The 72,089-nt window shown below is 40.6% G+C and overlaps 2 protein-coding genes and 1 long non-coding RNA gene across 5 annotated transcripts in view; all 3 read left to right on the forward strand.

Annotated features, from left to right (window-relative positions):
- Positions 1-360: 360 nt before the first annotated feature.
- Positions 361-985, forward strand: LOC143134965 (uncharacterized). The gene is made up of 3 exons (XR_012988742.1): positions 361-460; positions 600-654; positions 956-985. It is a non-coding gene; the product is annotated as an uncharacterized LOC143134965 (long non-coding RNA).
- A 10,953-nt stretch (positions 986-11,938) lies between these two features.
- On the forward strand, positions 11,939-42,179 carry rab2a (RAB2A, member RAS oncogene family). The gene is made up of 8 exons (XM_076293372.1): positions 11,939-12,137; positions 20,595-20,666; positions 20,900-20,967; positions 26,469-26,551; positions 28,359-28,451; positions 29,265-29,376; positions 37,578-37,646; positions 40,654-42,179. Exons 1-8 carry the CDS (start codon positions 12,092-12,094, stop codon positions 40,747-40,749), a joined length of 639 nt encoding a protein of 212 aa, XP_076149487.1. The 5' UTR covers positions 11,939-12,091; the 3' UTR covers positions 40,750-42,179.
- A 7,523-nt stretch (positions 42,180-49,702) lies between these two features.
- chd7 (chromodomain helicase DNA binding protein 7) overlaps positions 49,703-72,089 on the forward strand; it is a 77,340-nt gene continuing 54,953 nt past the window's right edge. For 2 of the 3 annotated variants that reach the window (XM_076293369.1, XM_076293371.1), the window contains exons 1-2: positions 49,703-49,898; positions 64,458-66,462. In XM_076293369.1, the coding sequence (XP_076149484.1) occupies positions 64,648-66,462 (1,815 nt within the window). In that variant the 5' untranslated portion in view covers positions 49,703-49,898; positions 64,458-64,647. Of the gene's footprint in view, positions 49,899-50,705; positions 51,440-64,457; positions 66,463-72,089 lie in introns of those variants that run through there. The other variant, XM_076293370.1, reaches the window with a different exon arrangement.

Here is a 72,089-nt window from a genome sequence, read left to right on the forward strand (position 1 = left end):
TCACATCCTGAGGCCTGTCCTGTAGTCTTATTAATTGTAGACGTAGCCTACTAATTACTAAATTGTCTGAAAGTTTTTCACCATATGAGTGTAGCCTACACCTCAGAATGGGGGAAGGGTAGACTAGTCCATTACACTTGTGAATGGAGCAAGGTAGACCAGCCAGCCCATTGAGACTGATCAATGAGGGTCTAAGTCATTATCATGCAGAACAATAAAATACGGACAGAACTGCTTTGATTGAACTTTAGTCAATGCATCTACCAAAATACATGTTTCTTCACGGTCATAAAATGAATGTACTTTGTTTGTGGTTTAAGTGAGACATTCTAATATGTACTGCTCTTTTTTGTCCAGCTATGAGAGAAAACTGGGAGCAGTCACATCAACACCAATGAAGGGAAAGCCCTCTAGTATTTACTACTCCAGAAGTGTCCAGCATTTCTAATGGGACAGACAGGTCAGTCACGGCATGAAAACAATTGTTGATTCTATGTGATTGTTGTTTGATAATAACTGAAAGTATATTTTTAATAACTTGGTGTTTACCATTTTATGTACTGTCATATGTTGTGAAACGCTCTGCTTATTCATTTCAGATGAGCATCTTGGCGCAATTGCAGAAGCCCCTGAAATTGAGAACCTTGAACAGAGGTAACCCATCAATGCTCATAATGTCTATACCCTAACCCTACATGACATTCTCTATTGTATATTTTCATGATATAAGCATTTATATATATTTTTTACAAAGCCTACATGACATGAGCATCGTGGAGGATGTGGACGAAATTCAATGGTCTTGTTATGTGATGCACATGCATGCCTTCATTGTTCCTTATGTAACCTTGCCTGTAACTCAGTCTAGGCAAAATAGCACTATACAGATTAGTAACAATATGTTGAACTATATAAAATGGTGTGTATGTCTAACAACACTGCATGTCTTCCACAGGATCAGCTTTCCAGGAGACTGCAAATTTAGAATGATGGCCCATGTTGCTTCAAAGGCACCATACAAAAAGGAAGGGTTAATTTCTGTAAATAAATATATTGCAAATAACATTGTTGACCATGTTACTGTCATTTGGTGTTTCAAAATGGTAATTTACCACAGCTCCTTTTTTAATTCTAAGTTTGTGGATGTAATGTATAAGAGGTACAGCATGAACAGTCTCTTATCAATTCTAAAAGTTTTTATTTTCATGAAAGCAAAATATAACGATGTACCGGTGTAAAATAAATTAAATACAGTTTTAAAAGGAACAGGCAGTACAAGAACACTAATACAAAACTATTTACAATAACACAACATTACAACATTATAGGAAAATTCCAGAGATGTCCCTGAGGGTCAGGGAATTTATCCCTTATCCTACACACACAGCTTGGGATCACTCTTCTATTACCCTGTCCTAGAGACCCATGCTGCCAGAAAATGAAATGTCTGTAGGTAGCATATCTGAACTCTATTGTCATCACCTGGCTCTCTTATGGCGGCCTTACATTGTACGATTTTGGTCTGTTTTCACAGTCGGCGACAATATTTCCAAAGTCGGACAGAAATCATGGGAGTTGTACTGGAATCGCGGCGCGCTCCCGTCAACTAGATCGTTAAGTGTAAGGTGCCAATCTTAGCGGTTTTAAGTCAGTCGGAGTCAGTCCTTTTCTAGTTTTGCCGTTACGACAATATCAAACATGTTTGATATTATCGCAAGTCTTTCTAGTCGTGGCTCATGCAAATAGTGACGTGAACTATAAAAACCAATAGTGACCTCTCTCCAACACCAAACAGGAAGGGGCAAAGTAGGCGACAGCTGTAGCCTATGATTATTTGTTATTCTTATAATATTTGTCATTTCTTATACATATTGAGTCGGCTCTTCCACGTGACAGAACGACTCTATATTGATGTCACGCATGAAACAATGCTGCAGAAACATGAAAATACGACTTTGAGTTTAGTATGCTATAATTTCGGTTCCTGTTTATCTATTGCACGATGGGTAATAATTTAAAGGAATCTAGTTGCAGTCTTGTAAATAGTGACCCTGCAAGTTCCCTAGTCATTGCAAAATCATAGTCTGTGACTTAAAACTCTACTACTTGTCTTTAGATGTGAGAGGGTCTGAAACTGTAGTCTTTCAAAAATCTTTTCCAAATCCTTGCAAATCTTTCCAAAGTCTGTCAGTGTAAGGAGGGCTTTAGATGGCCTAATGCTGTGATGTCTGTGATGTACTGCCTGTGAATCTGGAGAAAACCTTCATCTAGGCAGTAGGCTACTTTGTGAAGTGAGGCAGAAGGCTCACAGGTGGCAGGGTTTTGTCCACAGCATTTTCTCTCCTGATCGGTTGGCATGTCTCTGCTGTGTGTACAAGTACACCAAGGCATCCCTGGCACAGGTGGGGGGACGACATGTCTGCACTGATGCAACAAACACCAGACCTGGCTGCCTCACTAGCAACTGTGTGGTGAGGTTCCTGTGCTCTTGCAGGCTCATTCCATCCACAAGTCTCTGAAGAAATAAGACACAATAAATAAGATCAGATAGGCTTGTTTAGGTAGCAAAGTTAGATTGTTAGCAGAATAGTAGTAGTACTCTGTCATTTTTCAAGTGTTCACACAAAATGATGAAGAATACTATGTGTATGGACAATGAAAAGGTGGAAATGTTGTTGTGTAACATTTTCCATAGACCATAATGTAATCATGTGTGTCGTGATTTCACTGGCAGACACCTCATCATGCAGTTGACTGGCAACAGCTAGAAATTGCTACATATAAACAATGGAGATACAAACAGGCAGGGAAGCTACACCAAGCGCGTAACTGAAGCGTTCCGTTCACAACGTGTAAAATCAATTTTAGAAGAATGGTCTATTTATTTTCTGGTGTAGCCATAGTGGCAGCATACGCAACGCAAACGAACGTGCCTGGTGCAGCTTCCGAGCTAATTTCGGTGTCATTGACATTGATACTGTTCAGAGAAATATTAAAAAAAACAAACCTCTGTTGCTTCTCTCCTTTGTCTTTGAAGTTCTTCCACTCTCTCCTCGTCATCTTTGGAGTCTTACTTTTTCTTTGCCTAGGAGGTCTCAACGATCCTCTGCCACCGGCTCTTGGCTTTTCTTTACCTTTCCCTCTTCCTTTACCTTTCCCTCGCACCTCCGTTGTATCGACTGACTCTGACTCTGCTCACTGAGAAAAATAGTAGGCTACGCTGTAAACATGGCCTTTACACTATTAATCTCGCACATACAGAATAACGATAGCACTGATACTGTACTAACATTAGCATGCATTCGTTTGGGAACCTGATAGCTGATGCTAGCAATGAAAACATAGACATAGACACATAGAGGTCATAACCAACATGTTTACTGGCTATATAACTAAATGCAATGTGTAATTGTTTTCTAAAGTAACCTCATCACTGGAAGGAACACTGGACGAAGTCGTAGGCCTAGTACTGGAAGCCATGTTAACCTTGGCATGAAACGGCCACCGTAGGAGTTAAAATGCGCTCGGAATGGGAGGGGCTAGAAAGTAATATTCAGTTGGTTGTCATATAGAATTTCACCGCTAGATGGGAGAAGTTCTTACACAAGGTAGCTTTAAATAGCCTACATCTGAACGCTAGGTGGCAACGTTGTATTACATTTCACTAAATGCGGTGGAATTAGTGTGAGCTTCACAAGGAAGGAAGGTGCAAATATTATGTAATTTATCATGGGAAATTATTGGAAATGTTATTTCTTGTTTATTCTAATTGCAAACCACACACATCCATTCGTAATCACACGTACACATTTAATACTGGAAGACTGTCATTTTGTTTATTTGATGTTGCTTAGCAACGGGGACAGACTTCAGAGCAAAGATTCTAGAACAGAGCTTCAGAGAGACACGTTTTGAGTTCGTGGCCAAGTACCTAAAATATTGGTTTCCATGTGTATGTGCTGGATGGTTAACGTTGCAGACATAATGAGTCATGTTGTAGTGGTCCACATAAATGTGCCCCTTCTGTTATTAGAATGCTAAGCGGAGATTTTAACATCATTCATTTCTTGTGTGGCTAGAAGCTAGCTAGCTAGGTCATAGGGAGGAGATGTTGCTGTAACGTTATGAGATTTATGTTGCTTAGCGCATTTGATATGAGATGCTTGTACTCGTAACTTTAGGACTCCTATTTTTTTTACTAAGAGTAATTCAGGAAGCATTTTAGCCCTAAAAGTAGCGCCTGAGTCTGTGACAGCTTAAGCGAGGACTCCTAATAAGACCGATTCACAAACAATGTTTTGTGGTGGCATTTCACGTCGCGATGTTTTGAAATGCGTCTAACAATCACGAGGGAACAATTTTGCATTGTAGGCATAACTAAGGGATGCAGTAACACCACCAACAACAACCAATACTAGCCTACTCATTGTTTACATGTACATTAAATGTAATGTTTCATTGTGAATCAAATTAAAATATTCTCCTCTTTGCAAACGTTGGCATATGGTGACAGATTAATGTAATAATGTTGCTGCATGAATCACGGTAAGCGCAAATGAAGTGGCCACTTCTTAATGGGACTCACTGTATGGAAGTAGGCTAAGTAAAATAGAGATGTTTAAAATAAGATAAAGTTGGGATATGCCCGCTTGACAACGGAAGAGATAACTTGCCTTTGGCCATAGCAACCATCAATTTAGAACGACTGGCCTTCATAGCCATAGATATATACACTAGATGTCGCCTTGACTACTGCTGTTCATTGGAACGAATGCGTCAATCGAGACGCCATCTTGCTTCAGTGATCCACTCCTCTATAATGCATTAGCGTCAATCTGGGCAAAGATCTAGCGAAAATAAAATCACTATAAATCGTCAAAATCTCAAGCAATTATCTAATTTTTTGGGTTGTTCCAACTGACAGGCATGTATTTATGGTTGAGTCTACAGAAAACTAAGCTTAAGACGATAATAAAGATACATTTTACCCGTCTAGCCCCATAGACTCCCATTCATTCTGCACCAGCTAGCGGCGGCCCCTAGAGGAACAATGAGTAAACTGCAACCAGGTTCGATACAATGAAAGTAAACAGGCTCTTCGTAGACAGGCTCTGGTTGAGGCCACATACCCCTCGTCTCGTTTACTCATGTAAATTGTAATCTCACCAGAAGTTGCTGTAGATCTGTAGAACATTTACCTCTGCTACTACATAGGCTACGCCAGTCGTTACTTTTATAATCATGGGTCTGTGCCATGGGCAAACGAGATGTAGCTGAATTCATAAATGACAAAGCCATGAGAAAGGTGATTTTCTTACGTTTCAACAACAAAGAAGCCGATCTGCCATCATTGTGAGAAGTTCCCAAATTTGTCGCTAATCGCTAAAAAGGTTTTCTATCGCTGGGGATGGCCAAACGTCGCTAAATAGGTAACGCTGACAATACAGGAGAACTAGTTTAGCGATTCAGATCCCTGTACAAAGATGGCGGCGGTGTTGACGCATGCTGAGAAGCAGAAGGCGACATCTAGTGTATATATCTATGCTTCATAGCAACCACGGATCTTAGCTGTGATTCATGTAGCTGGGTGATTCTCCAACTATGGTACTTTTTGGACCTGAACATTTTCAGAAAATGAACAGTGTTGGGTGTAACGCGTTACAAAAGTAATGTAATTACTGTAATATATTGCTGTTTGCGGTAACGTGGTAATGTAAGGCATTACAAAAAAAATGTGGGTAATATTTTACTCGGTACAAACTTCAGTAACGCGCGTTACAATGCATTTAACCCGAAATTAAGTGGTGTTTTGTTTTGATACATATTCGCAAACACCACCCGAGAACAACAGAGGAGAAAAAATCAGCGCAAAATAGTAGAACGTTATCTCCTGATACTGGTTGAATATGACTGCTGCAGCAGACTCGCAGGCGGACTCTATTTGCGGGATGGACATAAGCCTACGCTCATTATTTTCAGCTTGTCAGAGACAAGGCTATGAAGAACATAATAGTTAGTGCACTTTGTGTGCGAAACCGAAAGATCTCTCTATGCCTCGCGAAATAGCACAAGTAAATTAATGAAACATCTAAAGTAGTGCCACGCTAATCTTTTTGATTCTTGATAAAACACAAACTATGCTGTTGTGCATGTCAGCTTTGTGCTGTGAACTTGAATTGAAGAGAATAACGGGATAGAAATGCAGAAAAAGATTGTGTAGCCTGGCAGTGCCACCGCTCCCACCACGCGCATCACGCACTTTGCGTTGGGCACCAAAGGACAGAGGGGGCACCCAAATGTAACCAATGATTAGTAGCTTTATTGCAAACTGCGTTTCACTCTTCATCAATAACGTTTACAATGTCAAAATGCACTAACACGATGTTACATGCAAGTTTGATACCTTTTGGGTTCTCTCAATCACCACGTAGTACTAGAATTGGTGGGTCTTCAATCATTCGTTTTCCAAGCATTTAGGCTACATGAAGCACATGATATGCTGAGTCGACTGAAACGCATTCCATTCAGATAGCTAGGTGGATACCAGGCTCATAATTCACTTGTATTCGCAAAACGAAATGTGAAGCAACATGTCATTGCATACTTCCATTTCCAAAGCAATGAAGGTTGCTTCAAACAACTTAACATTGTGCATATTATTGTTAATATTGTGCTATCAATGTAACTCAAACAAATAAGGCTTGTAAACAAGAGCTGGCAAAAGGGCATTATGACAACGTAAAGATCAATGCTCTTAAAGTGACAGTGCACCATTTATAGGTAAAACATAATTTCTTCAGAAATTAATGTTTAAAAACACACAGGTGTTTGAGTGTTTGAGTTATCATTTAAATGTCACTCACTCAAAGCCACTCACTTAGGGCACCGAAATGGCCAGCAGGCCACCATCTTGACATGTCTTTATTAAAGGAACCGTATGTAAAAAATGTATTTCAGTTAATCATAAAATTGCCCTGATATGTCACTAGACATTAAGATATCATGTTCATTTCAAATACTTATATCACTGACAACAGTAGTCTGGCCAGGATATTGTCATTTAAAAAGTGAAGTTGCAGCCCTCAACTGATGTTGATGTTGTCATGTTGTGTTTTGGCCTAATGCGCCACCCTCCACCTATCTACTAATCACAAAGTCAGTAGTGTTTCGTCATCCGGTTGCCAACTCTGCCAGTCAGAGGGGAGGGGAAGGGGATACACCGCTCTACAGTAATTTGAAAGTGATTGTAGTACCAGTTTTGGCCACAATCTTACATACGGTTCCTTTAAGCTTTGATTTACAATATAGTAGGCTCTCTATTGATTTTAATGAGTAGGCCTAGGCCTTAAAGTTACAGTATTTCTATCACAATTTAGCAGACTTTGACCTTTTGTCGGTTTTTAACAAAATTCTGACTATGATTGTTCCTTGTATTGCATCATGAGCACTGCGCCTATTGCATTCTACTGTTGTTAGCCTTAAGCCTAGCTCACTCATTATGCTAAACCACATCTCCCTCCATTGGAAGAGCAAGCTGCATTGAGCGTAATAAACTGCATTTAGAATGGCAAATTCATATTTCTAGATATTTTGGTGAAAGTAACTTAAAAGTAATGCAATAGTAGTGTAATGCCTTACAATTCAGAGACAGTAATATTATAATGTAACAAATTACTTTTAAAAGACAGTAATAAGTAATACATAATACATTATGATTTTGAAGTAACTTGCCCAACACTGAAAATGAAACATTTTTAATTAAAATATTACTGGCATAATTTGTTTCCCCAGTATGCCTAGATACCTGCCCTGAAGTTGGCTGTGCTGATTTTTATGGAATAATATGTATTTTTTGACATTTTTCCAGACAATGGCAAAAGCAATGGTCATTTCCACAACCGAACAAAAACAAGCCAACCTGTCTACCTATCACCACCATGGAGACAGATGTGGAAAAGACGGTCGTGGAAATGACATTTTCCCACTTTCCCTCTAATATCTCATGTTTGACTAGCCTGTTAGTGTTAGTTTTAGAGTTAGCATTAAATAATCTCAAATTACACCTAATGAAATGGTAAAAATCCAGAATTTTTCCCATCGGAATGAATTATGAGCGGTTCAGAAATGACGTACAATAAACATGCTCGCGGTATTTCTCATATTTACCTTGATATATCTCCTATGTATTAACCTCTGCTGGGATCGATCCCTCTGGAGTGTCAGTTGCTATGGTTAATGAGTATACAAATCTAGAATACTGAGCCTGGGATTGCATTTTATGCAGAGGTGTGGAAATGACGGTGAACCCAAGGGACAAGTGTTTAACATGTTTAAAATATGCCAAATCGAAAAGAAATATAAAAACAAATAGTAGATTTGAATGAATTGGGTTATAATGCATACTTTCTGTTTGAATTTAAAATTATATCAGTATTAGATTTTAAGTGAGATAAGGTCGAAGACCCAAAGTCTGGCCTAGGGACAGAGGCAAAATAGTAAAAAACACATATAAAATGTCTTATATTTTATAAAAAACAACATAATTGAACAATGATTTTTTATATATAGGTTCCCCTAAATATGTAGTAAGTGTGAAAAAAATAAAAAAGTAGAAATGTTTTTTATTTTTTTAAATATATGTCAAGGACAGAAAAAGTACCATAGTTGGAGAATCACCCATCTACAGTATGCATGCAATGTGATGCAAAGTATAGAAAGGTGATGAAATATACAGAGACAGGTCAAGAAATATAGTGCAATGTAGACAGTAGTATACAGTTGATTTACAGAAGGTGGTTTAGAGTAATATGAATTAAATATAAATATGTGCAGTGTATTAGCAGTTATCTCATACAATAAGTAGAATAATGTATGTAGATGTAGCAGTAGCATTAGAATAGTATAAATAATAATATAGATATATGCAGTGTATTAACAGAATATAATAAAACAGATATGTACATAACATACAGCTATGTGCAGTGTGGAAACAGTGTCATTGTAGTGCAGAAACAACATTATAAGAGTAGTAAGAATAAGTCTATGTGCAGGATGAATAGTATAAAGATCAGTAGAATAACTATGTATAAATGTAATTACAGTAGGCTTTAATGTCACGCAAAATGTACAACCAAAGCTGAGCTTGATCAACTAGAACGTCTAAAGAACCAGAACTTGAGTGTAGTTTTTTGCTGGTCCCAGGCCATGTTGGTCTGAGGGGAAATGAGAAAGCGGACAGTGCTGCTAAGCAAGCCCTCAATGAAGAAGTCACAGAATGTCAAATCCCTGCCCCAGACCTTAAACCTATACTGAACTCTTACATCTCAGATAAGTGGCAATCTGAATGGGATTAATGTACCAACAACAAGCAAGGAATGTGAATTTTGGCACATTTTCATGATCCACTGGGTCGTTATGGGCCACACAAAATACGGTGTTGCTAAAATTACTCCTATTGTGGCTATTAGAGACATGCGTTCATGAGTATCCAGCTACATTCAATGAGTTAAGTAAAATACATTCACACACACAAAAAAAACATCACTAATGTTGTGGACATTCCTTTATTCTGAGATACATCAATAGACTCTCAAAACAATCCCAAACAGACATAAGGTCTTTATAGAGCAAATCTATATAGATTATTTGTCAAATAAACCAGTAAAACAGAATTAGGGGATGGAATATATAACATTCACACTCATAGCTCATATTTTTTAAAATAAATCAGTGAAAAAGTATCCTGACAAACAAGCAGCATTTTAATGCCTTAGTCATATTTCATAATTTTCAAATTTCAAATTTTTCTCTAGGTTACCTGATAGCCCAGTTTGAGAGGTGCAAGACGCGTGACATTATTTATTTTTGCAGCCAATCACTGCTGTTGTTTTATTTTATTGATTTGATTTTAGTCATAGAAGCTAAATTCGAAGGCAGGCCACAGGTAAAATCCAACGAACTGCATTCACCCCGCAAGGCAATAGTTGAATAGAGCTTTTGAGGTATTGCCACTGCTCCAACACTGAAAGGCACTGTTAGAATGCTTGGATCAGGGCTCCGAACCGGTTCAAGGAACGAAAACGAAAACCGAAAACGAACGGAATTTTACGAGGAGCGGAAACGGAAACAAAAACAAAATGGTCTTCAACTGTTCCGGAACAGAAACGTTATTCTGAAATCCACAAAACCGGTTAATAACATTTTTTTTTTCGTTCTCTATATATTTTATAAAATTTCCCAAAAGCATATCCTATGTCAGGGAGACTATTTCCGGTTGTGCGAAAAACAAGCCCGCATCTACACTGTTAATGTGAGCTAACAAGCTGCTATGTAGCCAACTACTGTAGGTGAACAGCCTAATAATTTGATTTCTGCAGTTAATAATAAATGGACCTTTGGTCCAAATGTGTATATTTTGTCTTGCTGTTGTAATGTAACCTATCCGTCTGCCACTTCGGATCCTAGGCCAGCTCGTAGCGTAGGCTACTGAAACTGATTTGGAAATTGTTTGTAGCCTATGCGTAATAGCCTATTTTGCCTGTCCACGCCTTGTCGTTTTAAAGTCGGGATTTGAAATGTTTGCGCAATTATAGCCTATTCTATGTAGAAGAGTTAAACAGGAAATTTGAGATAGGCCTTGTCAGCAACAGACAGGTTCGTTTATAAACAAGGTTGGAATTATAGCGCAAGCCTTTGAAGATCTCCATATGGATAAAACTTAGGCTACAACCAGGTAAGGAGTTTAGCACGTATCCAGAAATATTTTTGATAAGAAATTATTTATAGGCATAGGTTAGGCCTACAGTAAGTCTGTAGGCTATGGGATGGATAGCCCATCTGAATGTTTTTGGATGCCGCCTGTGATTTATTATTTTTGGGCATAGCTACGGTATAGGCTAAATCAAGGGGAAATAATGAGTACGTCTATTCTAAGGTAAAGTCCACAAAAATAGACTTGATGGGCCTGCCAAACACTGCTGGAACTTTAAGAACGAACGATATTTTGCGTTCCGAACCGGTTCAGGACCGATATGTTGGTGGCGGAACGCATGCAAGAACGAAAACGTTAAACATAGGCCTACCTGAACCGTTCGGAACGGAACGTTTGAAAAATAATTTCGTTTTCAAGCCCTGGCTTGGATCAAGCCAGGTTCAGCATAGCGTATGTCACTGTCTGCTCACGTTGGTGACCGGACCAGGGCAAGCACACTTCCGCAGTTCCCGCCGGAAATGCAGTCTAGTTAACATTGTGATTCTTATGGGTAAATATGGTTATGGTTATGGTTATGGTTATGGATTTAGCAGACGCCTTTGTCCAAAGCGACATATAAATACAAAACAACATAATAATATTTAAAAATGAACAGGGAACAGATTAAAATCTAGGTCAAATATAGTAAGGAGAATAGTTGTAGTACACAATAATATCAATTCAATCAATAGCCTAATAAAAAAAGCAATGTAAAAAAGGGGAAAGGCAATAATAAAACAATAATGTCAATTCAATCAATAATATAAAAACAATAACATGCTAAGACTACATTAAGGAGAAATATCATATTCACTGTGGTAAATGGAGGAAAAGGAAACCCTCCTTGCTATGTTTTCTAAATTAATTTGGAGTGTTTTTATCTGCACTCCAAAAAAGGTAAGAATAAGCTAAGTGTCTAGATTTGTCCAAAGTCCAAACTATTAATGTGACCCCCCCCCCCCCTTCTCTGTTATGAATTATTAATGTGTTTTTCTTTTCTTCTTGATATTGCTCCACAACCTACTTTTGTATCTGTCTTTTTTTGCAACCCCATTGTAGTGTCTTAGTTCTGCTATGTCCTTACGAGTTTTTGTATGTAGAATTTGTATCAATAAAAAAAAAAAGTATTGACTACTTCCGGTGGAATTGGACGGGTGTTTTGCGTGCGTGGCGGATCTAGGTGGAACGTCTGACGTTAGCGACTGAGGCTTGGAAGTGTTGTTTATTGTTCCTAGTGTCGTCGAGGGCAGAAAAGCGTTGGTATAGTAGAAACAAACGAGTATAGCACAGAAGGGTTTTTTTAAATAAAAATCAAGCCTATTTAGACAGGACCAACCGACAATGGCTTATGCATACCTCTTCAAATACATCATTATCGGAGACACAGGTAAGTAGTCACTGCATGTTGATCTATAGACAACCACATCGAAAGCTATCATAGCGAGCTTGCTAGTTAGCTATCAATAGCTATCTTGTATTTCCGCAGTGTTGGAGTCAATGACGTGGTATAAGCTAGGTTGCGAGGGGTGGGATGGCCGTCTGGTTGTTTTTTGCTAGTTCGCTAATGTTACTTCCGAAATGATGGTAGTCTCAAACCTCGCGAACTGACGTTGTCTTTATTGTGAAACAACAGATAGGAGCTGCAACTCTGTGACAGTCAACCAAAATAAAATATCTTCTGTAAAACAGCTGCTAAACCACAATTTCCTACGGTGCCCGTCTATTGTCTTCGCTGACTAACGTTAGCTAACGTTATTCAAAATTAAACATGGGGGGTGGTGTTTACAGCTCATGGTACCGTAACGTTAGTTTGACAGTTTCAACAGCATGATACAAACGTTAGTATCTGACTTTAACGTTACCTATTGATATCGGGCTGGCTAGAAACTTCTGCCGACAAGTTCCTCCTAGGTCTAGCACTACCGCTAACGTAAATCGCCATTGCAAAGTGACGACGTTTTCGGTAGTTTTCAAGACAACTAACGTTTAACGTTACTTATCAATTGCCACTATATAGTGCACTATTATAGCACTATGTTTTTCGTGTGTGTGTTCACATTATTTGCCATATAATAGACTTTAGTCCATGTGCTGGATGCATGCTTGTTCTGTCAATGTTGAAATGCTAAAGAATCATTCTAGTTGCCTAACAGATAAAGCTAACCTGGCTAAGCTCGGTAACGTTAGCTAACGTTAACATGTTCAATTACGATGCTTTATCTCGACATCGAACCATAACTGACTTTGCAGTGTCATCGCAAACGCTAAGGTTTAGCTTCTAGGCTTAATGCATTCTAATTTCAATTTCTCGGTTTATGAAATGGCGTGCTTAAAATGTGATGTTTGTAGGTAAGACGTGAGTCTGAGCCATAGCTATCTTCAGTTTAATTTTCGCGAATTCGCAAAAGTAACGTTAACGTTGACTTGGTATGCGGCTGTTTGTTTGTTTTATTTAATATTAAGTTAATTCCGATGTAACCGATAATGTGTATGATTATGTAACGTTAAACTCCAAAAGTAACATGTACTTAGCTCACGGCAGCTAGAATTATCGCTAACGTCAGGCTGGCAGGCCTCGGGCATGCCATCATATTTACCATACATTTGTTGCTTCATGTACGCAGACTAAAGGGTGTACTCCACATTAATTTGGGTAACTGGTAGATGTTGTAAAAATATTTTTTATCAGTGTCACACAATAGGACAATATGTAGCCTAGCTAACGTTACGGGCTGTCGTAGGCCTCATCGTTTGTATATTTTATTAATTGTTTTCTTAAGCGTTTTCAGCATATTTCATGACTTCATGTGGTGTTTTCCACGATTTCGGTCATTGGGTCGGTGATCATTAACGTTATACCAAGACAGGATGTTATTAATAATTCGATTTCTACAACAGGATGGAGCTGTGTACTATTGCTTACTTCCGTCAGACTTCTGCCTTCATCGATGTTAGAATGGGAGGAATGGCTGTTTTTTACACCTGCGTATTTATTCTCATAGTGTTATTTGCGAGCCATTGTTGTCGTGACATAGTAAAGCCAGTTATCACAATTACCACAGAAATTTGGTCACAATTTCACAATTTGGTCAAAAACCGTACCCTTTTCATCTTCGTGCGTGTAGTTACTCTGATGCACCCACCACTATTGAATTTCATCCACATATCCTTATGCACAATGATACAGTGTAATGACATGAAAGATAAACAGTTTATACATTCTATATAGTAATAGTTTAGCTCACAGGTAAGATGTGGCCTATGATTAAGCTTTAATTTTCAATTAATTGTAGTGTTGTGCCATTTCATTTTTGTTTAATTTCAATTTCTAATAATAATGTAATAATTACTAACTAGAGTTGCATCTCCGAGGAACTGTAAGAGTGGGTTTGATCAGGGGCATGGAACTTGGCTTCATCTAAGGATTCCAATGGTACCTTATTTTTTGAAAATTGGACATACGGGTCAACAGTTACATGCACACACAGACACAGACAGCCCAGCTTCATAATTATGCAGCTGCCAGGTGGCTTAGAACTCTGCCAGGTGCAAGCAATCAAGACTTAGGCTGGGTTGCTCCAACGTGGTTTAACTTTTAAACTGGATTAAGTTACATCATGGGTTACTGACTAATTATGTTGCACCAACCTTAAACCTAGTTTAAATTGAGTTTAAATTAAACTCTGGTTAAATGTAAACCCCAGTTAATCCCATATTCATTTCCCACTTAAACCTAGATTAAATGCAAATCTGTTGCACCAGTAATTTTAAACCCAGGATAAAGCTGGACTAGCAGTTTAATTTAAACCACCCCTGGAGGAGGTTTAAGTTAGAGGTTTTCAATTGTACCAGGGATATAGTGGAGGCTAAACCCAAGTAAACACAGTTTATCCGCCTCTGAAATTACTGTGTTTATGGACTGCAAGTTTTACAATTCCGAAATCACACTGCATTATCCACCTTCACAACAGTACACTCATCAACTCTCACTGAGACATTTAATACCACTGAACCATCATCAAACAGGCCCTGAATGTATTTTTTAAACTCTCAATTCCCTGTCACAGCACACCTAACCTTGATCATAGAAATCAGAGTTTACCCACCTATTTTTATTTTATCACTAAACCCCTGTTACCGAGTGGTACTGACAAGATGGATTTTTGACAACAGCCATCTGTGCACTACTGGAGGGAGGGGAGATAGGTGGGTGACAGTGGCTATACAGGTCGCTCATACCTGACATGAGGATGAGGAGGTGGGAGATGTGCCTAAAAATGCTGCAAATTCCAATGGAAATGCTGTAAGAACGTCGATTAACTCAGCCTACATTAACAAATTACTCATCCAAAAAAGGAGGAACTCATGGGACTTCTATTCTAAAATGCAATATTTATTAGATATTAAAATATATTAATGGAAAAAACAATAAACAAACAAATATGTGATATGGTTACATCATTACATTAAGGAGAGCCTCAAGGGAGTCCTTGGGTGGTTGGCTCATTTTTGCTTTTGATAAGTTCAAACTTCTTTGTGTAATAGCATTTACCAATGTCCAAAAGAAACCGCTCCCCCTTCTCAATTCAGTTATTTCTTGGTGGGTAGAGAGCTTTTTGATGCTTCTCAGAAGGTCTAACAGAGGTTTGTTGCTCCTATGCCATCACCTGTCACCTATAAAAACACACACCAACACTCAATGGCATTCTCATTATATCAGTTGCTGCTCTAGCAGATAATTCACAAAACTTCTACTTGTCATTTGTTTTGCTTCATCACAACAAATGCTAAGAAAATGCCCAGTGCAGACTGTAACAACCATATAAACAGGGATGCAAACGGCGCGCCTTTTGGCGGATGCCGCCTTTTTCACGGCTGTCTGGGGGACTTGTGTGAATCGTGCTGATTTGATGAGTTTTTCTTTTTGGGGGGGGGTGGGGGGGTTGAAGTGTCTGATTATAATTTAATCAAAGTTAATTCTGTATTAAAATGACTAAATAAACACACAGCCTACCGTTACAGTCCATGAAACATAGGAAGTGTAAGATAACACTAAATCAAAAAGCTGCGCACGTAAAAATCCCATTGGCTGCGCACCATTATCTGACTGCTAAGGGGCTGCACTTCACTGCAAGGATTTAACGTTACATCCATCAGTCCGGGATCCAGTAATTTTGTGTCGTGCCTGGTCTTTTTTGCAAGAAAAGTAAGGTTAACCATATTTGATATCTTCTAATCAGATAATTTCTACCATTTGCATTGTGTAATGGTTAGGTTGTCCTAATGTGTCATTACAGTCTTTACAATAATTATGCCAGGTTAGTGCTAGGTAGCACACTAGCGCTACATTTTACATGATTAGCAAAAATACAGTTGGATTTTCTTTTTTAACCTTGTTTGTTGCGTCAGTCAGTTTAGTAGTATTCCGGACAGACTAGCAGTATTTTATCCTGTAGCCTAATATTTTAGTAGCAGCCTAACGTTATATCCAACTCTACCCCCTTTCCCATGTGTAGCCTAATGGTAACGTACTTGTGCTAGTTTTAGGCTAGCAGCTTGTTGACGTCTAGTAGCCTAATGAGCCGCTGGTCTAGGCTTTTTCGCAAATGCAACCCGAAGCGACGAGTGACAAACTGACTTATTTTCAATGACACCTACCACATAAGGGAGAGAAACTGATGTGTGGGCTTATCCTAACAGACAGACCGCACTACTGTTGATACATTTTAACTGTACATTTTCGTGCAGAAGAACGTTATTTTGGGGCGCATTGAGAAAGGGGGCAGAGTGAAGTGAACTATTTTGCACTCTGTTATGATACTGTCAGGTCTAGGGTAACACTATGGCTAATATATGCAACTTTTCATTTGCAGAATGAGAGAATTTGATGAGTGAGGCACTAACAGTTAAGAAAGTGGATGAGGGTTGTAAAACAAAGTGGAACTGGTCTTGGTTACAGCAGGGATGGATTACTGCACGGCCCTACCGGGGGCCCTGAAGCCCAAGCCTTTGCATGGAATCATTGCCTCAATATCAACAAATCATGATGTAGGCTATGAATCTGATTGAATTTAGTATTGGCCATCCCCAAAATGCACCAGAATACAGGAAAAAAAAAAAAAAATGTTCTGGGGGAGGACCCCCAAACCCCCCCTCCCACATATATGGCAATAAGTGGGGGGCCCTTAATACATCTGGGCCCAGGGGCCCGAAAGTTCATAATCCGCCTATGGGTTACAGGTTGAAACGGAGATTGAGGTCAAGGCAGCCAAACACAAATTCAAAATGTCAGACTTTAAAAAAAAAAATGAAAAAAAGGGACATGCCAAATTTTCCAGCGTTGTCTCAGTATTCTTTACTTTTAAGAATTTCCAAGGAACTGGGACAGTGTATTTTCATATAAAGAATATTTTTGTGTGAATAGGGTGAGCCCTGGATGGCAGAGGTGGTGGCAAAATGTAATTATATGATATTTCCTGCGGGGGCGTGGGCTTCGATAATCTCACTCCTTTTTGACCATACCTCTGTTTGCATCCCTGATATAAATGACAGCCACATCCAGTTGTGAGTAAAGTGAATGCAGAGATTCAACACTGCATAGGCTGCAGAACTTAGGGGTATTCACAGGCCTTCACATCTAGCCAACACTTAAAGATAGCGCTGTGCCAATTTAGCAAACATCGGGAATCTTGTTGATCTGCGTTGATCACCAATCTGTGGGATTTGTATCCAGGGGAGACAGGCTATCTTTGAGGTAACTCTCATTGACTGTATAGGTAGGCCTAACTCTCTCGATTATTCATTAGTTTCGAATTCAGTCGACTAATTTCTTAATGACAAATAATCGATCATCGATTATTCATTAACATTCCTACTAGAGGGCAGGCCTTGATGGTGGACTGCAGTAAAATTGGAAATATCATAGGACAGCGGTTCCCAAACTTTTTTCCCCGCGGACCACCTTCTACATCCTGACTCGGCTCGCGTACCCCCACCATCCAACACATATAACACACAAGTAACTCATTCTATTGACGCATTCCAGGCATCGTTGTTTAATTAGCCACCCTACATGATAACATAATCAAAATGTGCAACTGGTCTATGAGCTCTCACATTAAAAAAAACAGTGTGGAGAACCACATTAGTATGGTTAGGTAGCATCTCACTGCAGACCACGCACTGTGGCTTTGGGCAGTCTGTCTCCCAATCCACGTGAAGCCTAGGCCTATATGCCTCATCATACTTTCGTTTTCTTCGCGCAGTCTTTTCTGTCTCGTTCTTTCTTTTATCCCCCTGCGCTCCATCTCCACCTTCATTAGTCTGCCCCCCATCCCATTCCATCGTTACCTGTGTCCTGCTCTGTTTCTCTCGCTTCTCCTCTTCGATCGCTTTAATTAGGCCTTTTGGACAGTGTCCCTGTTTTTAGCCAGTTTTCCATGTTTACACAGCCTTCTACCTAGCCTATACGTCAACGAAACTAACACGCTAGATATTCTGGCTGCCCGCAGGAAATCACGTGTAGCCTATTGTGTGTAGCTTATTTTTTAATGAAAACATACCCTATTATAGAGTTTACAAATGATTTCCTTTAATTTCACATTTCCATATCATTATAACCTGATTCGAAATTATGTATTATTTATGAATTAATTAGAGTATTAATTAATTAATCATTTTTAACTCCTTTCTGCCATTGCCCTTTTCATCTCGCGCACCCCCTAGTGCCAGCTCGCGTACCACAGTTTGGGAATCCCTGTCATAGGACATATTATATATTTCCATACCAAATTGTCATGTTGTGAGAGGCCAGTGTTTCCCATACATTGACTTATTTGTGGCGGCCCACCACAATATCAACATTGACCACCACACAATGATTTTCCAGGTTGTACTAAATTGTGCTTAAATTTGGTTAGCATCATAACCACGCTGCGCTAATTTGCTAAAAACTGTTCAATTCACGTTAATTCTGCAATCCTACCACCACAAATAGAATTCAATTATGTGGGAAACACTGGAGGCTCAGATTAATTGAAATCACATTCAATTTCATCTTGCAAAATAGTCTTGCAAATTTGTCTCCAGATAGCCTTATAGTTATTTTTGTGGTAGAAATATCAGTATTCATTATCATCAAATGACACAAATGAAAACACTCAAACTTGGCTTGACAACAAAAATGGTGTACCCCTAATAGGGGTGTAACGGTACACAGAAGTCACGGTTCGGTTCATACCTCGGTTCGGACATCACGGTTCGGTACGAGTTCGGTACAATGGAGGGAAAAGCAAAACAAAAATGCAGAAAGCATTTTTTTTATTGTGCATGTCTCAGGCTGTACCACCTAGTGTCATACAGTCTCTTCCCTGAGCTATCTGCAACAGCCTGAAGTGTGTAAGATATAGGCTAAACAGTACAATAAGTACCCAGACTCCATCTGTAACTTGTAAACAAAATAAGACAATCAGCTATAAAACTGAAAATAGGCCTACAGCATCTCTTATTTCTGAAAGTGCAAATTACATAGAAAAATGATTTTTAAAAATCCACTTAAGCAAGACCTTCAACATCTGTGTTTAGTTGTATATGGAAGGGTCTACAATTTGCCTCAATATTTTTCATTGTGTGTAAAGTAATAATCTAGCCTACTAACTGAAAATATCACACTATTTTGCCTTTTTTTAAAAAACGAAATTGCTCCTTTCATTTCATAAACAGACTACAACTAGAAGTCACGTGACTTTGCCCTTTGACGTTAACTCACCGTACTAGCATGGTTTGTTTATTAGCCTGGTTAGCGTTGTCACTTTATTTTACTGTCTATGCACTTAACACTACCAGCTCCTCATGTGAGAAGTTACAAGTTAACCCAACATAAAGGTAATTACCACGCGATTTACATAGCTTTCTGTCATTACAAAATCATTTAATTTAAGCCATAGGTTTTGGCCCTATTTGTATGTGTATCCAAAGGCTGCTGAAGCGCAGGGGAAGTTTTTTTCCCCTCGTTTCAGTGATTGGTAGCCTACATCATCTGGGTGATGGCTTCGAATATGTGTAGCATTTATTCCACTCACATACCCAATAACTGCTGAACAACGCTGACACACAGTTTCATCTTATCCACCACTCTTTCGCCTGTACTAGCGTTACTGTAACTGAAGTTCTCAAACTTGCGATCTTAAATAGACCAGCGGATCCTCTAACTCTTGTGGGTCTAACCTTAGTGCTGCTAATGACTGACGGACTCGACTGACGACCTGACAAAAAAAAACATAGGCGCCAATCAGAGCTTCAGAGCTAAGGCGAGGCTACAGATTAGCGTTAGGTGTCGCTAAAGAACTCCCGTAACTCTCGCTACTTAACAGTAATTGCGCATGACAATAATTAATCCGCACACGAGTTTTATGTATTTTTATACCGTGTATTCTCCGTGTAAATTCATGCACCGAACCGTGACGCCCGTACCGTTTCGGTTCAATACGAATACATGAACCGTTACACCCCTAACCCCTAAACATTTTAGTCCTTTTTTATTTATTTTTGTTTAATGCTCTTTGTCAAACCTGCAACAATATGCCTCATTGTGACCATTTAGTCCATTGTGCACACAGAAGCAAGTGAATAGTAACCTAAGTCTGAAAATGCCATAAAATAGCTTTGTTGAATCGCATGCTAAGATATAAAGTCTGGAGGGATAGGCTACAGTTCTTTGCAAGTGATGTAGGGATGTGTAAATTGTATCTCAAAATTGACTATAAATTTGACTTAAAGCAGAAAAAATCTCACAAAGTTCCTGTGTATTGTATATGAATTTGACTTACTTGTGTTTGTTTTGCAGGTGTGGGGAAATCATGCCTGCTATTACAGTTCACAGATAAGCGTTTTCAGCCTGTGCACGACCTTACTATTGGTAATTCAGTTTGAAATTAAGTATGCATTCATTTAAAGTATTCATTCATAGTCATATTGTACTCTCTTGGGATAGACTGATTAAGACTTCATGAAGCTTGATACTAATGCTGATCGGGTTGAAGTTGGGTATCCAAGTAAAAATTCAGAGGGTAGTGGTTTGGCTATGGTCCTTCAGAAGAACATACATCCTTTAATGTGAGTATACATAAATCTGTATGTTGTCTCCCATAGGTGTTGAATTTGGGGCACGGATGATTACTATAGATGGCAAACAAATAAAGCTCCAGATCTGGGACACAGTAAGTAACTTTTTTTTCCTGTACTTCAGAATTCATGACCATGATAATTTAAGTTAGTTCTTGATTCTTCATTCATTAACTTGAGAAGGTGCTCAGTTTAGCCTATGTCCAATACTTATTGTGTCTTTCCACTCGATCACATTTTTCTTGGCTTACTTTGTTTAGTTGTTTCCTTACGGCCTGATCTCTCTGATTCTGATTAATTATGGTCTTTATTGCAGAACACATTATAGTCTAAACACAGTTACAGTCAATACACAATATTTAAGCCAAAAACTATTCTAAAACTTAACTATAGCATCATCTATAGATAGATCATCTATAGCCACCACTATATATGAAATTAGATAGATAGATAGATACTTTATTGATCCCCAAGGGGAAATTCAAGGAAATTCATTTCAATTACAGACACACAACTTATGTCACTCAGAAATTGTTCCCTTACTGTCTCAGCACAATAAGAATAATGCTACATGACATCATAATAGCTCAATTGAACATTTATTGGATACTTCTGGCAGATACGCTATGTCCATTATTTTCTTTCTTGCTTCAGGTACCTCTTTTGCCATCCTTAGTATTTCTTATTTTGTAAATAATCTAATTTTCATGAAAATGATCAGATGAAACATCACATGTGCTGTCTTCTGTCAATAGTCTATTGATGGATATGGCCACTGGAGTCTCTAACTCAACCATAAACAGAGTTTTTCCATCATTTGGTGGTGTTGCTAATAGGGGAGAATCATTTGGGTGAATGGGTTTGCGGTGCCATGCTTTTTTGGTCCGCTGATTCCCTTTGGACCATCACCTGCTAGAGGAGAGTAGAGAAGGCCGTTAAATGTTTTCTTTGAATGTTTTGTATTTGGTGGAAGTGTCTTGGTGCAATTTCTACCGTTTTCGTATAGATTCAAACTGAGAAAATGGTGGCTACTTTCAGGGTGGTTTATCAGTTTGCTCAATTTGCTTCAACTTTTCAGTTAATAAATTAAATTGAACTGAATTGGAGGTTCAATCTAGGTTTGGAGCTGAACAGGTAATGAAGTTAAATTGTACAATGTTTCAACAATGTTCAGACTCTTTGGTCTTGTTGTAAAGGAATCCATATGTGGCCTTTCCCAGCAGTATAGGCAGGTACAATTTAAAGAATAAACTGAATAAATGTTGTTTGCAGTGGTGGTCAGGCTAAAACTTCACCACTTGTAAGTCCTACACACATTAAAATATATGACCGTTTGCAGTTCCATCTACTGGCCAGTAGAGTGAGATGTGGTGTCACATTCAAATGAGTTAATCAACTGTGTTTAACAGATTAGTTGAATTGTCATATTTCATCAATCAAAGTTTCTCCTTAGTGGTTGTAAGGAGAAGAAACTTTCCACTGTCTTGTTAGTAAAGACTCTCAGTCTCAGGGTTCTGTAATCCATTTTTTGTTGTTAGTGATACCATATAGACATTGATTGTTGAATGCAGTGGACAAAGAGTTCTGAAAGGAAATCCATTTTTCACATACAGTGGTGTGAAAAAGTGTTTGCCCCCCTCCTGATTTCTTATTTTTTTTGCAAGTTTGTCACACCTACAGTGAATGTTTCAGATCATCAAACAAATGTAAATATGAGACAAAGATAACACAAGTAAACACAAAATGCAGTTATTAAATTAAGGTTTTTATTATTAAGGGGGGAACAAATCTCACTGTCTCTTTCTTACCAATGGTACTTGGTGACCTTGAGAAACAGATCTATGTGAAAAATCGTCCTGGATGTCCTGTGATGTGCTTCATAGTTAATGTGTTAAGCAAGCACTTTTGTCTAAAGCAACTTAATAAATAAATACGATGACAACAATGAGAAATAAAGCATTATGCATTTCAAAGAAGAAAGTATTGAATGTCATACTAAAACAACATTATCATCATCATGCCCAGTGCTCTCCATTCCTGTGATAGTTTTGGGTCTTTCAAGAGGGGTCTAAAGGTATCTGTTCAACATGCATTTAGTTTAAAGCGCTTCTTATGTGAGATGGTTTGTATATTATAGTATTGTTTATTTTCATTGGGCTGTTGATTAATTTGACATTGTTGTTTGTTATTGATATTCTCCTTAATGTAGTCTTACCAATGCTATTGTTATTATATTTGATTGAATGGACATTGTTGTTTATTGTTGCTAGTTTCCTTAATTTTCATTGTTTATTTTCATTAGGCTATTGATTGAATTGACATTGTTGTTTATTATTGCTATTCTCCTTAATATAGTCTGACCAACATTTTTAAATTGTTCCCTGTTAAATTGAAGTATTATATTGTTTTGTATTTGTATGTCGCTTTGGACAAAAGTGTCTGCCAAATCCCATGACCATAACCATAACCATCAGAATAATTTGTTAAAACCAACCGTTACGGTACTTGCGAAGTGAAGCACTATATTTTCCCTAAGCTTCTTGTTATTCCAGCTTTAAAGACCCACTCCAGCAAAATTAAACTTAACATGTCCCCCCCCCACCTCCCAATAAAAAAAGGTCAGACTACATCAGAAGGTAGGCCTATTACATATTACAAAAACTAGAATATCTTTCTTAACCTTTATTTACACACACAACACCATTTTTTTTTAATCTAAGGCTTAGTCCCATAGGAGCTTTAACCTATAGCTTAATTTGGACCTATAGTCTAATCATAATAACATACTGGTCTGGGGGTGTCTCCCCCCGAATTTTTTATTTATTTTTTGATTGCTAATCACACTGTTTTGACGTGATTTGAGAGGGACCACATCTGAACAGGATCCTTATTGTAATGATACGGTCCACCGATAGGGGCATTTTCTATATAAAAAATCCAGCGGACAGAGTGGAGCTTTCTTCACTACAGCCAGCGAGCGAGGAAGAGATTCAGAGAGCGGTTTATAAAGAAAACTCATAGACAAGGTCGGAAAGGTTCAGACAAGGTGGGAAACAGCTGATCTTAACACAGAATTCAAAGTCAACTTAAGTAGTAGCTTAGTAGGCTATGCTTAGAAACAAAATCAGCCGTGAACTTAAGTCAACACTACAACACCATGCACGAAGATAGCTAAAAGTAGGCTACATCGGAGCTGCTAGAGCCGCTGTCGTAGCCAACCTCAAAGTAAAGCAGGGTTCCCACGGGTCATGGAATTTCAAAAATACCATCAACATTTTAATAAAGTCTATTCCAGACATGGAAGGTCAGGGAATTATATCTTTGGGGGGCAAAGTCATGGAATTTCAGGGAATTTTGGTGTTTGGAGTTTAAAATTGTCTTGCCAAAATACAGTACATTAGGCCTAATACAGTATTTACATGCAGCATTGGTGTTTATTGAGTTATTACAGTAGCTTTTTCTCATTACTACTTGTGTGAGTGGTTGTAGTTACCCCTACCTGTTTTTTTTAAATGGCCATTTTTTAATTTCCGGATTGGTCATGGAAATTCAGGATTTTTGTCAGGGTAGTCATGGAATTTTACATTTGACTTAGAGTGGGAACCCTGGTTAAGATACACTAACAATAGAGCCTTTTTACAAGAGTCCCTATTACCCATTGCAGTGGGGGAAAAGGGTTATTGTGAATGTGTAATATTTTTTTTGTTTATTTCAAGTTCATTGGTGAATAGAAGCAATATTAAAAATGCGTTTGAGTATAGAAAATATTAAATTAATGCATGTTGGTTTAGTAAGCCGTGCAGACATAAGCTACTGTATATATTTTTAATACTCCTGATTCCTGATATCCCAGTGGTGGATGTGTGCGATCACATCTGGCCCTCTGACAGCGACAAGAACATTTTGTGGCCCTCTCTATCATCATTGCCCATCCCTGGTCTAGACTACTTGGTTTCTGACAGAAATTACGTTTTGTGCCAACATATTGTAGAAACACATCCACGGCCTTTATTTGGTGAACGGAGGTACAAATCATCTCCTTTACTTTCTTTGGTTATTATATAGTCTACGATTCCCTTTAACCACAAGTGCCTACAAAACATTTTCCACCAAGTGTGCGGTCGCAAAATTTACAAAATTGCTAAAATGCAATTTACCTTTGTTATCTACCAGTGATACTTTTTGCTTCGAATCGCAATTGAGTGTGCATTTAATATAACATGCAACATGATTTCCCAGAGGCCTATAGACAGGCTCATTTCTGACTTCACTAGACTATTAATGCATTTATTTATGTTGCAAGTTGTGAAGAAATGAATGACATTGGTAATGGCCTACGCACAATTTCATCATTCACTAAATGGACACAGAGAGACCTCCACTCTTCAAGTTATTCTTTCTCTATCGTTGCGAAAAAAAAATAGCCAGGCTACTATATAGAAAGACTTTGAAATTCCCTTTGAGTCGGATCTGCTCCACCTTTTGGGACATATTGTGGGACAAAGGTAGTAACATTACATTGACTATAGCCCAGGCCCCGAAGGGTTAATTAAAGATGAAAGTCTACACTTCAGACACATCTTGATTGCTTGATATATATATATAACGGTGTATGCCAGTTTGTTATTTTCCTCTACTGGTTTTGAGATGTCATAGGTGGCTGAAAGACTAGTCTTCTGCACCTCCTCTCACTACAGTTTTTAAAGGGATACGCCACCATTTGGGGAAATACAAATTTTCCACCTTCCCTCGAGTTAAACAATTGAGTTTTACCTTTCTCCAGTTCATCCAGCCGTTCTCTGAGTCTGGCGACCACTTTTAGCTCTAGCCTAGCATAGATCATTGAATCGGATTAGACCATTAGCATCTGCCCGCTAGCATCACGCTTTAAAAGTGATTTTACTATTTAAAACTTGTCTCTAGTTAGAAAGTGTTATAAGACTAACAGTAAAAGTAGCAATTTTCTAGGCTGATTTGACATGGAAATATACTCTCATACACCAAATGGTGGCGTATCCCTCTAAGGCCGCTGTTGAAACATGGGAATAGTCCATTGTGTGGTTGGTAATGTAAGATGAGCATTCTGCATCTCTGGCTGTCCTGTAACCTTTTACTGTGTCAGATGGTAGACAGAGAAGTGTCATTTATCATTTATTCACAATGGGCTCCATTAATACTAATGTTAACAGCTGCCTGGGGGGAATGGGTTACTGAATTCAAATGCTTACTTCTGGGCATGTTTGCAGGCAGCTAGAGGGCTTTGTGGACCAGAGGGAGAGGCCATTTTCTGCCACCACAGTGACTCTGTTGAATCGTACAAGGCCAGGACTTTGTGGAGATGGGAGTGTGGTTGACTATGGATGTGCAGGCATACAGGGGATTGGGTAGACAATGGCTCTTCTGTGTTTGGTGGTGATTGGACTGGACTTATTTTATGTTAAGGGGACGTGTGGGAAAGCCTTACCTTAATGACACAGAAGCTACAGAAATGCTGTGAATGGGAACAGATGGGTAGATAAGCAGCAAGCAGCCATCAGCCTGCAGCCTTTATTTTGTTTGGTGCTGTTCTGATGTTTGCTGACATTGTGTGTTTCAGGCTGGCCAGGAATCTTTCCGCTCAATCACCAGGTCTTATTACAGAGGAGCTGCTGGAGCCCTACTAGTATATGACATCACAAGGTGAGGATGATCACTTTAGGATTATTGTCTCCTCTTATTACTCTTTTCTGTCTTTGTTTTAATAACATAATTATATAGAAATCCAACCAACAGGACACTCCAGCTGTATCTAGATCTATCTATTCAGATTTTAGCTGATTGAAATGTTCCATGCGTTTTTATTTTTTATTTCAAGAATATTTTGGGGGCTTGTGCCTCTATGTTTAGAATGACAGGAAACGAGCGGGAGATGGGAATGGATCGAGTCCCCCTGTGCACTTGGACTTTCATTTGGTATGGGTGCTGCCGCTTGCACCGCAGCTCCCCCGTTTTTAATTGTAATTTTGAACAAGCACTTAGAGACTGTGACCGACAATGTAAGATTCCTTTTAAGATTCCAACCTCCCAAGTAAAGGCAGTGTATGTAACACAAGTAGTAATAAGTTGTATTCTTTTGGTCTCTAACATGGAACCTGGCACATGGAAACCTCTTATTCTGAATATTGCCATAACCAGAAAATGGACCTTAATCGGAATTTGGTGTGCATGGAAACATAGTCAGTGAACCAGAGGGGGCACCTTACAAACATGTCAGCCAAAGTATGAAGTAACAGACAGTACTTTAATTCTGTCCAAAGCATGGCAGAAATGTACAAAACAGCATGAAAGTCCATTTTATGGTTGTTATTGAATGTTCAGAATCAGAGCTGTAACAGTAGATGTAGTAGCCCTGAAACTATGTTGTAATATGTTATAGGGCTGTAAGGATATGCGATTCGAAACCGAAATCACGACCCTCATATCCACAAACCTGTTGCGGTGTGAAAAAGCAGAAACGCGACACACCCTTTCTAGTGTTTCACGCAGTGCTTTGCAGCTTATGCGGCCGCATTCATAATTCTTGAATTTCCCCTTGGGGATCAATAAAGTATCTATCTATCTATCTGTCTATCTATCTATCTATCTATCTATCTATCTATCTATCTATCTTCTCCCGCTTTATTTACTAGTAACCTACGTTGTCCAAAGATAAATTAAGAAAACATAATTTCAAACCTCTCATTGCTTTCATTGTAGACTGTGTTCAACTTTACCAAACAGTATAGAAAACCCCCTCTCCTTGCCCCGTTCTCTCTCTCTTTCTACCTAATAAATAGTTTTTAAATGTAGGCTATAGCCGTTTAAACATGTTTTACCTGCTAGGCAGCAGCCACATAACATGGATTCCCTTTCAGGTGTAATAGAAAGAAACAGATTGCCAGTGGATATTTCACCATCTTATCAAAAGCTGGCGGCTGACTTTTTTGCCTCAAAAGTAAAGCCAAGACACGTCCGTGAATTTTAGGATTTTAACCGAAGGCTCTGAAGAGAAATGTCAGTCTCTTTTACATTGAAAACCCATGCTAAAATAAAACTCAAGTCACAAATTTGATCGTTTTGGTATGAATATATGTTGGTAGTATGTGATTCTTACAGTGTAAAAAACTACACGAACGGCATAGAAACGTTAAAATTACTTTAATATATTTGTCATTGATTAGATCCAGTGAAATTGCTACCTTGGCAATGCCTTGTCATGGCTTCGTTGTATTGCAAAATGAAATAATTTTGTATTTTTAAAAGTATATTTTGAAAATGTTAATTCAATAGGATATTATCACCTTCTGATGCTAGAACATTTATAGTAAGTGCCTCATATTCTAAATGTATTACCGATGAGACTTTTGTACACAAAACTGGACTGCTGTAGAAGGCTGCAAAAGTGCTTTGTTAAAGGCAGGATAAAATTTCATTTGGTTTTGTTAAAGATTGTATTTTTTAATTTCAGAAGGGACACTTTCAACCACTTGACTACCTGGTTAGAAGATGCTCGTCAACATTCCAACTCCAATATGGTCATCATGCTTATTGGAAACAAGAGGTAAGCTGTTAATGAAAAAAGACAAAAGCCAAGCCATAATGGCTTGTAGGAGAACATACAAACATTTTAATCCCCTATATTTCAGGAAGATTATTTAACTAGCTCATATTTCCGGTGGAGCATCAGCTGTGTTGCAGCGGCTGTTGTTTTACCGTACCTGTTTACATGGACCCAGTTGGGTGTTAAACCTAGTGAATGAGCACGTGAAGATAACTCAGTGTTCGAGTTACCACAAAAGGAGCAGAATTTAACAGAAGATGCCGATACAGCACAGATGACACTCCATCGGAAATATATTAGCTGGCATATAGGCAATTGTCCGTTGATAGTAAAAGTTTACCCAGAAAACTTCAGTAATTAAAATGAGTGGCATACTGTGACCAATAAACCATTGTGTCCATCTTCATTATGACAGAAGAGAGCCACTAGATACCTAGTGTCCACTAGGGGGCAGCATAAAATTAACATGGCAGATGCTGGTGAGCAACAGTGAGAGAGATAAGGAACTGAATAAATTTCAGCTTTAAAAAAAGATTTTGAATCGGTGTGGCTAAGAGCCTGAAAATTAAGAAAAGTTAACATTAGGAACAACTGTTTTTCGCCACCTTACTTGAAACACGAAGACCAGTTATTCCAGAAACATGATCATCAGTCGTCCAAGGACATAAAATGAAGTTTTTATCAAGTATAGTAAAAATTTGTAACTAAACCAGACTTCAACCATTGCATACAGGCAGTGGACAATCATTGTGGAAATGTGTTCGTTTGTTATGCGAGGAGTGTTTGTATTACTGGACTTTTTCCTTTCTGCAGCGACTTGGAGTCCCGGAGAGAGGTGAAGAAGGAGGAGGGTGAAGCATTTGCCAGAGAGCATGGCCTCATCTTCATGGAGACCTCTGCTAAAACGGCTTCAAACGTAGAAGAGGTAATTTTCTCTGTGTGGCCCCATAGGGGGAATCAGAGGGTCAGGATGATTTAAGTAGTGTGTGTGTGTGTGTGTGTGTGTGCATGGTGTGAATATAATTAGCGCATGAGCTTAGAAACCTGAGAGAGACAAGCTGCTGTAATTGGAGGAGCAAAGGTTTAGAGGGTCGGAGAAGTGGGAGGGTGTGTTCATTTGTAGATCCCACCCCTTCTTTACTTCCACCAGAGAGGGTTTCGATGATTAATTTGTCTCATTAGGGTCATATGAATTCTCCTGACCCACTCCTACCCTTGTGTTGACGTTTCAATATAATGCTTATGCATATTCACATCATTTCCATGTTTTTGTTTATATTTCTTTCTCACACACACGTTACGAAACAAGATTGTAGAATGGGAAAGATAATATAAATAACCTAAGATGGAGGGGCCAGCAGCAGAGGATAGCAGACCCTCTTCAGGAGATCACAAATGGTGGTGGTGGTAGTGTAGTGGCTAAGGAGCTGGGATAGCATGTAGTAGCCTGAAGTTGTGGGTTCAGTACCTGGCTTCTACCGTTGTGCCCTTGAGCAAGGCACTTACTCCGGCGACTATGGCGCTTGTAATATAATTGACGTAAGTCGCTAGGATAAAATTGTCTGCTAAAATGAATAAATTTTTCGGCTTTTCACTGAAGGGATTGTGGGCCCTATCATGACATTCTAAAGTGCATCGTCACTCGTCAAAAGTCTATTCAAATTTAGTAGGATGTCCAGTTCACATTGGGAGGGGTTTCGTTCTCAAAAGTGGAGCGCATGGCGTAACAAGGTGTTCCTAGGTCTTTTAATCAGTCATATGGGTGTGTTTGGGGCGTAACATCATTTTAAACCAATGAGAATGACATCTGTCATTCCCTTTAACGGCGCAACGCGCGATATGTCAAATAAATGCATCGGTATTTTGGCATTCAACGGCGCATTTGAAGGAGGCTGCTTGCGAGACCGTATGGAATAGTCATTCTTAAATCATGCTTTACTAAAACCTAGCATAGCCTTCACGCATTTGCACTCGTCTATTATTTGAACTCATTGGCAAAGTGAAACTAACTTCACCAAGGAGTCAGTCAACGACAAGACAGTTATATGCAGTTACTTTCACTATTGACTGACAATGGGTTACCATCGAAAACATAGGCTGGAAAAAGCAACACTTACCCTAATGTTGCTCAAATGACTGAATCAAACAACATTTATCCTGCAGAGGAGTTGCTTATATCTCGTGACAGTGCATCTTCAGCTGTGCTCCATACGTGTCTCTCGCCTCTCCCCTAATCACTTTTAACCGTCATTACCAATTTGCAAATGATGGTGAATAACTACTCATCATGAGATGTACAGTATTTCGTAATATCTTTATTCTAATTATGTTTACCATTGTAATCATGCAATTTGTAATGCTTTGCATGGACGTGCGCTGGTGTGCGTTCATGAATGATAGAAGGATGGTGCGTGCACCTGCCAATATGACTGTTGACATGCGCTCTTAAAATAGCATATGAACAACTCGCCATTGACTTCTGACCAGGTTTAGGTGGTGTATGATAGCGATTTTTAGACAATGCGCCAGGTCCCTCCCTAGGTTGTTAATTGCCACACCCCTGGGCGCAATGCTTAAAAAAATAAAGGTGCAAAATAACGAATTCAACTTCGCGCCGGTGAATAACGAACTTTACGCCATGCGCTGGTGACCCAAAATACAGCCCTGTGTGTGTGTATCCGTCCGTCCGTCCGCGTGTGTGCGGTGTGTGTGGGCGTGCGCATGTGTTTGTGTGTGCAATGGAGAGATGTGGATGTTTGATAGATCTGAGCCCGTATTCACAAAGAATTTTAAGGCTAAAAGTTAACTCCCAACTGTTGAATTTAGGAGAAACTCCTAAAAAATAATGGCTTTGTCATTCGTAACTCTTGGACTCCTCTTGGACTTACTTTTACTAAGTGTAATTCACGAAGCATTTTAGCCCTAAAAGTAGCAACTAAGTCTGGGACAGCTTAGAAGAAGTCGAGCGGACTTCTAACTCACTAAGACCTATTTACAACCCGCTTTTTGTAGCATTTCACGTCGCAACGTTTTTAAATGCACATGTGGCTACAGGAGCTCTCAATCGCTAGGGAACAATTGTGCAATAACGGCACCAACAACAACCATTGCCAACGTGTAAACTAAATGTAAACTGTGTCAATTCATATGTTTCATTAGGCTACTAGGTTATTTGTTATGTCTTACTCTTTATTCATTAAGGCTATTTATTCAGTTATTCATCATCTTCCGGCCTTCACACTACTTGTGTAGCGCACAAATTTTCAGACCTGTCACCTCTCACTCATCGTAGGGGAGGTTTTTGGAATCATTACCGCGTTACAATCATCAGCCAATCAAGGTGGTCACTTCAGTCAAGCTCGTGGATGAGTAATGAGGTCATCCATAGCAACGAAGACTCACTCTTAGGTTGGGAGTTTTCACTTTTCCTTACTAAGGGCATTTTCACATATAGTTTCTTTCCAAAGAAACGTTTCCTTTCCTTGTGAGGTATACCATTGCCAGTCATCAGCCATTCGTATGTTTGGCCCTCATCTCACTTATCCCACCTGAAGTCCCATCCCTACGACTGCCCTATCATCGCCTATTACTGCCCCCCCCCTACCTGGATTCTGGGCCCGTACAGCCTAGCGACCCACCACCTTCCCTATGACAACTCCTAATCCCCCAGGACAATTCCATTTCCTACACTGGACTATTTGAATTTTGGACTATTTGACACTAAATAGGATTCATGCATTATCATACCGGATACATAACCATCCTACCTCTTGTAACATACGCCTCAGGTGGCTTTAAACACCATGTTCAATTCTCTACATCTGACTAACTTATGCATTTATCATGTACACAGACCTTACTCTTCTGTAACTGACCCTAGGCAGATGGGTCAGGCCCTTGAGTCGTGGATCTGCTCGAGGTTTCTTCCTATATGTAGCTCCAATTCCAGGGAGTTTTTCCTCGCCCCTGTTACCCATGGGCCTTCTTTTCTTTTCTCTGATTGTCTCTGAACACTCTGTAAAGCACCATGAGACATGTGTAATGTTTTGGAGCACCATGTTTTGGTGAAATTAAATTGAAATTGAAATTGAAATTAAAAGAACCGAACTCAGTCCACTAAAAGGGGACCAGAAAGAGAACCAAGAGGATTTTGTTTTCACATTGTGTTTTGTTTTCACATTTGAATGAGGACTCGGATCTCTTTCTGGTACACTTCAGCTCTGATGGAGCCTCAGGGGCCGTCTACACCACAGTGTTTTTTTTTTTTTTTTAAACCGGTGAGTTTTTTTTATCGGTTACGCCTTGCATGTACAAGACGCCGGCAGTTTAGGAGACTGTAACCAATAGTTTTTGTAACCCGCTTCCGAAGTGGGATTTTTTGAAACCGCCGGCTAACTTTCGCCGTGTAGACGCAAAGCCGGCAATTTTATGACTACATAGCCCCTCCTCTCAACTCAGCCATGGCACTCGACCTGACACGCTGCTTGTCAAAACAAACCAAACCATTTGTTTATCATATTAAAATGTTTTTTTTTTTCACCATGATTTATGTGCACAATGTAGCCTATCAGCCTTTTGTGGCTAAGTTAAGCACACCGTTAGCTTAAAGGTGCGATTTGTAGGATTGTTACCGAACGTTCTGCAGGCCAAAATCAAAACACTGATGAACGTTCTCAAGACTACCAGACGCGAGCCTCTTCTGGGTTGCCAGATGTAATGAAGACTTAGCTAACGTTAGTTGACCTGCAGCTGCTTTAACGTTTCTCCAACCATGACCCAGCTACACATTACGGAAACAGTGAAAACAAAAAATACCTCTCTAACCAAAGTAACATATTTAGCTGAAGTTAGCGATGCAGATGAAGTTTAGCCTAGTCTACCTGTTGTGGAGAAATATGGCCAGCTCTGCGTCAGACTTGATATTCTTCGTTTGACGAAGACGTCACCATCTCCGGAAGCTCCTCCAATGTCCACTTAATTTGTTTCTTGCTTTAATTTTGGAAATTTGCCTGCCTCTTGTAGGCGTTCATGACTACAACTGACCGCTGTTGACAGTTGGCCTTTGCTAATTTGGCAACACAAATAGGAGGACGCGTTAGCCCATTATTAATACGCTATTCTAGAATTAATCGTTCAAAACATAAACGAAAATTCCAAGAGATTCCGCCCCGTAACTCATTTTTTTTTCATGGGTTTTACGGGGTTTTATGGGTTAGAGTAATGTTGTCAAATAAGCCATTACTTCAATTCATCGTGTTTCCTTACTCTCTGACAACATATGGTGATCATTTTTGGAATGGTTACAGTTTATTTTCCATTATTTCCTACATACTGGACCTTTAACTTAGTTAAACATTAGCTTACTGCATGTTAATGTTTTCTCCAGTGGTGCTCAGACCTAATGCAATGCCTAAGGATTTAAAATTTCACATAGCAGTCACATACCTTGAAATTGAACTTTATTAGTTTAACAGTTGAATTGAAAACCGAATTGTCTGTAGTGTCCTTATTTCATGTGACTGCTTAAAGGTTGTATCAGCGATAGCGGGGATACATCACTTCTGTTGATGTTCAAACAAAACAGAGAGCTAGCTCGCTACTCCCTCCCCCTCCCTCCCGTGCAATTAAAACTCTCCTAAACGCGCATCTCGTTGGTTATTGGTTGAACCACTTTATTTTGCCTTTGAGTGGGATGCCAACCCTTGTTGGTAGCAATTGTTTTTGTGTACAGATCTCGGAGCCTAGGCTGCCTACAGAGACCCGTTTTTTTGACGGCCTGCTTATGGGACAGCTAGCGGATCGTTAGGAAAGATTAGACGAATGTGATCATTTATGTTTGGGCCTGAAATCGCTGATACAACCTATACAAACTGTTTCAACAATGTTTTCTTCTACGCGATTCACGCAAATTAAACGTGAAGCCTCTGCACGGCCCGGCACCATCGACTGGTCTGGCATATCACTACAGCACTTTTAGCCGCTTTCACCTCTGTGTGTGCACGTGAGTTTTTTTCTTTAACGGTATCGTTAAAGGTGTGAAAGCGGTAAGAGAAAATTCACCCGGCTGTTTCGTGTAGACGTAGTCTCAGTTTTCTTCACGTCCATACTATACCTTCTCTACGGGTCTCAAACCTGCTTTGGATTATGGGCTTTGTAGTTACTCTGGGTTAGTTATGTATTTCATCATCATTCATTATCAGGTTGAAATAATTATCATATCCCATAATTGGTGTGGTGATTTAGTTTCATTTTTTTCTGAAATACAAATATTATAATATTTTCAAAAGGAATTCTGATTTAAAGTTATTGCAAAGAACAGCAGCCCGTTAACTGCGCTGCGCAGTCTTTCGTATATGTTTGTAATGAGAGTTCGGCAAAGAGATAATAGCCTAGCAGATCATGTAAAATGGTAAGCAATACTATCCAAAGTTCGCTGATTCCTACATTGTTAGTTACAAATAGCTTGGATCAAAAGATATTCAGCCTAACGTTAACGTTAGAACAGACTTGTTTGGCTGTAGCCAATTTAACCATGAGCCAAATGATAATAGTTTATTTTAGGCTATATAATAAATGACATGCCTTCTGTTTTGGCAATGGCAAGTCAGGTAGGACAAAATAGGCTAGCCTACAATGCAAAATGTGAAAGAGAACCCAGGGTAATTTGTGTTCACAATGCACAGATAATGCGAACCGTGCCGAGACTACCTCCCGAGGTGGTCTCAGTTCGGTTCGCGTTAGAGGGGTCTGAGTTCTTTTGGTGTGTTCACATATGCACAAAAAATGCTGTGTCATCGATCTGAGTTTGTTTAAAAGGCTGAAAGGGACCATACAGACCTGCCAACTGGTACACATTTTGCGTAGCAACCACGCATTTTCACATCAAAGTACACTGGTATGATTTTTTACTTAAAACTACGCTAAAAGGGGCAAACATCCAACTTTTCCGGAAAGCTCCCTGGAGCGTGTGAATTAGAATCTCCCGCAAATCTATTTAATGCGAGGGTGAGAGAAAGTGACAAGTGAGAATGACAAACACAAAGCATAGGGATTGGTCTCTCGTTGTGCTATTTTTTCTTCGGCCAACAGTGTGTTAAATGAAAGACTTGAGGTGAGCTTGTGTTCACTAGCAAAAGTGTGAAAAACCTAAGAGTAAAGGCTCTGGTATGGTCGTGCGTCACATTTGCGCGTGTCCAAGACGTGCGTCATTTTTGCCGTGGACGTGAAGCATACTCCAATTTCTGCTGTCCTGAATACGCATTAAATCGTTAAGGTTAGCGCCTGCGCACTACGGATTAACTGTGATACTCTGCCCCACCAACTGGGGGCGGTACGTCGAGCCTGAAAGTAGGACACAACCACCAAAGAAGCCTGAAACGCCTGAAGAAAAGAAGAATGTGGGATGTGCGAGCACTGAACAAAGGAAGAGCTGATGAAGGAAAAAGCACCACGAGTACGTTCGTCTGTCTGCTGGGAAGTTTGATAAGCTGGCCCATCGCATCGCTCCATTTATCATCCACCAGAACACACACAGCACACATTTGTTGGTATAGCTGAGAGACTAGCTTAGCCTACTTGCTTATTAGGCTACTTAGCCTATAGCTAAGTGACTCGGTGCTGCGAGGGCAGCAATACTGGTGCGATACAAAGTAAAGACATTTTTCTAAACACAGCATGGTAAGAAAGAGTTGTGCGTACAGATGTCCTCAATTAAATTTGTATTGAGTCTTCACACCTGCCTCATACCAAAATGTATGAACCAAAAACCTGTAAATATGACTTGTCAATAAAAGTTTTGAAGTAACTATTTGTGTTCATGTATAATGTCTCACTGTGATGATGGGTGTATTTAGAGCGAGAGGTAGCCTAGGTTATTCCTTCAATTATTATTATGATAATGCATCCGTTGTTGACAGGCGAGTTTCGAGATTTGAGTTCAGCATTGTTCAGGAGTAGGCTAGGGGATAATGATTACACCTGGGAGAGGTAGGCTACATTCCCTTTATTATTATAATCACTATGATAACGCATTATACGGAACAGGCGAGAATGCATCTCGATCAGCAAGTGTTACTGGGTTTCGCCTGAGCGTTGTAGATAGATACCTTTATATGGCTCTGGGTTTCGCGATTTGATTTCAGCATTGTTCAGTAATAGGTGCTAGGCTACGCTCATTTTTAAAAGATGCATTTAATCCGAAGTCAACTCTCTATGCAGGGAGTAGGGCTGTCACTTTTTATTCGAACATGACGTGAAATATCCGTAGTCGAACTATAAATAAACTATTCAGTTTTTAGTGCTGTGTAGCGCATTTCTACAGTCTATGATTAGTTTTATTGTATTGTTTGCCATCTCATTCAGTGCTATATGATCCATGGCTCATGACCAAATCAAGCCAATAAAATAGCCAGTAGCCACAATGAGCCCATGCAGCCACCCTGTTTCAAAGGTGACGCACAGAACGGCAAGCAGACAGATAATTACGTCCCCAACTCATCTAAAATGTGGTGTCTTGAAATACTTTGGGTTCTACACCATAGATGGTAAAGTAACCGTTAAATATAATGTTAAAGAATGTATCTGTGGATTGTGGCTTTACATCGGTCGAAGTTGACTCCATGTCGTGATGTCTCACGTAACTGAAAGGTGAGGACAGGCACTCTGCTCCATCATCGTTATGGTAACCAAACAAGTCTTCTTCTGTCTAGGTTTGTTTCTAGGTGTAAGTGTTGTTCTTTGTGGTCCACCTACTGGAGGGGAGTGTTTACAGCAGTTCCATTTTACACATGCGCAGTCTACGCGTCACTTTGACGCGCGGTCTTAAATTTTGGTCGACCCAAAGACGCGACGCATGCCTTAAAAATGACGCAATTCTGCGCGGGACGCAGACGCGGGACCGTACCATAGGCTTAAGGCTTTGTGAAAAACTTTTAAGTGAAAACGCCTACGTAATATGTTTCAGAGCGTTTAGGAGTACTCCTAGTGGTAAGATAAAATGCTTTGTGAATACGGGCCCAGGAATCAGTGTAACATTTTACCTCAGCACATTGTCAGATTATCCTCTGGGTTTAGTGATTGGTAATCTGTAATTAACTTTTTGTGTGTGTGTTCCTTTCTACTTGTCAGGCTTTCATCAACACAGCCAAGGAGATTTATGAGAAGATCCAGGAAGGGGTCTTTGATATAAATAATGAGGTACATTTATATGTTTCTCCCATTAATGTATGTATATACAGTGGGGAGAATAAGTATTTGAACCCATGCTAAAGTTGACTAAAAAGAAGAATATAAAATTATATGATTTTTTAATCAATTGATCTTAATGCCTTAATTTAAAAAACGAGTAAAAATCCCACCTTTAAGGACACCAATTTTCTTAGTGAATGAAGAATGTATCATAAATGAATACATGTTCTTCCTTAAATTACAGGGGCAATAAGTATTTGACCCCTATGTTAATTTCCAATAGAGGCAGGCAGATGTTTTATTTTTAAAGGCCACTTATTTCATGGATCCAGGATACTATGCATCCTGATAAAGTTCCCTTGGCCTTTGGCCTTTTCAGTTAGCCTATTAGCTGGTTTGATGCTCATCGAGTTCAATGCAAATTAAACCAGCTAATAGGCTAACTGAAAAACACACCATGCCAATCTCTAGGTATGGTGAAGGGTATGTGATGATGTGGGGCTATTTTAATTCCAAAGGCCAAGGGAACTTTATCAGGATTTATAGTATCCTGGATATATTATATATATTCCTCTTTTTAGTCAACTTTAGCACCTTGAGTTCAAATACTTATTCTCCCCACTGTATAAGTATATATACTCTTTTGATCCAATGAGGGAAATTTGGTCTCTGCATTTATCCCAATCTGTGAATTAGTGAAACATACACAGCACACAGTGAACACACAGTGAGGTGAAGCACACACTAACCCGGAGCAGTGAGCTGCCTGCTACAGCGGCACTCGGTGAGCAGTGAGGGGTTAGGTGCCTTGCTCAAGGGCACTTCAGCAGTGGATGTGGGCATGGGAGAGCAGTGCTCAACCACTTCCCCCGCCCACATTTTTCCTACTGGGTCGGGGATCGAACCAGCAACCCTTCAGTTACAAGCCCGAAGCCCTAACCAGTAGGCCATGGCTGCCCACTATGTATACAGCATGGACCACGTAAACAGTAGGGGCATTCGCACCAGATGACATTTTTGTAGTACTTTTAACTTTTTGAGGAGCTACAGCCTTTTCAAGTGTTTTTTTTTTCCGGCTCAAAACATTTCTTCAAGGTTGGTAGGTCTGTGTTAGTATCAAAGTTCATGTGTTAGAAACAGGAAAAATGGACAAGCGTAAGGATTTGAGCTTTGACAAGGGCCGATTGTCATGACTAGACGACTGGGTCAGAGCATCTCCAAAACTGCAGCTTTTATGTGGTGTTCCCGTTCTGCAGAAGTCGGTACCTCTCAAAAGTGGTCCAAGGAAGGAAAAGTGGTGAACCAGCGACAGGGTCATGGGCGGCTAAGGCTTATTGGTGCACGTGAGGAGCAAAGGCTGGTCCATGTGGTCCAATCCAACAGACAAGCTACTGTAGCTCAGATTGCTGAAAAGGTTAATTCTGATATAATAGAAAGGTGTCAAAACGCACAGTACATAACAGTTTGTTGCTGCGCAGCTGCAGCCCAGTCAGGGTGCCCTGTCCACTGCCGAAAGCACCTACAATGGACACATGAGCATCAGAACTTGATCACGGAACAATGAAGGAAGGGTGCCTGGTCTGATAAATCATGTTTTCTTTTACATCACGTGGATGGCCAGGTGTGTGTGTGTGTGCGTTTTTTACCTGGAAAACACATGGTACCAGGATGCACTATGGGAAAGAGGCAAGCCGGTGGAGGCAGTGTGATGCTTTGGGCAATGTTCTGCGGAGAAACTTTAGGTCCTGGGGTCATGTGGATGTTACTATGACACATACCACCTATCAGCATTGTTACAGACCATGTACACCCTTTCATGAAAATGGTATTCCATGGTAGCAATGACATCTTTGAGCAGGATAATATGCCCTGCCTCAAAGCAAAAATTGATCAATAATGGTTTGAGGAACCGAACAGAACAAGTTAAGGGTGTTGACTTGGCCTCCAATTCCAGAGATCTCAATTCAATCAAGCATCTGTGGGATGAGCTGGATAAACAAGTCAGATCCATGGAGGCCCCACATCGCAACTTACAGGACACTAAAGGATCTGCTGCTAACGTCTTGGTGCCAGATACCACAGCACAACCTGCAGAGGTCTAGTCCATGCCTCAGTGGGTGAAAGCTGTTTTGGCTGGAAAAAGAAGCATTCTAAAAATAAAACTGCAATGAGGGCCAAACACAAGGATGGCTGATGACTGGTAATGGTTTACCTCACAAGTGTGGTAAGGGGGGAAAGAGAGATATAGAGAGGGTTAGTATTATTATAAGTCATGATGGTTAATAAGTATATCAATGGTACTATATAGTGTTATACTATATAGAGAAAAGGCAAGAGAGGGAGAGTTGACATAGCCTCGTGAGACCATCCTGATCTCGCGAGCTTCAGGGTTTCACTCGCAGATCAGTCTGGATACTTTCCGTTAAAGAAAATTTGGAGCAGTTCACCAAACGAACGTCCAATCAGCGTTGGCTTTGAGGCGGGTTGAGGTGTGACGCAACGAACAACATGACTGCATCCACAGAGATGAGCATAGCTATCGCGCAAGTTTTATTCAAATTAGAAAGTATTCCTGGGTAAACTGTGAAGCTATGAGTCTCAGCCATGCAGCTGGGAGGAATGAACGACACAGACATCCTCCACGGCTGATTCCAGTTCATAATGGAGGAATATACTATCTTCAGAAGTGTAGGGCCTACCGTGAAAACTTGATGGGAATTGTCGTTGATTAGGTTCATAAATGGTAAGTTAAAACATCTTAACGTTTGTCACGTTACCGAACTTAATTGTATGTTAAACGGCATCATGGATTTCTTGGGTCTCCAACACTGACAAATTAGCTTTAATTTAGACCTGGGTTTCCCTGCTATATGAAAGATTTGTGGTTATTGAAACATGGATCTGATTTCTAAATGTTTTGCCAAACTAAGTGGAAATCTAGATTAGTCAGACTGGGTTTTTTCTTCGTACATGTCTCTAGACAACCTTGAATAAATGAATGTCTGGTCATTCACAGGCAAATGGCATCAAGATTGGACCCCAACATGCTGCCACCAATTCTTCACTTCCAGGCAGCCAGGGTGGACAGCAAGCTGGTGGGGGCTGTTGCTGAGCACTGTTACTCTGCCCACCTCCCCTCCTCCCCATCACCTCCAACCCACCCTTCCCTGCGTTTGTACTGGACTAGTTGGGCTCACTAACAGTTTCTTAACCTCCCTCAGCCCAGCCCTACGACTGGATTCTAATAATATATTAGATGGCAACCAAATGGGGAAAAATGAATGAAAAAAAGGTAGAGCCCATGTCCCAACGAGATCTTTCTGTAAAACTTCTGAAGCCTCCACTGAAGCTGCAGCAGATATGAAATGGTTATTGCCAGTCACGCAGAAAGATGAGAGCTTTGGAGTAAATATCCATATATATGTAAACATACCTATTTGTAATGCTTGTCAGTTGTGAATTCTTTTTTATTTAGTTTTTTTTTGTTTGTGCCCTCTTGACTTAAAATCATTAAACACTACAAAGTCATCTCTAGTATTTCGGTTGTAGCCAGTGACTTCTCTAAAACTGCTGAAGTCAGAAACAAAGCAAAGTAGAGCTAATGCTCAGCCTTTATCGAAGTGATATTTAACAAGAAGAAACCACACAGGACCGTTTTAAAATTCTGTATTTATCATTCTGTATATATCGTTATCGTTTCTTGCTTTGGTGTACATTGACTGAGTTAGACCTCTGTATTGAATTTTTTGCTGAAATTCTACACACTATGAACCAAGCTTGAAATTACAACAGTATTGCTGCCATTTAACACCTGCTTTGGCCACCATTGGAGGTAATATTTCACAGTGATGTCTTTTTAGTTGGTCCTGTCATACAACCTTTTCCCTCTCTTGGTTCTCTGACTTATGTACAGACACTCTGGCTCATAATTCTTTACCTATTTAATGCCAAATTTGTGTTTACCTGTGTTTTGTTATAACAATTCCACAGATGGATCAGCTTCTCCAGATAGATCTGCTGTTTGCCTTAAAAAGAGACTTTTGGATGGCAAAACACATAATCATGTAACTCATAGGATATGTTCCAGTTACTAGATAGATATACTGAACATACCGCAACATACCATGTATCCACCCACAGTCATGTATATATATATATCATACAGAGATTTTACCCTACTTCAGGACGATGTAGTACACTTGCACTCATGCCTATACTTATATCTTAATAGGAGTCCACATACACAAATGCATATTTGTATGCATACTTTTTTCATCAGGATTTTTTTTTTTTTTTTGCAGTTAAGTCTGCTGTGTAACGTCAGTGCAGATCAACATTAAGTGTACGAGTGGTTGTGTAATGAATTGCTTTCTTTGGCAGTATGACATGTTAGTAGATATGGTGAACATCTTGTCTGTTGTGAAAGGGTATAAGCCAAACCTGGAGTAACTTTGTGACCCTAAACTTTATTTGCTGTGTTCTCAAAATGAATTGCTATCACAATGAAATATAATAAAACCTTCTGAACTTAAACCATTCAAATATATTGTGTATGCATAATTATGTAATATACATTTGTGTAATGTCTGCCACACTAGTATTTTTCCAAGAAGGGAACCAACTTTCCAAAATGCTTTCATTGAGATGTTGCATCGACTGGATGTGTTTAGTCTTTTGAATGAAAAGCATTGCTGGCTAAGAAGCTTGCTGCCTTGTTCAGGACAATGAAGGCGGCGCTTAACAGAAATAGCCTGGCTTGAACTAGTGTAGACATGAGGCTGAAGCATTTCCATTAACTCAAGTTAGCTGCACCTTGGCCACGTTTATTTATGTGAGGTCAGTTTCATCTCTGCTCGTGCACGAGGGTAGAAAAAAGTAGACCAAAACAGTAGGTTGACGAAAAGAGGATATGTGTTGTAAAATAAGGGAATACTACAGGATTTCTGTAAATACCGTAACAGAATGAGACATGCCAGTCTAGGCTGTATAAATGAGAGAATAGTGAAAACATGCATATAAACAACAATGTTTCTGCTTCTAAATTAATTGCAAGTTTGTCTTCACTCTCACAAAATGTGTGAAAGAATAAATAGCATAACTTCAAAAAACGTTGGTATAGGCTATTAAAAATGATAGGCTATAGCCTGCGTTCTTAATTTAAAAAGGTTCACTCTATAGCCTAGCCCAGTGGTCCCCAAACTTTTTCTTCCGAGGGCCAGCTAACTATGCCTGGCTCTAAGAGAGGGCCAGAAACTTAGAGTATATCAGTAACCATAAATAGCTTAGTGCTGTGAACAGCAGTCTACCTTAGTTGAATATTCCATTAGCCTACATTTAATCATAGGCTATTGCAATTTAATACCATTGTTAGCTGTGTTTATATTGCCATCATTGCCATATCAGTGTAAAATGTAGCTCAAATTAAATAATAGGCCTACTAATAAAAATACTTTTGCATTCCCAAAAGTATTAGCAGGGAGTCCCAAAAGTATATTTTATTAAAAATGTGTGAACTCTGAACTCTGTGTCTTTGAATACACAGCACATGTTGTGAATATCCTACAAATAATTTAAAGTTCTCAAACTCTGAGAATTTTAGGAAGTGCTGAAGTGGTCTGAAATTACCACCATTCTAACTTTCACTCACCTTATGAGAACTTTGTGAACTCTTTGTATGAACATTTGAACGAGTGAATAAAAAATAGAAATAATTATCCCAGAAAGTCCCAGAAATATGACTTGAATAGACGTTAGTTAGTTATTAACAATTAATGGATAAACTTTTAGAATACTTTGAGCACTGATGCAGTCAGCATAGGCCTCTTACATTGTTTGCAGGTAGGCCTGTACATTTCATTCCGTTTTCGATGGCAAACGCGAAACAGCGCCAAAACAACCACCAATGGACAAAAAGAGTATTACATGTGTACTGTTAAGACTCGCCATAGAAAATAAATGGGGGAAATTGCGGCGGTAGTTTGACGATGTCGTACTCCCATGCGGGCCGGATGCTACATACCACAGACATGTTTTTGGGGGGCACCCAAAATGAGGTGGCGGGCCGTAGTTTGGTGACCACTGGCCTAGCCTATTGTCTGTGTAGGGTGATGAGAACATAACACAGGTTGACAGAACTGTCTTTTGGGCATTGTTTTCCTACTGATGGGTTTTTCTGTAACAGCTTGATTAAGCTTGAAAGTCTTAAAGCAATCCCTCAAAAAACCTAGCCTTTTCTATAACAACCTGGCCAACTATAGGCCTATATATAATCTCCCTTTGATGTCAAAAATACTAGAAAAAAAAGTGTCCAAACAAATTGGTGCCTTCTTACATATGAACAAAATCCAAGAATTATATCAGTCTGGCTTCAGAGCTCACTACAGTACTGAATCAGCCTTTGTTAAAGTTTTTAATGACCTCCCCATTGCTGCTGATAATGGATATATATCAATATTGGTCCTCCTGGACCTCAGCGCTGCCTTTGACACCATAGACCAGGACATACTACTTTATAGGCTTGAAAATTTAATAGGCATTAAAGACTCAGCACTCACTTGGTTTAGATAATACCTTTCTAACCGCCGACAATTTATACAGGTCCACAATAAACCATCTACCCAGACTATGGTAAAATATGGAGTGCCTCAAGGCTCAGTACTAGGGCCCCTGTTATTTTCTCTTGATATGCTTCCCCTAGGCTCTGAAATTAGGAAACATGGCATTAATTTACATTCTTATGCAGATGATACACAACAATACCTCTCCATAAAACCTGATGAATTAACGCTGTTAGCCAAACTTGACACATGTATAAGAGACATATAGACATGGATGACAAACAATTTCCTGCTTTTGAACTCTAGGACCTAAATGGTTTTAGAGGGATATCCTATCCTCATCACAGGCTACATATAGTGATCTTCCACTGACCTCATCCACAAGTGTTAAAAACCTAGGAGGTATAATTGACCAGGACCTATCACTAAATAATCACATAAAACAGATCACCAAAACTTAATTTTACCATTTAAGGAACATTTCAAAGATAAGGAAGTCCTTATCCTTACCAGATGCTGAGAAATTAATCCATGCTTTTGTCACCTCAAGGATAAACTATTGCAATGATCTATATGCTGGCTGAAATAATACCTGTCTAAAGAGCTTACAGCTTATACAAAATGCAGCTGCTCGCACACTCACTAGGACTAAAAAATATGAACATATTTCCCCTATCTTAGCATCTCTACACTGGCAGCCTGTTAAAAGTCGCATTGACTTTAAAATATTACTTCTAACATACAAAGCCATAAATAGTCGGGTACCTAATAACTCTTTCTGATGTTAAAGAACGTGTCTGTGTTGTATGTATGCTGCTGAGACCTTGAATTTCCCCTGGGGATCAATAAAGTATCTATCTATCTATCTATATATTAAAGATCTCCTAGTCCCATATAACCCACCTAGACCGCTACGATCACAGAATACTGGACTTCTTGTAATCCCAAGAATCTCAGAAACTACAGTAGGAGGCAGAGCTTTCTGCTACCGCGCACCCCTCCTCTGGAATAATCTCCCTCCCTCAATTCGATTAGCAGACACCCTCCCTATTTTTAAGTCTAAAACACATCTCTTTAGTGCCTCCCATAGTTAGGTATGGTGCAGTGTGTAACTTCACCCATCTCAGGGTTTTTTGGAATGGACCACCCCGCTGTGTCCTCATGTGACGGGCACTCCAGTAATGCGTGCGATGGTGGTCACTGACCATACCTGCGTTGGTGTCGACTACCCTTCACCATGCCTTAGTTATGCTGCTATAGCATAGTGCTGTCATGGACTTTTCATGTGTCACGCCGTACAACCCCCCCCCCCTCTCCTCTCCCCCCTTCCCTCTCTCTCTCTCAACTTTCCCTCTCTTGCCTATTCTCACTATGGTATAACACTAAATAGTACCATTGATATACTTATTGATATTAACCATTTTGATTTATAGTAATACTAACCCACTCTACTAATCTACTCTCTAATCCAACACACATCCTCTACATACTTACAGCATACTGCCCCCACCTACCCACACACACACTACACACACACAGTCACTGCTCCACTCCACTCTTCCGGCCACACACACATCTTCACTGTCATCACTCACATACATCATACATACAGTACTCTGCTTGCAATAGTAAGTAAGTCCCTTCACCATACTTGCAGTACACTGCCCCCCCCCCCCTCTCCCCTACATACACAGCACATTATTTCATCAGGAAGCTTCTCCAACACACATCCCCAACATACTTACAGCACACTGCCCCCCCCCCCCCCCCCCCCCCCCCCAATACACAGCACATTGTCTCATGAGGAAGCTTCTCCAACACACATATTGCACACTGCCCTCTCCCCACATACACAGCACACTATCCCATCTCCCTTGTCATCCCCCCAACACACACACCAAGACCCCTGGCAGTTGGGTTAGCCCCTTGAGCCGTGGATCTGCCCAAGGTTTCTTCCTTGGTAAGGGAGTTTTTCCTTGCCCCTGTTGCTCTTGGGTGCTCCTTGTTGGTGCCCCCCCCCCCCAATCCCAATCCTCCCCCACCTTTCTTATGCAGCCCTTGCCACTTAATCTACCAAACCCCTCTTCTACCCCCCCCCCCCCATAAATGCACAAATAGACACCAGACTTAATTTCACTGCATTTCTTACTTCCAGTAACTATATGCATGTGACAATAAACTTCCTTGTATCCTTGTATCCTCTATATCTCTCTTTCTTCCCCCTTACCTCACTTGTGAGGTATACCATCACCAGTCATCAGCCATCCGTGTGTTTGACCCTCATCTCACTCATCTCACCTGAAGTCCCATCCCTACAACTGCCCTATCATCGCCTATTGCTGTCCCCCTGCCCGGATTCCTGGCCCATACACCCTTGCAACCCACCACTTGCCCTGTGTCAACTCCTAATCCCCCTGGACAATTCCATTTCCTACAATGGACTATTTGAACCTTACTGTTCTGTAACTGACCCTAGGCAGATGGGTCAGGCCCTTGAGTCGTGGATCTGCCCGAGGTTTCTTCCTATATGTATCTCCAATTCTAGGGAGTTTTTCCCCGCCCCTGTTACCCATGGGCCTTCTTTTCTTTTCTCTGATTGTCTAACATTCTTTTAAAGCGTCATGGGACATGTAATGTTTTGGCGCTCTATAAGTGAAATTAAATTGAAATTGCCTTTAGCGAGGTTGATGAAATACCCCCCTGGTGTTTTAATTAGTCAGATCCAGGCTCAGTAATGCAGTGTGCCAATAACTTGCAACTTACCACCTCTATGTACTGAAATGCCAAGATGTGCTGGAGCAGACTTCATCAACTTCATTGGCATCACATCCTGAAAATGACCACAAATACACCACATTCTGAAAATGACCCACACACTTTTTACACACACGTGCACATATACACATGTACAACCTAGCTAGATAGCCATCTCTATTTGTCTGTTTCAGTTGCTAAGAAAAGTGACTTAGCTAAAGCAAAAACTGTTTCATAATACTGTAATATTTCGTCAAGAAAGAAACAGACACTAACATTTTGTCTGTACCACTCACACTTACAACACACACACACACACACACACAAACCCAGCAGCTGTTCCCATAACACTGCTACACATTAACTTCATTGACTTTTTAACCAGTGTGTCCAGAACATGTAAGTTTGACAGAGTGTCAATATATTTGATCATGTGTTCACAGAATACATTTTATTTACCAGACGTACCACATAACATTATGGGATGAGGGGGGGGGGGGCAGCAGCCAAAACAATATCTTGTGATAATTGAAGAAATACACCAGGCTGCATGCTTCCACATACTTTAGATGCATATTCTGTGTACTTCCATCCATTGAGGCTCTGCAACTGATATATTTCACTATCTCAGGACAAATCAGTGTCTTTCTTGTGAAAAGGATTCAAAATACATGGAATTTGACATGCTGAATTATTAATCTTTGGATGGATGCAAAAGTTTGTGAAGTTCAGTCCATAGGGACATGAATTTCTGCTTTGACCCCAATGATCGCTGTTTGTGGATGTCGGCATGTGTTTATTAAATCATTCTGGGAGCAGCATTTAGTGCAGGGGTTCCCCAAAATAACGATGCCAGTGACTTGCGACCCCCACTATCCCTGGAGGTGGTACAAGTAAACAAACGTTGCACGCAACAGCGCATGCACACTAATAGGCCTATCGAAACACAAGCATAATACCACAAAAGAACAGCTTGACAACCATAATATAATTTATTCAATAATGGTATTTCAATGTTAACCTCAGCTAATGAGATGGATGGGCACTATGCTTGGAGCACAGCAAGTCCAATTTTATAGTTATATTTTTAATACACACACACACTTTGGGAACCACTGCACTGAGAGGTATGAGTGATATCACATCCACTTCTGGTTTGGGACAACTAGGTGAAAACAAACACATGGACAACTGATGTGAATTACAATAATGTCACAGGATATTTGGCCATTTGGTTGGGTCATATTTCCATGAGTTGGTAGGGGCACTCACTCAACTTCAGCTGTCATCAGTTTCAAGCTGTAACACCTTTGCCATTTTATTTTCTCCAGGGGCTTCTCTTTTATTTAGCTCGTCAGAATAGTTGAATGACATCTATAGAGGGCGCTGTGACGTAAGTGGCCACAGCGTTCATACCATGCTCAAGTCCAATAGCTTATGGGGACCCCAGTTTGAATACGACCTACGATCATTTCCCGATTGTATCCCATCTCTCTCTCTCCCCCTCACATTCTGTCAGTCTTCACTGTCCTATGTAAACAAAGGCAAAAAAACCTAAAGTATACTGAAAAAATAATAGTTGTATGATACCTTCAATTAACAAATAACCATGTGGTTTTGTTTTCACTGAATGCAGCCCACAGACTGCTTTGTGTCAAGAGGAAATTGCAAATCACTTTTACTCTCCATAGACTTGGAGAGAGTGGGGAAGTACTGCCTCAATTCATTGCTGATGCTAGATGCTTCAGCTGATGCTAGACTGGCTAAAATAGGCCTATCCTTAATTGACTGCAGTTATCTTGGTGTCTAACATCCTCACTTCCGGCCACATTTTCACAAACAAGCCAATTACATGCCACCAAGCCAATAGACCTATAAGGATTATTCTCAAGAATTTTTATGATGATTTATCTGATCTGATGTCAATTTATGTATTTTCAGATAATACCAGGAATTTACGAACATAACCAATAACTCAAATCAGCAAATGTATGATGCAATGTAATGTGTAGGCCTATTGATGGCTTTTTGACAACAGGCCTAAACATTACCTATAATCGCGAATGTTATGCTATGGACAGTTATCTTTCATTTTTGTGGCGTGTTCAGTTTGAAACACACATCACATCAAAAGTAATTGTAAGATGATACTAAAGCTAGTTGACTGATAAAAGCAAGCAAAAAAGTGGTGAATTGTGCCATAGTGTTGATTGCAGTTGAGGGTAAAGAGTGTATGTCCCTTTAAATGAGTGATAAGCAAATAGTGCTCGAGCTAAGGGACATCCGGGTTATGGAAGTTTTGAAAATTGTTTCTCGTAGGTGAAAAGGTTGGGGAAAATCACACTACCAATGAAAGTTTAAACCAGACCACACGAATGTGCAGACGTTAGACTGGCAAATGATGTTTAGAAGTCATTCATAGCCAAATGCCCTAAGGTAGGTTTTGGAAGAACAAATATTTAATTTAATTGATAGGCCTAACGTTAAATATAGTTTATCATGACGGCTTGGATTGCTGCTTAAGTTAAGTATGCAGAAGGGGCCTTACCAAACATTACACTTATGCCAATAGTTGAATCTATATGTCAGTTAGCATACACAACAACCGAACCGACGAAAACAACAGCAATAATAATTATAATGATGATGATAAAAACACGCGCACATGCGCCATAGCCGTCCAGGGTCATTCACGCGCACCCATGTTTATCCAGTAAGCCATGAACGCGCCCCCTGCCTGTGGAAGGTGAGCGAGTGTCTAGTGGAGAGGACGCGAGATCGATCTGATTAAACTCGATTTGGGTGAAATTAACACAAAGGAAACAGTCTGTGTTGGAAAGGACGGCGTACACGACGGGAACTATACTTCGGGGATCTGTTCACACACCAGGATTTTCTTGGATGTACTAAAGGAGTTAATTTGCGAAAACCCCTAAACTGACCCATAAGGGTAAGTAACCTTATCGCTAACGTAAACGTTGTGCCTGTGTCTACACGTTCATGTTTAGGCGAACTTGTTAACGTTAATAATTACTTCTTATTAATTTGTCATGTAACTAGGTGAAAGTTAACGTTATTAGTTTTGCACCGTAACGCAATCTTTCCATTTCAACATAGTTGTGAGATAGCTAACGGTATTGATCTTTTAAGTAAAAGTCAAGATAACATTGTTTGTCTGAGGCTCATTATTTTCTCCGTTTATTCTTGTTTCACCACACATTTTAAACTAAGTAAAATGGGTGTAAGAATTACAAAGACCGCACAGTTACGATATACACCAATTTTTTTTTTTGGTCGAAGTTAATATGCATAGTCTGCTCACATGCTAAGCTAGTTAGCGACAGTGCTATTGTACAGGGCAAAGGAGTCCCTATTAGTTTTGTGAAAGTATTGGCTTATAAATATGCTATACCGATTCACATGGTCAGGAACGAATGCATACTAATGCGTTTTCATGTAGCATTGTAATGGAAAAGAAACTTTGTTTGGAACTAAGGCTTTGTTGGATGTGGCAATACGTTAGCAAGCTAATTGTGTGTTGGTAGAAACACGAGGTGGTTATAACGTCGAGGTGAGTCATTGGCTTTGCTCAATGAGTTAGTAGAGGGAGATCCCCGACCTTCCGTATCTACAGTTCGTATTAAAATACAACACGAATTCCACATGAGCGCAAAGAAGTTGAATTCGATAATGACAAAAAAAAAATTAAAAGGAGGGTGTTTTTCCGGGCAAAGTGACCGAGTCGGTTCCATTTGGACGGAAAGTAGCTCGTCCGGAGGACAATATAGATAGGGGAAGGTTGCTTGAGGCCAGATGGTCAATCATTTGAGCTAGCTACTTATTTTCGATTAAAAGTCTAGAATTACTATCTAAAGAGTAATTAGGGCGCTATAGGAAGCCAGAATAGTGGTTTCTAACGAATTTTACTGTACAATATTAGTCTTTAACGCAGCTGTTTCTCTGATTGAAAGAAGTGCGCTTCCGACCAAAAACGTGCGCAATGGTAATTAGCTAGTTGGAGGTGCCCCCATTGGTGCTGGCACTGGAACAGAACGGTACCGTCGTCTGCATTGTCTTACAACTAGCTGCCTTGTTGGTCAACCTCCGTATGTGGCCCTCCTTTCTACTAATGTTAGCATTACCACTTTTTAAAAGGAACGGGAAGTATACTATATATACTATATATACTATATCAAGGATTCTTCGTTGGGGTAAATTGTTATAAATTTGGCCGATTTTCCCCCATTATATTTCCGCGTTTGTAAAAGTTTATGGTTTTGTTTGTTTAGCCATAACGTTATTGCACCTGGCAAGTCGGAGAAGTTTGTGGTTTGATAGTTAACTACTTCAACACGGTAACTGAGCAAAACACCTGCTGAATACCATTATTAGTTGGAAAGCGAATCTAAATTCATGGCCCTGTTTTGATCATGTGGTAACTTAACCAAACGTTCGCTAGCCACTGCGAAGTTGCGAGTTCACTCCGAAATGGTAAGTTTGGGGTTTCTGTGTTTTTATTCGTTTGTTTTATACGAGTTTCAGATCAGATAATGCAGAATAAGCTTGTAAACGCTGGTTTGTGACGTTTTTGATAGTTTGCAGTAGGAGCGTTGTATTATCTTTCGAGTCCCCCTTCCTTCACATAGAAGTCTTTAACCTAAGATGGCAGCTTTTAATGTCTGTCGGGCCACTCAATGAATAGATACGAGGCCGGTATGGCGGAGCAAATGTTTGGAGGCATTGTGGCTTTTCGCCTCTAGATCGCCTGCCATTTGCGGATGTTTAGGCATCAGACAGTAGCCATACGACATTAACCGAATGGGTATCAGCGAAATGCTTCGAAGATCTTTACTTTTTCGTTTCTAGTTAAATCTGTTGGATTGTTGTGTCTTAAAACACCTTGAATTAACGTTTGCATTACTTTTCCCTTTGGAAGTACAATATCCCTGGACAGTATCCTTGGAAATAACAATATCCCTCTTTCACAAAGTCTAAGTAAGAGAATGAAATGTTTCTTGTTGTATAGTTTCCCATGACTGGGAGGCGAAGTAAAGGCGCGGGCGTTTTGTATTGCCTCTAAAATGAAGCATGCAAGCTTAATAGACAGAGGAGTATACTACGAGTTATTGCTAGGCCTTGGCGAGTTTGCGTTGTCTGAATTGACTATGCTTCGGTGTCGGGCTATTTTAGTTGTTGATTAAACTTACCTACTGATCCACTGGCTTAAGTCAGCCTGCATGTTTCCTCTGAAAGGCCCCAAATAAGCAGAAGAGATATTACTGACAGATTAATTTTTTACAGAATTGATCTTAAACTATAACAAATGTCTGTATATTTATTTTTTAGCTCCAGTTATTTTTCATTCAGAACATAAAATGGAAAAAATATACTGGGCAAAAGATTCACCTTGCTGTCGATGGATCACATCTATTGAACATGCATGGAAATACCACAGTATGAGCTTGAGGCAAATCTGTGCTATTTGTAAAGGTATTGATGATTGTTGTCCCATCAGTGCATTTGGAATACTTGAACCCCACTTGTCCATTTTATGATCTTCCTTTTAGATTTAGGCACAATTTGACTGTCAGGTTGAAAAGTAGGGACATTTCTTCTCAGGTGAACAAGCAAACTGTTTTCCTTTTCTTTTTTCTCCTTCTGGGCTAGTCACCACACTCCCCCACTCCCTTATGGAATAGTACTCTCAAATGAGTAAAGTAGCCTACCACATTTAGTCTTTGCATTGTCCTCATTTGTGTTCTTTTTTTGTGATCACCATTCCCCTCCCAAAACACAATGATAAACAGTGGGTTCATACCTGTATTTTCTGTAATTACTGATCTCTGAGCATGGTCAGAGCAACCAAGTCTTGTATGAGACATAAGTAAGAACAGGAGTTATCTTCATCCCACTGATAAACTAGGCTATTTAGTTGCTTTTCGTTTGTGGTAGCGCTGTCAGGTGCTGGTACTCCATGATGTGAAAGTTTTTAATGAATCCCCTCTGTCCAGATTACTTTACCAACTCTGATGGACTCAGGTCTTTGGGAGCCTTTGAAAGTTGTTGATGTTTCCTGCCGGTTAAACTCAAAATGTAGCCACAGTTATTCTGTGTAGCTGCATCTCACCAACCATCTCTCTCACACACACATTTTCAGATGCACATTTTAGTGTGCTACTAGGGAGGGCGAAATCCCATCCATTAGCAGAGCAGCCATGCGTAAAGCAAGCAGATCCCCACACATACTGAGTGACCGGACAGCGCCACCCCCGCCTCTCCCCTATGTCCTCACATCCTGTCTCACTGATTCTGGCTTTGTGCTGTAATGTACTCTACAGCATGAACACACCAAAGCCTTATCTACAGTGAGGAGCATCATAGCCTAAATAATGGCCAGCTGCAGACATGGCTTCGTGTGAAACGTTTTTTTCTAGAGGCCGTTGTACTTTGTAGTAAAAGGAGTTCTACTAGTGATGTGTGTTTATGACAGTCTTTGAGTGCCTTCCCTTGCCTGATTGGTGGTGATGGTTCACCTCCATTTTGAGAGATCAGGCCCAGTGCCACAGGTGGCCTTGTGCATTGCTCTTTCTGCACTGTAAGGAGCTCAATGTGCATTGGGGAAATTCAGAGGGATTAGTTAATCAGTGACTGGTAAAGTGTATTGAAATGGTCATGAAGTGTTGTTGATGGCAGTATTGCTGACTTGGTTTGTCTTCATTTTACCCTTCATCTTTTCCCTCTCCCCTCAGGTCATTTTTCTTTTGTTGTCACCATGTGCTTCTCTTTTGACACTGCCACATTGGTTTGTTTTCCTTCTAAAACCAATGTGGCTTGCTGCACACACAGATGGGACTGCAGACTGGTTTCCACTGCTTTTCGATAGTGTGATTCTGCTGCTTTTTTGTTTTATGGCTGGGGGTGGTAATGGTTTATTGTAGTGCTGGGCGTATGATCATTTTCACGGTATATGACGGTCTTTTCTTTTTTTTTTATGCATCAGATGTTCACAGCATTTTCTACTGGTTGAGAGAGGAATTACAGAACTTTTAGTGTGCAAATTTCACAAACATCTTTTATAAAACCAATACAAGAAGTAGTGCAACTTGCAAAATTTTTACTTTTGCCTCAAGTTCAAGCCCAGGTACATTACACAGTATTCAAGTAAATCTAAAAAGGAAATATAAAACAAGTTTGACTTAGTGAAGAGAATTTGCATTAATATGGGCTTTGACTACTTTTGACAATTGAAAATAGAACATCTCTGCTAATGTGCTTACTCTGTCAAATAGACCTATCCTGATGACAATCAGGATCATCTCTAACTAGCCAGCAAGTATTGTTCAGTTCATGTCTATAACATGCTTTACTTGATACCTGAATAATTTCAGGGAATATTATGAAGGTAAGATGAATAATAAGATCATTAAGCTTTACTCTGTTTGGTGGATTGTTAATTAACGGCATCGCCTACTAGCTAGCTAGTTACAGCTGTTGAACAATATCCGTGAAAACTATAGAATTTTTGGGCCGGAAAATCCCTTTCAATGCAGTAAATCCCTTAGCGTTTTTCCTTAACTAAGGAAACCATTTAAGATATTCTGTGTCCCTTAAATAAAAATTAAGCCTTTTAAGGGGAAAAACTTTAAAGTGTTTTGTGCGACCGGCCCCAGAGCACTAATGTTTACCCTCACCAGGCCCCGTAGTTGCACCATGCGTGTTTAGAAGCGCAACATTGAACGAAAATATACACCGGTATTTGGTGTGAACCGGTATACTGCCCAGCACTAGTTTATTGTTGACAAAATTGTGAAGAAAAAATATGTCTAGTTGGAATGACTACATAATGTTCAAAATTGCAGCTGGGCAGTTTTTTTAAAGGAGAACTTGGCAACTATTTCAACTTAATAAACACGTTTAGAAATTATTTGGATGGTTAAAAGACCTGTTCCGGTAAAAATGGTGTCTCTCCCCGCTCCCCCTAGCGTTCCCAGGCGGAAAACCAACCTTGCAACTTGGACTACCGTCTAGTTTTTCCTTTAAGTAGGGAAGTCCAGCTAACTTCTAAATCCATGTGCATCCGTTTGATACTGTTACTAAATGCTTTAGTGCTATGTTCCTCAGTGACATCCCTACCTCTGGAGCACTGTCTGCCAAATACAATTCCATGGTTTCAGTAGGGCCTTAAGTCTAGAAGGTTTCACTTTTTACATGAATTTTAAACCTTGAAAAAGGGTTCGATATGTTAAAATATGATGCCGTAGGTCTTAAATGTTCAGGTTGATCTTCATAATGGTAATGCTTCCGTGATCATTTAAATGCTTCCAAATAAGATGCATATATTGTTGTGGCATTAGCTGGGTTTCCATGAGTGACGTTTAAGTCACTATTTAATTAATAACTGGTAGGAATAGTTTTAACCCATTAGTACTCAGTTAAATGGTTAATAAAAAAAGATAAAAGTTTGCAGTGTGGTAAAACCACAGAACGTGGACACCTGTATGAGTCAATCCCTCTTCATTGCATACAAATCCTCTTGACTGATGGAGAGCTTATCAGACACGTTTCCTGAGGCTGGCCACTAGGCAGGTAGGTATCTTTGCATACCGGGGACATTAGTGCCATCTGCGCGGGTATTCTTCCCAGCTGGTCTCACAGTCAATAGACTGCGCACAAGACCAAAAAAACTCCAAAGTGTGATATAAAATCAGTGAATACAAGTTGTCCGCTATACTCGGGGTTGGACTAGGCTACAGTCTTATTATTTTGAGGTGTGAAAATGACACAACATTACATTTTGTTAAAACGTTGGCTGTTGATAGTTAATTAGATTACCCAACAGCGGAACAGCTTTTCGTTGCAGCACTCTTAACATGCTTAATTCATTAGAAAGTGTGCCTGCGTAGAAAATAATATAGGCTGTCGGACTTGTCGTTTAAGTACATTTGCCCTGGAGGATGAAATGTTTGTTTAGATTTCTTCATCACACAAACTTTACATTACTTATAGTCTATATGTTGTTAATTGTTTGCACGGTCACTTATCAGTTCCAGATAGGCCTATATTTTCTCCGCTGTTAATAGTGTATTAAGCAGTGTCCTCTATCGATGATGAAAACATCCAAAATGGACATCTTGTTTCCTTTCAGCTCAATCGCACAAGAAATTGTGCATCTGCATGCGTTTCCATCCACGGTTATGTCAATTAAAAGTGGACGTTATCTTAATCCAGAGAGGAGTTCTGAACAGCAGTAGGATCAAGATGTAAGATGTATCAAGGATCAAGATGTAATGGGCAAAGTTTACAGTAGGCTAAGTAAAATTGAATTTTCCAAATAAAGTTAAACAATCAATAAAAAAATGAATGAATGGAAAATGAATAAAATGACTCCCTGAAGTTTTATGATATACGTTAACTTAATTTATGGTAGTCTCATGCTCTTCCCAAGGCCTAAACCTACTCTGAACTACCATTATAAAACAAAAACGTGTTGCCAGGAGTGTCTACTCTTCTCTGCTACTCAACCGTGTTTCATACAGTAGTCAAAATTAACTAAACTTCATAGCTATGGTTGACTAACTTAATTGCAGTGCTTTTTGATATTTAATTTAGAAGCAGGTTTTGCTTTCTGTTTTTGTCAGAATACAATTATGTGAGCCATAAAGTTAAATGCTGCAGTTATCATCCCTCACTGCTTCAGGACACTAGCCTAGGGGCTGGTAAGTGCAAAGCCTATGGATTTTTTCGCTAGTCAGCTGGCTAAGGTGCCGTTTACACGACGGCGGTTTTTGTGAAACCGGTGAGGTTTTGTTAACGGTTACACCTTGCGTGTACACAACGCCGGCAGTTTAGGAGACTGAAACCGATAGCTTTTGGAACCGGCTTCCGAAGTGGGTACTTTTGAAACCGCCGGCTAACTTTCGCCGTGCAGACGCCTGTAGGTGCGAAGCCGGCAACTTTATGACGACATAGCCCCACCTCTCAACTCAGCCACGGCACTCGACCTGACATGCTGCTTGTCAAAACAAACCAAACCATTTATTTATCTTATTAAAATGTTTTTCTTTCCCCTGTCATGATTTATGTGCACAATATAGCCTATCAGCCTTTAGTGGCTAAATTAGAAGCACACGTTAGCTTAACGTAGTTAAACATTAGCTTACTGCATGTTAGTGTTTTCTCCAGTGGTGCTCGACCTAATGCAATGCGTAGGCTAAGCATTTGAAATTTCACATAGCAGTCACATACCTTGAAAATGAACTTTATTAGTTTAACAGTTGAATTGAAAACCGAATTGTCTGTAATCTCCTTATTTCATGTGACTGCTTAACCAGAGCCCTTATTAGACATTCTTTGGCTTAACAAACTGTTTCAACAATATTTTCTTCTACGCGATTCACGCAAAATTATCGTGAAGCTTCTGCACAGCGCCGCCATCGACTGGTCTGGCATATGCACTACAGCACATTTAGCCGGTTACACCTCTGTGTGTACACGCGAGGTTTTTTCTTGACGGTGTCGTTAAAGGTGTGAAAGCGGTAAGAGAAAATTCACCCGGCGGTTTCGTGTAAACGGCCCCTAAGTAATGTATCAAAAAATGAACTTGTTGACGTTCGCCATCACATTTGTTAGCGCTACTAAACTGCCCATAAACTGAATGCAACCCTCATCTTACTGAGCCAACCTGAAATATATTCATTAACTCACACAAGTAGTAGAATATTGAGGCATTTTTAATCTGATTGAGCCATTATTCTATTTGTAAACACCTCAACCGATCGCATTCAGTCATTTATTAAGTAGCCTAAAATTTTCACATGAACATGTAAATGTTATACTTGAACAGTAGACTACAAGACAGTTCCCCAAGAACTGTGTTGTTGACAATACGACACATTGTTCTCAAATGATCAGAAATGCAGCTGTAACCCTGTAAACTTAAATTGTCAGTCTATAGAGTAAAGTGAATGAGACCTACAACACGTCGGCTAGTAACTTTACAGCTAACCTTCATTCTGGACTTACTGAAACTCACTCTAGCTTTCTAACGTTAGGTAACGTTACACACTAGAAACTGATTGCATTGTAAACAAAAGCTTCGCCATGGTCATGTCACGGTTTTAGCTGGTGCTGTTTTTTCTGGCTTAGTGCTTTGTAGAGTTCAGAATGATGGCTCTTAAGATGTGTAATTAAATTGGTAACATTTAAAAGAGTATCGTTTTACCCCTCTTCGCATCACTGGTACTTCACAAGCCCTGCAAATAGCAATTTTGTAATTTGTTTCCAGAATTTGAAAATACTGCCACTCTTGATGGCGCTCATAGCAACTTAAACATTTGCTTCGCGTGCGCATAATTACCAGACCACCTTATCGGCCAGGCACACTGGCAGAAATGTCCATATCGGTCGATGCCGATAATTAAGTTATGAAGCTTTTATCGGCAGATAGCGATGTCAGGGCGATATCATTGTGTATCCCTAAATATTTTATGTCACAATGAAAGAAGACCATATGAAATAGTAAAAAAGTTATTAAAACGGGGATAGATTTTAGTTGATGGGACACAGATTTAATTTGAGGGAGCACATATATATTTGACGGGGGCAGCCCCCCCTCCCCCTTAGCACATAATGATAATTATTGCATGTTTACAAATATACTGTGATTGAAGTAGTTAGATAAAAATATGTCGTTCATATCAATTCATGCATCACCTAATATCATACCTGGCCTCAAGGAAAGAACAGTTTATATGTTTAATTTGTCTAATATTGTGTTGGTCATACAATGACGTATTGCTGGTCTTTGTTGAATAATACAGAAGATTAAGAGCTTAGAAAATAATCGCATATTAAATCGCAATATTGGTACCTCATATTGGCCAAACTTCTTCTGCAAAGGGAGTGGAGGTTGGTGTATGCAAATTTAGTACAAAAATACACTAACTACTTTTACATGGACATTGTGTTTATGTTTGCTAACATTTATTGGCAGATGCTTTTGTGTAATAAACATACATTATATTTTAACTAAGGACCAAACGAAACACACCAGAGATGTTACCTCACCCCTTGTTTCCAGTTTTCAGAGCCTGGGCTGCCTATAGAGACCGTTTTTACAATGTACTTATGGAATGGGCAGCCAGAAGTCATGAAGAGATGATTGCTGAATTGGACAAAGAAATGTATGGGCTTGAAATAGTGTATTTAAGTTGATTATTGCTTATTTGGACTATGACCTTATTTGGGTTAAGGCAATCAGAAAATGTTATTTACACAGCAGCGTCTCAACCAAATAACTTTCAGTGTCCCGCCGGCGGGACGGTTATCCCCCTCCCCCACCTCCCCCCAACATTCTAAATCAATTGTATGCACCATATTGCTATGTAGCATAGTAATGTTATACACCATTTCAAAGCTTTGGCTCTTGGGAATCCAAAAAAACTTTTTTCATGTACAATCTGTGTAGTGCTTTACATTCTCAGATTAATTTTATTATGTCTCAATTAAATTTGATCCAAAATTCCCCCCTCCCCCTCCTCCGCTTTTGGTGATACCCTGACTTCTGGCTGCAGTGTAGCTGCAGCACAATAAGTAGATGCCTCATATTGGGTACTGAAATATTCACAAGAATCCATAGAAATTGAATCTTCATGTTGTATTATCCAATATTAGTTGTACAGATGTATAGTCTATCTTATACACATGCATTTAACCAACAAAGTAAATGCAAAAATGGAGACTTTTTTGTAATTATTCCATATTTTGTGTAGTCAGTCTATATCAGAACACCTGACATACAATCTAAATAGTCCACAAGAAACCTCAAAGTATTACCTTTAATTTGAGACCAGGATTGTGCTTCTACACAAAGGGGTTCATGTGCAGTAAGCATTTGATTGTCAGTATGCATTTTGGATAACAAAAAGTCCTATGGGGAGTATCCATAGGCATTTTACAAAACGCATGGGCATACCTTGGCAAATAATAGTCTAAAGCACTCATATTTTCATTCTATATTGATCAACTTTTGCACACAGCTTCACAAGACCTGGTGCTAGGGCTCAGTTGTGTTTCTAAGGGATATCAAGTGACCTAGAGGGCTGAAATGTGGTCAGTTCAGAGATGCTTGTAATCCGGCAGAAAGAAAAAACTATATTCTAGCCTCTGTAGCTCCTTGTCAGTACATCACAGTCTTGACTGCTTCCTACGAAAGCTACAGGTTCTCAGCTTTCTATAGAGGTCCAGCACTTGATGGTTGACCCCAAAAGAGGTGGGAACAATGCCCTTGTAAATAGGCACAGTGCAATTTCAGGCAAAAACTTGAAATTTTTACTGAGAACTATGTAGTTGAGTTGATATCAAAATATTAAATGTCCATGTAAAAGTAGTCACTGTCCCTTTTGCCTTAGGGTGGGGACTGGGGAGTAAAAAAAAATCTTTACGTTTGGTGGCTGACAGCTAGTCAATATTACTAGTCCCTTTAATGTCTCATGTCAGTTAACAAGGGATTTCATGGTGCACAATGCACATTGTAGCCTGCATTTACCTGGAGTTTATCAGGATTTCCCTGCAGCCTATCAAAACTCTATGCAAATGGAAGTTCGAGAAGAGTAGTAAAAACCAAAACATAAAGCTGACAGCTCCAACATGACTCTTCAAAGCGTAGAGTTCGGGAGACAGAGAAACATTTTGAATGGGAATCGCTGTCTTTTATCATGCTTGGAGCATTTTGGGTTTCAGAACGATGGTATGGGTAAGAAGACCGTAAACAAACAGTGTAGTTTGCAAGCTACAGACGTCTACTCAAGTGAATGGGGTCAATCCATTTGTATCGGAAATTCTCCACCCGTGTTGGAAAGTGTAAATCTCCCAGCTATTTCACCGAGACACACCCCCTTTTGGTCGGAATTCCGACTGTCCACCTCGGGGCTCCTGAGGGTGCACCAAGCTGAATGTGCGAGTTGAAAACAAAGATGCCTACGCCCATAATTGCTAAAGTTGAGATATATTTTCTTTGTACTTTATTGGTCGATTTGATGCTAATTTTAAATGCTTTTACACACTTGATTACATTACTGCTTTAATCCGGTCACCATTTAAATGCACTGCCCAGTCTTGCTGTGCGTGCAATACAATGTAACGTTTTGTTTTCGAGCTGGTTTGCTAAAGAGGCTAGCAATAACAAGCTTACTACTGCTAGCCACCGACTGCCCCTCATGGCTCGAGAAAAACGCAACAGCACTTGTTGAAATTAAAATTGTAAGTGAGATGAAGTTTGAATATGAATGCAAGTGTAAATCATCCCGTAGCTTGTTTAGATGAGCCACAAGCTTGCTCTTGTGTTCTAGGCAAGCGCCCAGCACTACCGAGGCAGCTGCTGCCCTGGTGGCATCCATGTTCTTTCCCACAAAGACAAACAGGAACGCTAAAGTGCTACAAGCCAGGCAATTACGTCACGTTCGCGCATACAGCTCGAGCAGTCCGAGCCAAATAGATATCGGCAGAAGGCTTCTATCATGATGTCTCATACAAACTCGGCAGAAGAGATCGACGCTGGTGTGGGGCGTTGTATCAAAAGCAGTGTAATAAAACGTTGAAAGTGGAGTGTGCTGCACTCATGTCAGTGTCTATGTGTGGAGGCCTTTAAGGCGGAATCATTTAAGGTTCAAGTCCAACTGTTTCCTAATGTATGGAATGATGGAGGATAGCTGGCATCTACTGTATCTGCTGTTTGCTGTTAATTGATGGTTACCTGTCAAGCCCACAGCTTCTGACCATATGCTGTTCTTTCTTACAGTGTGCATTCCTTTCCCCTCCCCTCTGTTGTCTTGCTGATGTCCTTAGCTAATGATACCCTTTGTGCCTTCTCAGGATTCTACATTTAGAGATTATTTATCCTAGTTTAGCATACAATTCCCAATCTGGGAGAGTCTGGACCTATAGCACATTTAGTCTTACCTTCTGTCTGTTTGGAGTGAAATGGAGGACATTAGTTTGTTGTGGGTGCCAGTTGTACCATGTTTCCTGATACCTGATTCAGCCACTTTTTCTTTAGCAAAGATCATATAATACTTTACTCCTTGTAATCGTGCTGCTTGGTTTCAGGTTTGTCTTATCTGTGATGGTTACTACTTTGATTCTATTAGCAGGGGCCTCATCAAACCTGATGTGATGTGTGTAGGGCTGCAACTAACGATTATTTTCAGTTGATTAATCTGACTATTATTTAATTAATTGAGAAGTTGTTTGTCTGATAAAATGCTAATGATAATGAAAATGATAATGCTAAAATGTTTTCCAAAGCCCACAATTATGTCTTCAAATGCCTTGTTTTGTCCACACACCAAAGATATGCAGTTAACTGTCATACAGAGGAGTAAGTAAAGCTGAAAATATTCAATTTTAATACGTTTTATTTTTTTTAGGTATTTTCCTTAAAAATAACACACACCAGCTAAACCGACACTAATCGATATTCAAAATAGTTGGCGATTAATTTAATAGTCAAAAACTAATCGATTTATCGAGTAACCGTTGTAGCCCTAGATGTGTTGTAGTCTATGGGTTGTGATGTGCTGGTTTGCCAGTTGTGCCTAGTGTGCAGTGAATTAACTGTCTTTTCTGAAATGAAGCAAGTCACTGTGTGAAGAATCACTGAGTAGCATCTTCATCCCAGTCCTCCCTAATCTCCTCCTATGCCCACCACTACTAGCCTACACATTTCTCCCGCACCCTCTTGTCACTACTGTCTTTTCCTCTTTCCTGTTTCTATCTCAGGCCTCCTCCCCTCCTGTGGGCGGTACCGACTAGCTTGGCACTTTGCCACATCTGTCACTCTGGAGAGAATTAGGTGAACGGTCAGGCCTTGGCAGCTTAGACACCAAATCTGATCACAGGGATTCAAATTTGCGGCTTTTGGCTTGGCTGTTGCACGGCCGTCCGCCTAATGCTCCCCTCCTCCTATGACCTTCCTCTTGCTCTGTGTGCTGTTGCAGAAGGAGCAGGCAGACAGCTGGGAGACAGACCTCTCTGATTTATGGTTGTTCTGCTGGAGAAAGCTTAGAGGGAACTCTTTCCTTCCTGTCTCTTCTTTCTCTCACCTGTACTAGCGCTCTCTCTCTCTCTCTTGCTCTCTCGCTCCCTGGTAAAAGTAGCTAAACAGTATTGAATGCTTTAACTTTTGGTCAGATCATTATACATGTTAACAATAAATGTTGTTCCTGGGAGGACTGGTCAAATTACTGTAGGGCCAGGTAGATTTGAAACCTCCTTTCAGCCCCTAACCCAAATTCCATGCTTAAGGTAGTAATTCAGTTACTCAAATTTGATTTTTTTCTTTTCTTTCTAGAATGACTATCAAATTTGATGATTCCTTTGTCTGTGGTAATCAATTTTGTGAATAATTCTGATTAATTCATTTTCATTTGAGATATGAAGTGGCCAAGAGATCATTTCAGTTGATTCCTTGTAAGAAAGATCTGTTATATCTTTGAAATGCATCTTGCAGTATAAAATGGCTGCTGAGGTAGGTAGCTTAATGGGAGATTTGTGTGTGGATGGTTTAAACAGCCATGTCCAGGGCCCAGTGAGATGAGAGGGGGAGGTTGGAGGAGGGGGTTGGTGCCTGTGTTGAAGTAAGTTAAGGCGACGCATTCCTCACCCACCCCCTCTGCTCCACTCCACATGCGCTCTCTCTGTCTGCCCCCCCCCCCCACACACACACACACACCCCACCCCAACCCCTCTAAACACACGCAGGAGGTAGATGAGGCGTGGTTTGTGAGTTGGCTGTCTGAGGCCCAACCCCCAGGCCTGCTTTATCTCACGTCTCCATAATTCCCCTGGCTCAGTTCATCTGATTACACCTCTTGGGACAGCCAGGTTAGAGGTGCCTGGCTGACAAATTCAGTACTCAGACAGGAGGGTGAGGGGTTGAACTCTATCCCACACACATATCCGCATTGTCGCAAAAAAGCAAACACACCTATTGTATTTGTTTAATTGCATTTTCTACCACTCTTACACAGAGACATTTACACTTGTGGTCTACATACTCAAAGTACTTTCTTCAGCAGGTGGACAGTTTTCTTGTGTTCCCACATCTGCCAGGCTGGTTTGGCAGCTGCTGCTGTTTAACTAGAACCGCTTCTGCTGGCCTCCTCTCTGTTCCAATAGCCTTTGTTCTTTCACCAACCAACATCCCAGCTGTAAAGAATGAATGAGCTGAGGCTTGGTTCTTGTGTGTTGAGAGTAACCCTTTTGTTTGACCTTAAAAAAAGAAGAGTGCACTGTGGGATGGGGGAGGGGATTAAAGTTTGACACAGGCTTGTTTGCTATGCCTCTACTGTTTTGTGTATGCATGTAAAGGCACTTTGTTCTTTACATTGCAGTGTACAGGGCACAGACATGATAGTTATGTCAAATATATGGCCAGAAAGGGAAAAGCTAAGCAGTACTTACTACCTTCTGGATCTATCCATTCTAAAAAAAAATGTTTCTCTCTCTACAGGTCCCGTGCCCTGACTTTATCTTCCGCTGTGTTCGCTGAGTGAATTAAGGAAATATGGAGTGACATGTTGCAGATTGGTTAGAGGATTAGCGGCTTTGAGGACACCCACCTCTGTGTGAGCATACATCATCCCTCACGTCCCGCTTCTGAAGCTCGGCTCCTGAGCCGTGCTGCTAGGGGACCTGGCGTCATGGCAGATCCTAGTATGATGAGCCTTTTTGGGGATGATGGGAATCTGTTCTCAGATGAACTGGAGAGTCTGGGGGATTGTGGTTACCCACCACAGGCCCAAGCCAACCCTATGGGCCCAGCCATGGGTCATGATCATCAGGCTTATGGACCGCTCTCCTCTAGCATTCACATGCCTCCACAGGCCGTTCCTGGCCAGCCAAAGCTGGGACCACCTCCAACCCACCACTATGATCATTTCAGCCAGTATGAGCAGCCACAGAGTGGTCGCATGCTAGCCAATGGCCCTGTAAATGGCATGTCCTCCCCTCAGTCCCGCTACCATTCTGCTTCTACAGGACCTGCACCACCTGGACACCATGGATATCCTGGCCCACAGGCGGATGCCCGAGCCCAGGCTTTTAGTGATGGGAGTGGCGGTACTTGGGGCCCCCCGCCACAAGTAGTGCAGGTGTCCGAACAGGGCCGCCCTCCGTTCCAGCCGCAGCAGCAACAGCAAGCAACCCAGTCCCAACATGGAGGCTCTGGCCCTCAAGGCCATGGGAGTCATCAGATGAGCCCTTACATGGGCCATAATGACTACACAATTCCAGGTCATGGACAAACGCAAACTCCTCCCCGGATGAACCATTTTCCACAGAGTTTGCCACAGGAGCCCAGTCACTTCATGGGCCATGTTGGCCTCCAACAGAGTTCCAATATTGGTGGACCCCCTGGGGCACCCCCCATGAGGCACCCAGCCCAGCAGCCTCCGAGGCACCCACAGGCCCCTCAGCAATTCCTCCACCGACCCAACCAGGCTGGGCACCGGCCTGATGCTGTTCCTAGTGCTCATAATGCTCAATATCCACCCAGTCCTTCAAGGCAGCAGCAGCCTCAGCAACAACAGGTGATTCCTGGAAGAGCACACCCCAACTTGGGCTACAACATGCACAGCCAGCCTGTGACTCCAAACACTGTAACCAGCTCAGGACAGTACCCTCCCTACCCTCCATACGGCAACCTTAATCAGGGATTAGCCAACCCTTCAGGGATGAGTCCCAGCATGAGCCTTAACACCAGCAGCAGCTATCCTAGCCAGGGTGGCCCACCACCCCAGCAGCCAAGATACCCGCCTACTGGCGGGCCCCAGCAGGGACCAATGCACCAGCAGCAGCAGCCTGCTCTCCACCAGATGAACCAAATGAATGCTCAGCCTATGCACCCGGGCCAGAACTCCTCTGCAGCCCAGCAGAAGCTCCAGCCGCAGCAGAAGCAACAGCATCTGCCTCAGGGATCCTATGGTTCACCCCCCTCAATGTCACCTATGAGGAACTTGAGCACTCCTGCTGGCACACCACCTCCCCCTCAGCATAGTCGCCCTCCCAGCACAGGCCTGGGTCCAGACATGGTTGCCGCAGGTGGTTACCCTGGTGTCCCTCAGAGTGCAGCAGGCAACATGCCGCTTCCTCAGAGGGTCCAGCAGATACCCCACCCCCAGCAGCAGCAGCTTTCCACACAGGTGTACAACCCTCTGTCACCCAACCACAGAGCCCAGGGCAGAACCACCAACCCCAGCCATGAGTTGCCTCCACAACAGGGGCCACCAGACCAGAGACTGCATCCTCAGCAGCCCCAGAGAGTGGGCTCACAGCTGCAGTCACCTCCAATGCCTTTCCAGCAGCAGCTGCAGCAGGTGTGCCCTCCTTCTGCTGCACTGCCCCCACCCCAGCAGACACACCTGGCTGCCATCCATCAGAACTCTCCTCCCTCACAGCAGCCTTGGGCGCCACCACACCAGTCAACTCCACCCAGCCAGAAAGTGCCTCTAATGCAGGTGGGTGCTCATGAAAGCTCAATACAGAAATGTATATGAACACCACCCACATCCTCGAACTTGTGAACATCAATTATATGTTTGACTCCCTTGTGGTGTCACATTTCAGTGTTTGTGTTGGACAGATTTAAGCATTTCCCAGGCTGTGTGTGGAGTTGTTTGGAGTGATTGTGTAGGTGTGTGTGAGTGGTGGTGGTGGGGATTTTTACAACTGTTTGTTTCCTATTTAGCGCATATCCTGGCCCTCCCTTAGATACAGGCGCCACAGTGCTAATCTTCTCCCCCTCCCCTGCCCCCGCTCTCTGAAGGGGAAATACTCCCTTCCTGCTCTAAGCATATCTCTGCTCCTCTGTCTGCCCCTCTTCCGCCTGTTCTTTCTCCCCTCCCTCTCACCCTCCCCTTCTTTCTCCACCCTCTTCCTTCTCACACTGCCATTTTCTTCTACCGTCTCCCCATTACCCCCTCGTGCTCTGTCATATGCCTACTCTGTCTGTCTGTTTGCCTCGACTGTCTCAGAGGACTCATGCGTGAGTTAATGGTGTACAGGAGGATGTGTCCTGTAGGGAGGAGATGGTTTGGGTGTGGGGGAGTGTAGAGTCAGTGGGCCTGCCACTCAATAGGAGTGTGTGTGCGCATGCATGTCACGTGCTTCTGATGCCATTAGGTTGTTTTGTACTGAAAGCCTCTTTCTCTGCTGACCAATTCTAGCACAATGGTGGCTCTTATTCCTACATGCACGTCAAGCACAGAGAGGTATTCGGCCTCTGTTTTCACCATCTCTGTGTCTCATTACTTTCACTAGTAACTCCTCATCTGAAATTGTTCTTAATGTTATTATAGTTCAAAGCCAGTAGGCTGACATGATAGTTAGGATATTTATTTAGAGTTATGCAACAAATGCCTAGATATTGTAGCACAAAGTAGTCGACAACAATCTCACACTGCTTCTTTTAGATAAACTGTTGCCATAACCTTAGTCTGTATCAGGAATATATCAGAAACAAATGATCAAGGGGATTATCAAAATTAATTCTCTGTGCTTTCTGTTTTGTTCCTGTGTAGAATCGTCTACATTTAATTCCCTACCAGTGATTCTTCTAAGGATCTTTCTGAGCACCAATAGATAGACAATAAGCCCTTTCAGTCATACGTGTAAGACCGGAGGTTCTGCCGATGTTAAACGGTGGGGCCGTATATCTGAACGACATAACCGGTCATATGGAAGTCTGAATTGGTGACGTTTCTTTCGTGCGTCCATGTGGTTAGATCTGACTTAAATGCCAGTGTTATGATGGAGTGGCATAGTGCTGTCCAGAAAATCTCCGACCTGGAAATATGCAGACATCACGGAGCTACTGTCCATGAGGGCATACAACATTTTGATAGAACACCTGAAGGGAACGTTAGAGACACTGCATGGCAAGGACAAACGAATTCCGAAGACTGAATCATCATAAGCAGAAGGCGCTGAAAAGGCAGTAGCCTATAGCGACGTCGTTGACGACAATAACAGTAGTATTTAATAAATTGTTAACCAACACGGTTTTCTGTTCATTGATAGCCTTCATGACCTGCTGAGCTCGCTGATATTTGCTGAGCATATATGCCTAGAGAAAATGAAAACGAAGAAAACCCAACTTTGTTCCAAGCTCCTTACATAAATGCTACACATGGGGAGAGGATGCTTTTGGAAAAAATAAACCATGAAAAAACGAACAACTTAAAGGACAGGTTCGGTATTTTACACTTAAAGCCCTGTTTTCAGATAGTTTATGATTAAATAGAACGTTTCAGATTGAAATTTGGACACATGCTGCTGTCCTGAGAATTTTCGGTTTCTGTGGTAGCCCCCCCCCCCCCTCCTCCAGAACGCTGCATAGGTGCACTGGAACAATCCTTCCTAAAACGCATCGCAACGCACAAAAATCGCTGCAAAAGATTCTTTCCAACAGGTTTTATCGTAGTTTTTGTCCAACTCCATTGACTTGTATTGGATGTGCTGTGAGGTACGGTATTACTCCGCTGCCGGAAACGGATATGGGGTTGTTTGTATTCTTTCTGTAGTCTTATCAAAGAGTATAGAAGTAACAGTTGCGGTATCGTAGGCTACTACGCTATCCAAATTATTGTCACGTCCAACTATGGCTAATGCTAAAATGTCTTGGAACTTGCACGATGTGAATGATAGCCTACGTGAACCATTACGTTTTAATCATGAAAGTTCCACAGCCAAAAAAAATAGTAAACGTACAAAATCATGTAGCCAAATTATTCATGTAGGCTAGGGTTAGTGTTAGGCTTATGATGTGAACATGACAGGTTATGGACATAACAAATAAGTTCTTACCCCAAGTTCTTCCAACTCTGTCGTCCCAGGAGGTAATGTGGGAACCGCTGTATTTTTCAGGCGAAAGAGCTTTTTGGGCGATTTCTTTCGACCTCCAGCGAAGTTCAGTAAAATGCAGACCGCAGAGACACGGTGATCAGCTTTCTGCAGAAAGGTGTGCTCACATCCAACCCCAGAAATTCCAGCCACAACTTTAGCCTTTCTTGATCGTTGAAAGGAAGTCTGTGACAACTTTTTTTGCTACGAATTTTCCCGCAATTCGGAGCTGCACAAAATCGCCTCATTTTTAGCTGTCGCAAAATACTTCAAGACGGCGATCTTCTGCTTCTTCTGTGTATTCAATGAAATGCCAGTGGTTTGCTTGTAATTGGCAAGACGGTGTAAGGTGCATTATCGCCACCAACTGGGCTGGAGTGTCTTATTCAAGCTCTCAACGGAAGAATGTACGGGTGTGAGGCGTTTGGAAAAATAGCTCCACAGTTTTACAACGCATGGTAAACACCTGTTGGAAAGCGTCTTTTGCAGCGATTTTTGTGTGAGCATATCAGCGAACACCCCTGACCACTCGGTGAGTTTCACGTCTTTGTAAACGAAAGTTTAATGCGTTTTAGGAAGGATTGTTCCAGTGCACCTATGCAGCGTTCTGGAGGAAGGGGGGCGCTACCACAGAAACCGAAAATTCTCAGGACAGCAGCTTAAACTATCTGAAAACAGGGCTTTAAGTATAGAATACCGAACCTGTCCTTTAACTGTTATTAATGTTAGTTTTTTGTTTGTTGCTTAAAAACGTTGTATGATCTTGAAGTCTTGAGTTAGCCTACTGAATTGGCTGGTAGCCTACCTTTAAGGTTGTGCATGCTCTCTCTCTCCAATAGCTAATTCTGGTACATAACGTTGAAAACAGATAAATGTGTTTATTTGAAGCACACATACAAATACTGTAGGCTAGGTCAATTTCAAGTGCGTGCTTACGTGACTAGCCTACTTCAAGTATTAGCCTATTCACAATAGATTTCTCTTCTTTAGCCTACATAATGCATAGGCTATATTTTGTAAACAAAAAGCAGCTGTGACAGGCAGCGGCCACATATATTCTGCGTCATGTCTCGCATCTTGTGAACTCTACAAGCCCCCACCCCTCACTCGACAACCACACGGAGATTCTGTAATGTGCGTGTATGTCGTTCACACATACGTCCATATAAGGTCAGTATTAGGTCCGCAGGTTAGCATCATATCTGAATCATCCGAAGGGTAGGACCTCCGTTTGACAAACCTCCTCGTATACTCCGGAGGTTATATCTGAAAGCGCTTACAGAGGCGTCCGTAGGCCTTGTCTCACCTTAGTATAGGTAATTGACAAAGCTGCAGGTCTGTGAACAGATTCATACTTAGTTTTTGCATCAGTAAAGGAAATTCACCTCTTGAACAACAGTGATTTTATTTGATAAAACACTGAAGTAAATGTCCTTCAGAAAATGATGGTGCTTCATCCATGGAGTATTTAACTCCGTTATAGAACCCTTTGCTTGCTAGATTAACTGACACATCAGTCTCCCATCCCCCTTTCTGCCCCTTGTCACATGGAGATGAAACCTTATATTAAGCATATTGTATTCTGCACTGCTGCTCTCGAATTAGTGATTCAGAGAGCATGTGTGGTAGGTCCTATTGTCATTCATGCAATTGATTATTGGGGAGGCTTGGCAAGAGGGGAGACATTTATCCATTAAAGCATCCCACCAGCTCACTGCTCCAGCTGCTCTGATGGCTCAACCATTCTGAGCTTTTTTTGTGTGACCTTGCCATTATTTGGCATGCACGCTGCACTGTTTCTTGGTATGTGTTTACAGGAAACTTGCATTTTACCACAAGTTTTTTTTTACTTGTTCATCAAGTGCATGCCTTTTAGGTAGAGAGAGAAAGGAGAAACTATGCAGTCAAACATATTCAGATTTTCTGAAAATCAGCTCTCAAATGTCACATCTTCAATGTCATTCACAGGGTTTGGAGAGGGAGTAGACTGTTGATATTAAAGATGTACTGGCCTTTAAAGAGCTGTAAATTTGCTGAAGTCTATAAATGTGCCCCTTAATATTCCCTTTAAACTACAACTCTTATTTATTACTGTCAATGGCTCAGGCCCATCTTCTCTTGGGATTCTGGGCAGCTGGATGCTCAATTCGGCTGCCAGTGGGTTTCCAGTCAGCCCAACTCGAGAAGGATGGTCAAATAAAAAGGAAGGGGAGATTAAAGGCCTATATACACCAGAGATTCACAGTGTGACAATCTGCAGCATTTTATAAAGTGGCGACTTGCTGCAGCACACGTTTCCATAACAATGCTTTTGTTGCATCATTCTATGCAGCCAGATGAACCAGCTAGTTGGCTAGTTACCCAGCAAAGTTAACCATCTAGCTAACCAACAGTCAGTCAAATCTTTTTTTTGTTTTGTTTATTTTTGTTACTTTGCAATTGAGCATATTGCTCTGGTGTTCTTTAAAACAGAGTTAATAATTTTTTCTCTGCCTCTCCTTTGACCAAAACTCTGAAATGACGTTTCTGTTGGATTTACTGAGTGACATGTCATAAATGCCGTGTTGTAAAAACTTGCAACTGCGATTTCTTTAGAAATGGCTTGCAACCATGGAGGTATTATATAGAACTAAAAAGACGGGACATACTGCCCCCACTCTTTTCTAGCTACTAGCTACTTCAGCCAAAAAAGTTTGAAGACATTTTCAAAATGGTGTTTCACAGAGGTCATTTTTAGAGATGGAGACAACGTAAAGTACAACGTATGTCTTTAATACAGATTTGTGGTTAAGCTGGCAATTTCCTGTTGGGAGCATCAGATAATCTACATGGATGAAATAATTTGTAGATAACTATGTGCATAATAGTGTAGCGCCGGCCAGATTATGACCCACGGGTTCACCCGCGAGTCCCGCGGGTTCGGGTGAGATTTCCAGGTAAAGTCGAGGGTGGGTCGGGTCAAATTTGATAGATAGGCTAGCAACGTTCTGGGTTAACATATTCAAGTGCGAAATTCCCCCCTTGTGTTCCTCTCTCCTTCTCCGTCTCTGTCTCTCATGCATATGCGCACCAGAGTTGATTGGATACAAAAATACCCCATTGGAGGGGACAAAGCCTATTCATATAATAATAAATAAACAGAAATAACAAAACAAAAATAAATAAACAGTTGTTTAATTATCCAGATGATGGCCTTAATTAGCATATATTTCATAAAACACCTATGTACCCAAACAGATAACAT

The sequence above is a fragment of the Alosa pseudoharengus genome, unplaced genomic scaffold (assembly GCF_046254945.1).
Source record: "Alosa pseudoharengus isolate Yale_2024_CS ecotype anadromous, Long Island Sound unplaced genomic scaffold, YU_APseudo_1.1 YU_APseudo_1.1_scf_2, whole genome shotgun sequence".
In the NCBI taxonomy this organism is placed as follows: domain Eukaryota; kingdom Metazoa; phylum Chordata; class Actinopteri; order Clupeiformes; family Clupeidae; genus Alosa; species Alosa pseudoharengus.

What these genes read in the sequence shown, in the direction of transcription:
- rab2a (XM_076293372.1), top strand. Translation starts at nt 12,092, where the DNA reads ATGGCTTATGCATACCTCTTCAAATACATCATTATCGGAGACACAG. An exon ending in CATCATTATCGGAGACACAG is followed by an intron (nt 12,138 to 20,594) that starts GTAAGTAGTCAC and finishes TTTGTTTTGCAG; the next exon opens with GTGTGGGGAAATCATGCCTG. An exon ending in AGCTCCAGATCTGGGACACA is followed by an intron (nt 20,968 to 26,468) that starts GTAAGTAACTTT and finishes TGTGTGTTTCAG; the next exon opens with GCTGGCCAGGAATCTTTCCG.